This window comes from Medicago sativa, chromosome 3, assembly GCF_051527215.1.
Source record: "Medicago sativa cultivar Bolivia chromosome 3, Bolivia_mono, whole genome shotgun sequence".
NCBI lineage: Eukaryota > Viridiplantae > Streptophyta > Magnoliopsida > Fabales > Fabaceae > Medicago > Medicago sativa.
Window position 1 is genome coordinate 9,411,210 of NC_140751.1, and position 60,948 is coordinate 9,472,157.

At 34.8% G+C, this 60,948-nt stretch overlaps 2 protein-coding genes, 1 long non-coding RNA gene and 1 other non-coding gene across 4 annotated transcripts; 1 reads left to right on the forward strand and 3 right to left on the reverse strand.

Moving 5' to 3' along the window:
* Nucleotides 1–17,670: 17,670 nt before the first annotated feature.
* On the reverse strand, nucleotides 17,671–21,465 carry LOC146935518 (disease resistance protein RPM1-like). The gene is made up of 2 exons (XM_085750695.1): nucleotides 18,535–21,465; nucleotides 17,671–17,963 (listed from the first exon to the last, which is right to left on the reverse strand). Exon 1 carries the CDS (start codon nucleotides 21,376–21,378, stop codon nucleotides 18,544–18,546), a length of 2,835 nt encoding a protein of 944 aa, XP_085606821.1. The 5' UTR covers nucleotides 21,379–21,465; the 3' UTR covers nucleotides 17,671–17,963; nucleotides 18,535–18,543.
* Nucleotides 21,466–22,082: 617 nt separating this feature from the next.
* Nucleotides 22,083–29,170, reverse strand: LOC146935519 (uncharacterized). The gene is made up of 7 exons (XM_085750696.1): nucleotides 28,812–29,170; nucleotides 27,859–28,058; nucleotides 26,542–27,186; nucleotides 26,182–26,332; nucleotides 25,723–25,872; nucleotides 23,108–23,274; nucleotides 22,083–22,651 (listed from the first exon to the last, which is right to left on the reverse strand). The coding sequence occupies exons 1-7, from the start codon at nucleotides 29,161–29,163 to the stop codon at nucleotides 22,544–22,546; spliced, it is 1,773 nt and encodes a 590-aa protein (XP_085606822.1). The 5' UTR covers nucleotides 29,164–29,170; the 3' UTR covers nucleotides 22,083–22,543.
* LOC146935520 (U1 spliceosomal RNA) lies at nucleotides 24,049–24,209 on the reverse strand. The gene has a single exon (XR_015033586.1). It is a non-coding gene; the product is annotated as a U1 spliceosomal RNA (small nuclear RNA).
* Nucleotides 29,171–35,125: 5,955 nt separating the features above from the next.
* On the forward strand, nucleotides 35,126–37,032 carry LOC146935521 (uncharacterized). The gene is made up of 2 exons (XR_015030266.1): nucleotides 35,126–35,449; nucleotides 36,719–37,032. It is a non-coding gene; the product is annotated as an uncharacterized LOC146935521 (long non-coding RNA).
* Nucleotides 37,033–60,948: the final 23,916 nt, after the last annotated feature.

Sequence of the window (60,948 nt, forward strand, 5' to 3'; positions counted from 1 at the left end):
ATATCACATTGATAATATTAGAAGCAGCAGCATTAACAATCTTTAACAAGCAGTAAATCATTATACAACTAGATATAGTCAACATAGATAGCATAATTCATCATCAGCCTTCATCCTATAATAGTATTCACATTAATAATCACATTAATCATCTCAACTCAATAATAACAGCAACATGGCAGCATATAAACAATTCTTATATATCATATCAACATTAATTAATGAATCACATCATCATAAGCATCGTAAACAATACATAAAGTGTATATATAACAAATATCTCATTACTAATAATCTCATTTCCAAAAATTCACCTAATCTCATGGTTCTAACCTCAAAACTGATTCTAATTATCATCCTAATGATTATATAAGGTTTGTACACATTTTCTACATCAATTCAACAAGTTTTCATCATCTAATCATCAAATCTCTCTCAAAACCCTAATTCTCAAAACCTCACAAACTCAACCTACAACATGTTAAATCTAATTATTAGAATTACAGACTTAATATTACTGAGAGTTTTTCTTCAAAAAAAAATATAACTGAGAGTTAGTCTCACCCTTACCTTAGATTAATTGACAGCAAGGTTCTACAATCTTCTCCTTCTCTGACTCTTCTCTTCTCTAGGTTTCTCCTCTTTCTCCAAAACTGTTTGCACGTAATCCTTATTTTCTAACTATGACTCTCCTCTTTATATATAAATCCCAACCTACTTATTTTCTCTTAATTCCAATTCTGCCCCAAAGCCTCTTTATTCTAAATAATTATATTTCTCCACTAAATATATTTCTCCACTAAATATATTATTCCACTAAATATATTCTCTCACTAAATATATTCTTCCACTAAATATATTCTCCCACTAAATAATATTAATACACCAAATAACACATAATAGCATATTTCATCAAAATATATATGTATATAATATTTTAACATCAAATAACAAATATATCTCTACATCAAATAACAAATATATTTCTACACAAAATAATAAATATATGTCTACACCAGATAACATATATATTTCTATACAAAATAACAAATATATTTCTACACCAGATAACATATATATTTCTACACAAAATAACAAATATATTTTTACACCAGATAACATATATACTTCTACACAAAATAACAAATATATTTCCACACCAGATAACATATATATTTCTACACAAAATAACTAATATATTTCTACATCAAACTTTCTAAATTCACAAAACAGTCCCACAACTCAATATTTATTTTATTTTCAAATCTTATTTTATTACATAATAAAATAAGTCACAACATCTCATAAAATTCTCTAAAATCACATAATTCATATAAATCACATAAATCACATCGATTATATAAATATAATCTAAAAACTCATATAAATCACGTCAATCATATAAATATATCTTAAAACTCATTTAAAATAATTAAATAATCGAAATGGACGTTACAACTCTACCCCCCTTAAAAGAATTTCGTCCTCGAAATTCAAAGCACAAGAGAAAAATGAATTTAATTATTACTTAAATATCTTAAACCATATATAACAAAATAGAAACTTCAAACAATACACAAAAACCACATTAAAGTTAGTCAGTTAAACATGATCACTTAATAAAACATAACTATTAAATAGAAAACACAACGACAGTATTCAACCGTCACACGACACAACGAGTCATCTACTTGGCCGGACGGACCGACCTGCTCTGATACCAATTGTAACACCCCGTTTTCCCAACGTAAAAATTTCATAAATAAAATCAGAGTTTTTTCATCATAAAACGGAATGTCACATTTCTTAAAAATCATAAATGGAATAAATAATAATTAATCCTTCAAAACGTTCGACATCATAATTAATTAATACTTTGCAGCGGAATTTATCAACTTCTAAAAATAGTCTTTGGCACCAAGGCCTCATCATAAAAGTCTCATCAATAGCCTAAAGCATTTACTAGTTCAAATCCAACAACTTAAACATAAATCTTATAAGATAATACGTAAGGAATAGAAAACAATGTTAAGACTCCCATCCCGTTACGCATCAGAGCACCTAAGACACAGTTGTAAGGGGTCCACTCACGACCACAACTAGTCTTGGTTACCTGCAAGTTACCCATACGAAGAGCAACATTTTCAAGCAGAAGGGGTGAGATTTCACCAAAAACAATATTAAGCATATAATTCATCAATTTCACTTAACAACTTAAACTTCATCAACATATCATATCATAAATCATATAGCATCATATCATCATCATAAACATGTAGCATCATATCATAAATCATATAGCATCATATCATCATCATATCATAGTAATAATCATGTAGCATTATAGCGTCAACAGAAACATCATCAACATATCAATCATCATATATCATCAAATACTAATTGCAAACAATCATCACATATCTTCAAATACTAATCGCAAAAAATCATCACATATCTTCAAATATTAATCATAAACAGTCATCACATATCAACAATATTTATCACAAGCACCGTATAACATCTTAATCGTAACATCTTATATCATCATACACCATTTTAATAATAATTCATCATTAGATACTTCATCAATCATCACAACTTAACGACTTGACTCGACTATGCAACTCTTTCGTCTTAAATCATCTTGACTCGACTATGCAACTCTTTCATCTCGAAACGTCTTGACAATGCAAATGCATGTGGTACCATTCAAGTGCATAAGCCCTCGTCGCTTATGAGCATAAATATACTCCTAGGGCATGAGCCCTCGTCGCTATTGAGCAAAAGCTCCTAGGGCATGAGCCCTCGTCTCTGTTGAGCAAAAGCTCCTAGGGCATGAGCCCTCATCTTTAAATGAGTATGCATGGACTCAACATCTTACGTCTTTAGAAACATCATGACCATCTATGACATCTTAACATCTTGACAACATAACATCTTAACAACTTGACGACTTCATAACGACTTGACGACTTAACAACTCTTATCATCTTAACGTCTTATCATCTTAACATCTTAGCATCTTAATAAAGATTCAACAGCAACATATGGATCACATAAATAATTCATATCATATCATAATATAACAATATCAAATGATAATAAACAACATCTTAAAACATCGTATACATTTCACATAAAGCTCATATAACAATATCACATTGATAATATTAGAAGCAGCAGCATTAACAATCTTTAACAAGCAGTAAATCATTATACAACTAGATATAGTCAACATAGATAGCATAATTCATCATCAGCCTTCATCCTATAATAGTATTCACATTAATAATCACATTAATCATCTCAACTCAATAATAACAGCAACATGGCAGCATATAAACAATTCTTATATATCATATCAACATTAATTAATGAATCACATCATCATAAGCATCGTAAACAATACATAAAGTGTATATATAACAAATATCTCATTACTAATAATCTCATTTCCAAAAATTCACCTAATCTCATGGTTCTAACCTCAAAACTGATTCTAATTATCATCCTAATGATTATATAAGGTTTGTACACATTTTCTACATCAATTCAACAAGTTTTCATCATCTAATCATCAAATCTCTCTCAAAACCCTAATTCTCAAAACCTCACAAACTCAACCTACAACATGTTAAATCTAATTATTAGAATTACAGACTTAATATTACTGAGAGTTTTTCTTCAAAAAAAAATATAACTGAGAGTTAGTCTCACCCTTACCTTAGATTAATTGACAGCAAGGTTCTACAATCTTCTCCTTCTCTGACTCTTCTCTTCTCTAGGTTTCTCCTCTTTCTCCAAAACTGTTTGCACGTAATCCTTATTTTCTAACTATGACTCTCCTCTTTATATATAAATCCCAACCTACTTATTTTCTCTTAATTCCAATTCTGCCCCAAAGCCTCTTTATTCTAAATAATTATATTTCTCCACTAAATATATTTCTCCACTAAATATATTATTCCACTAAATATATTCTCTCACTAAATATATTCTTCCACTAAATATATTCTCCCACTAAATAATATTAATACACCAAATAACACATAATAGCATATTTCATCAAAATATATATGTATATAATATTTTAACATCAAATAACAAATATATCTCTACATCAAATAACAAATATATTTCTACACAAAATAATAAATATATGTCTACACCAGATAACATATATATTTCTATACAAAATAACAAATATATTTCTACACCAGATAACATATATATTTCTACACAAAATAACAAATATATTTTTACACCAGATAACATATATACTTCTACACAAAATAACAAATATATTTCCACACCAGATAACATATATATTTCTACACAAAATAACTAATATATTTCTACATCAAACTTTCTAAATTCACAAAACAGTCCCACAACTCAATATTTATTTTATTTTCAAATCTTATTTTATTACATAATAAAATAAGTCACAACATCTCATAAAATTCTCTAAAATCACATAATTCATATAAATCACATAAATCACATCGATTATATAAATATAATCTAAAAACTCATATAAATCACGTCAATCATATAAATATATCTTAAAACTCATTTAAAATAATTAAATAATCGAAATGGACGTTACAACTCTACCCCCCTTAAAAGAATTTCGTCCTCGAAATTCAAAGCACAAGAGAAAAATGAATTTAATTATTACTTAAATATCTTAAACCATATATAACAAAATAGAAACTTCAAACAATACACAAAAACCACATTAAAGTTAGTCAGTTAAACATGATCACTTAATAAAACATAACTATTAAATAGAAAACACAACGACAGTATTCAACCGTCACACGACACAACGAGTCATCTACTTGGCCGGACGGACCGACCTGCTCTGATACCAATTGTAACACCCCGTTTTCCCAACGTAAAAATTTCATAAATAAAATCAGAGTTTTTTCATCATAAAACGGAATGTCACATTTCTTAAAAATCATAAATGGAATAAATAATAATTAATCCTTCAAAACGTTCGACATCATAATTAATTAATACTTTGCAGCGGAATTTATCAACTTCTAAAAATAGTCTTTGGCACCAAGGCCTCATCATAAAAGTCTCATCAATAGCCTAAAGCATTTACTAGTTCAAATCCAACAACTTAAACATAAATCTTATAAGATAATACGTAAGGAATAGAAAACAATGTTAAGACTCCCATCCCGTTACGCATCAGAGCACCTAAGACACAGTTGTAAGGGGTCCACTCACGACCACAACTAGTCTTGGTTACCTGCAAGTTACCCATACGAAGAGCAACATTTTCAAGCAGAAGGGGTGAGATTTCACCAAAAACAATATTAAGCATATAATTCATCAATTTCACTTAACAACTTAAACTTCATCAACATATCATATCATAAATCATATAGCATCATATCATCATCATAAACATGTAGCATCATATCATAAATCATATAGCATCATATCATCATCATATCATAGTAATAATCATGTAGCATTATAGCGTCAACAGAAACATCATCAACATATCAATCATCATATATCATCAAATACTAATTGCAAACAATCATCACATATCTTCAAATACTAATCGCAAAAAATCATCACATATCTTCAAATATTAATCATAAACAGTCATCACATATCAACAATATTTATCACAAGCACCGTATAACATCTTAATCGTAACATCTTATATCATCATACACCATTTTAATAATAATTCATCATTAGATACTTCATCAATCATCACAACTTAACGACTTGACTCGACTATGCAACTCTTTCGTCTTAAATCATCTTGACTCGACTATGCAACTCTTTCATCTCGAAACGTCTTGACAATGCAAATGCATGTGGTACCATTCAAGTGCATAAGCCCTCGTCGCTTATGAGCATAAATATACTCCTAGGGCATGAGCCCTCGTCGCTATTGAGCAAAAGCTCCTAGGGCATGAGCCCTCGTCTCTGTTGAGCAAAAGCTCCTAGGGCATGAGCCCTCATCTTTAAATGAGTATGCATGGACTCAACATCTTACGTCTTTAGAAACATCATGACCATCTATGACATCTTAACATCTTGACAACATAACATCTTAACAACTTGACGACTTCATAACGACTTGACGACTTAACAACTCTTATCATCTTAACGTCTTATCATCTTAACATCTTAGCATCTTAATAAAGATTCAACAGCAACATATGGATCACATAAATAATTCATATCATATCATAATATAACAATATCAAATGATAATAAACAACATCTTAAAACATCGTATACATTTCACATAAAGCTCATATAACAATATCACATTGATAATATTAGAAGCAGCAGCATTAACAATCTTTAACAAGCAGTAAATCATTATACAACTAGATATAGTCAACATAGATAGCATAATTCATCATCAGCCTTCATCCTATAATAGTATTCACATTAATAATCACATTAATCATCTCAACTCAATAATAACAGCAACATGGCAGCATATAAACAATTCTTATATATCATATCAACATTAATTAATGAATCACATCATCATAAGCATCGTAAACAATACATAAAGTGTATATATAACAAATATCTCATTACTAATAATCTCATTTCCAAAAATTCACCTAATCTCATGGTTCTAACCTCAAAACTGATTCTAATTATCATCCTAATGATTATATAAGGTTTGTACACATTTTCTACATCAATTCAACAAGTTTTCATCATCTAATCATCAAATCTCTCTCAAAACCCTAATTCTCAAAACCTCACAAACTCAACCTACAACATGTTAAATCTAATTATTAGAATTACAGACTTAATATTACTGAGAGTTTTTCTTCAAAAAAAAATATAACTGAGAGTTAGTCTCACCCTTACCTTAGATTAATTGACAGCAAGGTTCTACAATCTTCTCCTTCTCTGACTCTTCTCTTCTCTAGGTTTCTCCTCTTTCTCCAAAACTGTTTGCACGTAATCCTTATTTTCTAACTATGACTCTCCTCTTTATATATAAATCCCAACCTACTTATTTTCTCTTAATTCCAATTCTGCCCCAAAGCCTCTTTATTCTAAATAATTATATTTCTCCACTAAATATATTTCTCCACTAAATATATTATTCCACTAAATATATTCTCTCACTAAATATATTCTTCCACTAAATATATTCTCCCACTAAATAATATTAATACACCAAATAACACATAATAGCATATTTCATCAAAATATATATGTATATAATATTTTAACATCAAATAACAAATATATCTCTACATCAAATAACAAATATATTTCTACACAAAATAATAAATATATGTCTACACCAGATAACATATATATTTCTATACAAAATAACAAATATATTTCTACACCAGATAACATATATATTTCTACACAAAATAACAAATATATTTTTACACCAGATAACATATATACTTCTACACAAAATAACAAATATATTTCCACACCAGATAACATATATATTTCTACACAAAATAACTAATATATTTCTACATCAAACTTTCTAAATTCACAAAACAGTCCCACAACTCAATATTTATTTTATTTTCAAATCTTATTTTATTACATAATAAAATAAGTCACAACATCTCATAAAATTCTCTAAAATCACATAATTCATATAAATCACATAAATCACATCGATTATATAAATATAATCTAAAAACTCATATAAATCACGTCAATCATATAAATATATCTTAAAACTCATTTAAAATAATTAAATAATCGAAATGGACGTTACAACTCTACCCCCCTTAAAAGAATTTCGTCCTCGAAATTCAAAGCACAAGAGAAAAATGAATTTAATTATTACTTAAATATCTTAAACCATATATAACAAAATAGAAACTTCAAACAATACACAAAAACCACATTAAAGTTAGTCAGTTAAACATGATCACTTAATAAAACATAACTATTAAATAGAAAACACAACGACAGTATTCAACCGTCACACGACACAACGAGTCATCTACTTGGCCGGACGGACCGACCTGCTCTGATACCAATTGTAACACCCCGTTTTCCCAACGTAAAAATTTCATAAATAAAATCAGAGTTTTTTCATCATAAAACGGAATGTCACATTTCTTAAAAATCATAAATGGAATAAATAATAATTAATCCTTCAAAACGTTCGACATCATAATTAATTAATACTTTGCAGCGGAATTTATCAACTTCTAAAAATAGTCTTTGGCACCAAGGCCTCATCATAAAAGTCTCATCAATAGCCTAAAGCATTTACTAGTTCAAATCCAACAACTTAAACATAAATCTTATAAGATAATACGTAAGGAATAGAAAACAATGTTAAGACTCCCATCCCGTTACGCATCAGAGCACCTAAGACACAGTTGTAAGGGGTCCACTCACGACCACAACTAGTCTTGGTTACCTGCAAGTTACCCATACGAAGAGCAACATTTTCAAGCAGAAGGGGTGAGATTTCACCAAAAACAATATTAAGCATATAATTCATCAATTTCACTTAACAACTTAAACTTCATCAACATATCATATCATAAATCATATAGCATCATATCATCATCATAAACATGTAGCATCATATCATAAATCATATAGCATCATATCATCATCATATCATAGTAATAATCATGTAGCATTATAGCGTCAACAGAAACATCATCAACATATCAATCATCATATATCATCAAATACTAATTGCAAACAATCATCACATATCTTCAAATACTAATCGCAAAAAATCATCACATATCTTCAAATATTAATCATAAACAGTCATCACATATCAACAATATTTATCACAAGCACCGTATAACATCTTAATCGTAACATCTTATATCATCATACACCATTTTAATAATAATTCATCATTAGATACTTCATCAATCATCACAACTTAACGACTTGACTCGACTATGCAACTCTTTCGTCTTAAATCATCTTGACTCGACTATGCAACTCTTTCATCTCGAAACGTCTTGACAATGCAAATGCATGTGGTACCATTCAAGTGCATAAGCCCTCGTCGCTTATGAGCATAAATATACTCCTAGGGCATGAGCCCTCGTCGCTATTGAGCAAAAGCTCCTAGGGCATGAGCCCTCGTCTCTGTTGAGCAAAAGCTCCTAGGGCATGAGCCCTCATCTTTAAATGAGTATGCATGGACTCAACATCTTACGTCTTTAGAAACATCATGACCATCTATGACATCTTAACATCTTGACAACATAACATCTTAACAACTTGACGACTTCATAACGACTTGACGACTTAACAACTCTTATCATCTTAACGTCTTATCATCTTAACATCTTAGCATCTTAATAAAGATTCAACAGCAACATATGGATCACATAAATAATTCATATCATATCATAATATAACAATATCAAATGATAATAAACAACATCTTAAAACATCGTATACATTTCACATAAAGCTCATATAACAATATCACATTGATAATATTAGAAGCAGCAGCATTAACAATCTTTAACAAGCAGTAAATCATTATACAACTAGATATAGTCAACATAGATAGCATAATTCATCATCAGCCTTCATCCTATAATAGTATTCACATTAATAATCACATTAATCATCTCAACTCAATAATAACAGCAACATGGCAGCATATAAACAATTCTTATATATCATATCAACATTAATTAATGAATCACATCATCATAAGCATCGTAAACAATACATAAAGTGTATATATAACAAATATCTCATTACTAATAATCTCATTTCCAAAAATTCACCTAATCTCATGGTTCTAACCTCAAAACTGATTCTAATTATCATCCTAATGATTATATAAGGTTTGTACACATTTTCTACATCAATTCAACAAGTTTTCATCATCTAATCATCAAATCTCTCTCAAAACCCTAATTCTCAAAACCTCACAAACTCAACCTACAACATGTTAAATCTAATTATTAGAATTACAGACTTAATATTACTGAGAGTTTTTCTTCAAAAAAAAATATAACTGAGAGTTAGTCTCACCCTTACCTTAGATTAATTGACAGCAAGGTTCTACAATCTTCTCCTTCTCTGACTCTTCTCTTCTCTAGGTTTCTCCTCTTTCTCCAAAACTGTTTGCACGTAATCCTTATTTTCTAACTATGACTCTCCTCTTTATATATAAATCCCAACCTACTTATTTTCTCTTAATTCCAATTCTGCCCCAAAGCCTCTTTATTCTAAATAATTATATTTCTCCACTAAATATATTTCTCCACTAAATATATTATTCCACTAAATATATTCTCTCACTAAATATATTCTTCCACTAAATATATTCTCCCACTAAATAATATTAATACACCAAATAACACATAATAGCATATTTCATCAAAATATATATGTATATAATATTTTAACATCAAATAACAAATATATCTCTACATCAAATAACAAATATATTTCTACACAAAATAATAAATATATGTCTACACCAGATAACATATATATTTCTATACAAAATAACAAATATATTTCTACACCAGATAACATATATATTTCTACACAAAATAACAAATATATTTTTACACCAGATAACATATATACTTCTACACAAAATAACAAATATATTTCCACACCAGATAACATATATATTTCTACACAAAATAACTAATATATTTCTACATCAAACTTTCTAAATTCACAAAACAGTCCCACAACTCAATATTTATTTTATTTTCAAATCTTATTTTATTACATAATAAAATAAGTCACAACATCTCATAAAATTCTCTAAAATCACATAATTCATATAAATCACATAAATCACATCGATTATATAAATATAATCTAAAAACTCATATAAATCACGTCAATCATATAAATATATCTTAAAACTCATTTAAAATAATTAAATAATTGAAATGGACGTTACAACTCTACCCCCCTTAAAAGAATTTCGTCCTCGAAATTCAAAGCACAAGAGAAAAATGAATTTAATTATTACTTAAATATCTTAAACCATATATAACAAAATAGAAACTTCAAACAATACACAAAAACCACATTAAAGTTAGTCAGTTAAACATGATCACTTAATAAAACATAACTATTAAATAGAAAACACAACGACAGTATTCAACCGTCACACGACACAACGAGTCATCTACTTGGCCGGACGGACCGACCTGCTCTGATACCAATTGTAACACCCCGTTTTCCCAACGTAAAAATTTCATAAATAAAATCAGAGTTTTTTCATCATAAAACGGAATGTCACATTTCTTAAAAATCATAAATGGAATAAATAATAATTAATCCTTCAAAACGTTCGACATCATAATTAATTAATACTTTGCAGCGGAATTTATCAACTTCTAAAAATAGTCTTTGGCACCAAGGCCTCATCATAAAAGTCTCATCAATAGCCTAAAGCATTTACTAGTTCAAATCCAACAACTTAAACATAAATCTTATAAGATAATACGTAAGGAATAGAAAACAATGTTAAGACTCCCATCCCGTTACGCATCAGAGCACCTAAGACACAGTTGTAAGGGGTCCACTCACGACCACAACTAGTCTTGGTTACCTGCAAGTTACCCATACGAAGAGCAACATTTTCAAGCAGAAGGGGTGAGATTTCACCAAAAACAATATTAAGCATATAATTCATCAATTTCACTTAACAACTTAAACTTCATCAACATATCATATCATAAATCATATAGCATCATATCATCATCATATCATAGTAATAATCATGTAGCATTATAGCGCCAACAAAAACATCATCAACATATCAATCATCATATATCATCAAATACTAATCGCAAACAATCTTCACATATCTTCAAATACTAATCGCAAACAATCATCACATATCTTCAAATATTAATCATAAACAGTCATCACATATCATCAATATTTATCACAAGCACCATATAACATCTTAATCGTAACATCTTTTATCATCATATACCATCTTAATAATAATTCATCATTAGATACTTCATCAATCATCACAACTTAACGACTTGACTCGACTATGCAACTCTTTCGTCTTAAATCATCTTGACTCGACTATGCAACTCTTTCATCTCGAAACGTCTTGACAATGCAAATGCATGTGGTACCATTCTAGGGCATAAGCCCTCGTCGCTTATGAGCATAAATATACACCTAGGGCATGAGCCCTCGTCGCTATTGAGCAAAAGCTCCTAGGGCATGAGCGCTCGTCTCTATTGAGCAAAAGCTCCTAGGGCATGAGCCCTCGTCTTTAAATGAGTATGCATGGACTCAACATCTTACGTCTTTAGAAACATCATGAACATCTATGACATCTTAACATCTTAACATCTTGACAACATAACATCTTAACAACTTGACGACTTCATAACGACTTGACGACTTAACAACTCTTATCATCTTAACGTCTTATCATCTTAACATCTTAGCATCTTAATAAAGATTCAACAGCAACATATGGATCACATAAATAATTCATATCATATCATAATATAACAATATCAAATGATAATAAACAACATCTTAAAACATCGTATACATTTCAAATAAAGCTCATATAACAATATCACATTGATAATATTAGCAGCAACAACATTAACAATCTTTAACAAGCAGTAAATCATTATACAACTAGATATAATCAACATAGATAGCATAATTCATCATCATCTTCATCCTATAATAGTACTCACATTAATAATCACATTAATCATCTCAACTCAATAATAACAGCAACATGGCAGCATATAAACAATTCTTATATATCATATCAACATTAAAGAATGAATCACATCATCATAAGCATCGTAAACAATACATAAAGTGCATATATAACAATATCTCAGTACTAATAATCTCATTTCCAAAAATTCATCTAATCTCATGGTTCTAACCTCAAAACTGATTCTAATTATCATCCTAATGATTATCTAAGGTCTGTACACATTTTCTACATCAATTCAACAAGTTTTCATCATCTAATCATCAAATCTCTCTCAAAACCCTAATTCTCAAAACCTCACAAACTCAACCTACAACATGTTAAATCTAATTATCAGAATTATAGACTTAATATTACTGAGAGTTAGTCTCACCCTTACCTTAGATTAATTGACAGCAAGGTTCTACAATCTTCTCCTTCTCTGACTCTTCTCTTCTCTATCTTTCTCCAAAACAGTTTGCACGTAATCCTTATTTTCTAACTCTGACTCTCCTCTTTATATATAAATCCCAACCTACTTATTTTCTCTTAATTCCAATTCTGTCCCAAAGCCTCTTTATTCTAAATAATTATATTTCTCCACCAAATATATTTCTCCACTAAATATATTCTTCCACTAAATATATTCTCTCACTAAATATATTCTTCCACTAAATATATTCTCCCACTAAATAATATTAATACACCAAATAACACATAATAGCATATTTCATCAAAATATATATGTATATAATATTTTAACACCAAAAAACAAATATATCTCTACATCAAATAACAAATATATTTCTACACAAAATAACAAATATATTTCTACACCAGATAACATATATATTTCTATACGAAATAACAAATATATTTCTACACCAGATAACATATATATTTCTACACAAAATAACAAATATATATCTACACCAGATAACGTATATATTTCTCCACAAAATAACAAATATATTTCTACACTAGATAACATATATATTTCTACACAAAATAACAAATATATTTCTACACCAAACTTTCTAATTTCACAAAACGGCCCCACAACTTAATATTTATTTTATTTTCAAATCTTATTTTATTAAATAATAAAATAAGTCACAACATCTCATAAAATTCTCTAAAATCACATAATTCATATAAATCACATCGATAACTCATATAAATCACGTCAATCATATAAATATATCTTAAAACTCATTTAAAATAATTAAATATTCGAAATGGGCGTTACAATCAGCATCTTCAATGATGGTATTCAAGTGCCAACGAAATGATGTCCATTCCTTGACACTTGAATACCAGTGTTGAAGATGCTTATCGTATGTTGGAGTCATGCCGATTAACAAGTTTGAATTGCCCCATCCAGAGTAAGACAATTGTTGTAGTTGGAATGTGTATTCCAACTACAACAATTGTCTTACCTCTGAAATGGGGTAAATTCAAACTAGCCAATCAACATGACTCAAACATTTCGCTCGACATTCATGCTTTCCTTTGAAAAGAATAAATTTTTGTTAGGCTTGATTTAGATGATGGTATTTAAGTGCCAACGAAATGAGGTCCATTCCTTGACACCTAATACCTTCATCTAAACCAGCCTAACAAGAATTCAATCTTTTCAAAGAAAAAACATGAATGCCGAGCGAATGCTTGAGTCCTCGCCGTTTGGCAAGTTTGAATTACCCCATTTCAGAGGTGAGACAAATGTTGTAGTTTGAATGCACCATACCCTAACTAATGACGATCTTCTGGCGGAATCAAGCTCTTGATGATATCTTCAGTTGATCGCAGCAACGTCACCCGCATATCGATCCACTGGAACATGCTGTGCTCCCAAAACATGCTCGTCACGTTTTCCTCGTTCTTTAACTCCACCCAAGTGAATGATACCCTCCCCTCGTCGAGCGTCGGACGTTTATACCGGACGTTTTGCACCCTCCTTGTGTCTCTGGGATTGACTCATTGGTTGAATTCATTCAGTTGATCCTTGAGACCTCTTAACGTTACATCAAGACACCGAACCTTCAACCTCTAAGGTTCTCCGCCGTTGAATTCTGCATGAACGTCGATCCACCCGGCCATTGTTTCAAATCTACACACATAGAAATTTAAAATAATCAATGAAAAACTCATTCAAACATTTCATCAAACACTTGATGTGCAAATTATACATAGACTCTAAAAATCATAAAAATAACCCTAAAATGTAATTGTCTAAAAAAAATATAAAAATAACGTAAACTATAACAAAATTATTCAACTTATATTTACTCTTAAAATAAATCATATAGTCTTACTAAAATAAAAAAATAAATATAAAACACCAAATTAAAAAATAACCCTAAAATTTTAAACTATCACATAATCATCATGCAAACATTTTAACTAAATTAATCAACTAACATCTAATCTAAAAATGATTTATAACATGTAAATCTAATTAAAAACTAAAATAAAAAAATTAATTTAAAACACCAAATTAAAATATAACCAATAAATTTTAAACTAACATAAACATCATACAAACATTTTAACTAAATTAATCAACTAACATTTACTCTAAAAATGAATTATACAATGTAAATCTACTTAAAAACTAAAATAAAATAAATCTACTCAAAAACAAAACTAAAAAATAAAAACATTTATAACAACTAAAAGTTATGTTATTAGCATTATAATTACTTACTTGTGATTTTGTTGAATAAATTTGAATGGGTTTTTTAGAGAGATTTGTGAGAGAGATTTGGAAAAAAAAATTGGAATATGAGATGGATAATGGATGAGAGAGCTTCTGCCAGACTTGTAGCAGAAGATCCTCGGCAGTTAACTACCGAGGAAAACCTTGGCAGTTAACTGCAGCCGGTTTCTTCAAAATTCGGCAGTTAACTGCCGAGGGGTATTTAGGTAAATTACTCGTGTGGCACAACCTTATGCAATGTGTCAACAACAATTATCCAGATAAGCAGTGAGCAACCGATTGAAGAGGAGATGAAAAGGAATAGTTAACGAAATTGCTTACAGGGTTAAGTCCTAACAGAGTATCCGAAAAAATAATTGACGTGTCATGTTTTGATTGGTGAACAACACCAGCAGTATATAGGGTACTGTATCTAAGTTTTCTCCAAAAATAAATTTTTGTTTGTTATCCTTTTTTAATATTTGAATTTAATCTCATGCATTATCTTTTTAAAATGATAAGAAAAAAACAGACATATATAGTTTGTTACATTTTGTTTCTTATCTATTTATTATATGTGTTATTAGTATTGAAAGTTAAGGATAATTTTAGAAGGAGAAAAATTCCGCCCAAAAAAGCCAAAAAAGGTTATTTTCTTTATTATATACTAGCGAAAAGACAGGCACTCACATGCCTGTCTTTCTGCTCTTTTTATTGCACAGCTGTTTGAAAATTATGAATGTATATATACTTATATCGTGTTCGTTACACTTTTATTTTAAGTCAAAAACATGTTATTTTCTTTATATATAGTATAGATTATAAAAATAAGGGAAATGTTAATCAGTGCCCCCGGGGCACTGGTTAAGGAACAAAAGTAGTAAGTATTGTATTGGAACTTTTAAAAAAAATTAAAAAAAAAGTATTTTATGAAAATAAAAAGTTTTTAAAAAATTTATTAAAAAAAGTATTTTTCTGCTAAAAATGAAGAACTATTTTGATTATCTTTTGAAGAAAAAGAAAATCTGCATGTGAAATTAATGAACAATGTCAAATACCTACACTTTATAACATATTCAGATATATATAGTCGATCTTGATTAATATTTTACAATTTTATGAATCATTTTAAAAACTTGTTCACATGGAAGGACTATATTGACCAAATTGAGTGTTTTATAGATTAAAGAAACAACCAAGAAAATGATGGAGGACAAAAAGAGAAGCGTGTGTTGGTGTTTTCCACTCCTCTTTCATGTGAAACCAAATTGAGTGTTTTATAGTGAAATTATAAGTAGGCTACTTCTGATCATTCTCTGTTTATCAAGAATACTTCGTCATTTACCTTATTGTTGTTATATGTAGATGATGTCATATTAGCTTGCAATTCTTTACAAGAATTTCATGCTATCAAAATGCTCTTTATACTTCAGGATCAAGGATCTAGACAAACTCAAACACTTTCTAGGTCTTGAAATTGCTCATTCAACTTCTGGCATCTCGTTGTGTCAGAGAGATTATTGTCTGGATTTAATAAATGATTTTGGTCTCCTCAATTTTAAACCTGTTTCCACACCATTTGATCCCAACATCAAATTACACCATGATAGTAGTACTCCATATCCAGATGTTCCAACATACAGAAGGAAGATTGTTATATCTAAACACCACAAGACCTGATATCACCTTTGCAAAGACACCAGAAGATCTATATCAGGACCATGTTCAACATGATAACTTGTAGTACAAGTTATCTTAGTGTAGTTCAATTAAGTGTAGTAAAATTCATTTTAGTAGTACAACAGGGTTGTGTGTGTGTGTATACACACACAGTAATTGTACTCTCAGATTCCAATTAATGCAAATCATATCTTTTTACACATTTCATATTAACAACGAAAAACTAGGGAATGAGATAAGAGAATGATGAGATCCCTCTACAATCATCAGAAAGCAATAAAAATAAAGAAGGATGGAGAGATGAGAACTCTATCAAATTAAGATCTCCACCATGACCAAGATTAGAAAGATGACCAACCCAACAATTGAATTCATAGTAAATATATTTGATCTCTAACAATTGACTTCTCGGTAAATATACTTGATCTCTCAAATCCAGTTAGAGATAACGCTTCTTGAAGGAGGGGAAGCAAAATACAGCGATTATCTATAATATGTACATTTCGGGTTGGGATCCTCTATATTTTCATAAATGAAGAGGGTATGAACTCATAGATCTCATCAATGTAGCACATCCGGTAAATAATAGAAACGAAACTTCATTTATATTCATAGCAAATTGAAATATCCATTATTTTTTGTAGTAAAGCATTCACACGACAACCAATAATAAACAACATTACAAATGAAGAAAACAGAAAAACAAACCAAAACCAAATGTCAATTAATAGAGTACACATTCCTTGATCATATATAGTTGATGAGTTCAATTCAAGGAAACAATTTATTGGGCAATTCAAGCACAACATAGAAGGAATGAAGAGACACAGTACATCTTCTCTTGAGCAGCAACATGAAGAATTTGAATCTGTTCACCTAGACATTCATAAACATGCATGATGAGAATATAGCCACTTTCATTCAATATATGTAGAGGGGTGTTGCATGTATACATAACCAACTTAAACATTATAATTTGTTTAATTTATAATAAAATGTCGTAAGATTATTTTTCTTGTTGTGCATGCATTTAAGCGTAGTTTTACTTAAATCAAGATGCAAACTGTTACGAGTCCCACATCGGATAGGTGATGGCCTGACAATGTGTTTATAAGTGGGGGCAATCCTCACCTCACAAGCCGGTTTTGTGGGGTTGTGTTAGGCCCAACCATGATTTCTAAGACAAACATTCATGTAAAGGGAATGTAAAGGGAAGTTTGAAGTTTGAAGCATTAATAAATGAGAGAGAAACTTGATTGATAAAGGGAATGTAAAGGGAAGTTTGAAGTTTGAAGCATTAATAAATGAGAGAGAAACTTGATTGATTTGAAAAAAATATACATTTCATGGTATGAGGAAAGAGTGAGTACCTTGATAATAAATGAGAGAGAAACTTGATTGATTTGAAAAAAATATACATTTCATGGTATGAGGAAAGAGTGAGTACCTTGATGATTCAGACATTGGATGTAGTAGGAATGCGGTGCAAGTCATAGTCATAAAATCCTGATCCTACTTTCTGACGGATTAGTACAAGGGGAATATGCTTGATAATCCAATGGCATTGTCCATCTTTTTCTGGATCAATGCTTTCAACCAATTCATTTGGCATATCAGCAAATCCAAGGAATTGAAGGTTTTTCAAGTGTTGAAGGTCTTGTGGAACCACCTTCAACTCGGGGTTATTGTTAAATCTGATATGATCAAGACAAAGTAAAGCTCCATTTTCTATCGTGATAGAATTTAGCTTATTCAATCTTGTGAGATCAAGTTCCCTTAGTTTTGGAAACCCTTCAACTTGAAAGTGTAAACTTTCACCAGAAAATGCATCATCCCACAAATTCAGCCTCAACAAACTAGGTAAATTCTTCAAAGAGTTTAGTGGATCAGTGGCTATGTTGGATAAGCCAAGTCTTAACTTCACAAGATACTTGAGATTTGGAATCCAATCAGGCAACTTCGTTAGTCTTCCTTTCAAGTTGAGCACAATAAGATCGGGAGGAGCTGATATGAAATCCAAGTCAAGGATTTCCTCCTTAACGATAGCAGTAATGTTTAGAGATTCAAGGTGTTTCATCTCTTGTATTGCAGCAGATAATGCATTTCCATATTCTTGGCGCATACAACGTATGCCTAACTTCCTTAATTGTGTCAGCATTTTGAGCTCTTGGATAAGGTCTACTCCACCATGATTTGCTTCCAAAAAGTAAAGCTTCTGTAATGACTTCAAACATCCAATACCCTCTCGCATTTTCACACCTGTTGTAAAGTTCAAAATTGAATAATGTCCTTCATGTTTTCTATAATAAACTGGAAGAAGCCTTAGCTTTGTGAGCATGTTTATCTCCCTTGGCAACTCATCAACTTTGGTATGCCTTAGATCCAAGGTTTCTAAATTGATTAGGTTACCAATAGAACTTGGAATAACTGTGACTTTTGTACGACTCAGGTTCAAGTACCTTAGGTGGAAAAGACTCCCCAAGTTATCAGGAATATAATTCAAAACTGAATTCTCAAAGTCAAGAACTCTCAAAAGCTTGAACTTGGCAGATAATCCATCCATGAAATGTTTAGGCAATTCACCTTTGTCGAAAACTAATATAGCGCGAATTCCTGAATTACCAGTGCTTCTCAACACATTGTTGGAGATGGCTACTATAGAGAAGCGCCTAGTTATTCCAACCGTGACTTGTTCATCACCTTCATGCACTGAATGACAAAAACTTAAATCTTTCATTTTTTTAATGACCACTTCACGCAACAAATCATGGACTTGACATCTTTTAACTTTCCCATCAAAGCCAAGTTTGGAAACCTGAACCAAACTTCTCTGTACCAATTCTATCAAGTACTCTTCAGCAACTTCCTCGAATGGTCTTGTGTGCTCATTCTTAACAAACCCTTCAGCCATCCATTGCCTAGTAAGTCTTTTTCGTTTAATGATGTAGTCCTCTGGATACATGCCAAAGTATAACATGCAGGATTTCAGATGGTAAGGCAAATCATCATAACTAAGACTTAAAATCCTTATTATACCAGTCAAATGCACATTGCGCTCCAACTCCATTCTCAGATTTTGACATACCTTTCTCCACTCAAACAAGGTTTTAGCTTTTGTTGACAAAAGACCACCAATGGCCACAATAGCCAGTGGTAGCCCTCTACATTTTTGAACAATTTCATTGGACATGTCGGCAAGGACTGTTGGACACTGTTTACCAGGCTCAGATCTAAATGCCTTATTGCAGAACAACTCCCATGCTTTTTCTGAAGATAAAGGTTGTAGCTCGTGAATATGAACAGGAAAAGATTTCTTAAAATATTCTGCTACATTCATTTTTCTAGTGGTCACGATGATTCTACTTCCTTGGTTATTACTAATTAAGGCATGTTCAATCTCATCAGAAAAATTTTCTTCCCAAACATCATCAAATAAAACCAAGTACCTTTTTGACTCGAGGTATTTTCTTACTTGAGTAATCAATGTTCTGTCATCCATCTTCCGCAGACCCTTTGGAAGAGTCTCATTGTTGTTCGCGCAAAATGTTTTTATGATATCTATCAGCAACTCCGTCATAGTATAGGATTGAGAAACTGTTATGAAAGAGCGGCAATCAAAGTGGCTTTTCACCAACGGGTTATCAAAAACATGCTCAGCAAGAGTTGTTTTTCCGAGTCCTCCCATGCCTACCACAGAAACCAACGTGCGTTCATTCTCTCCACCCACCAAAAGATGAACCAATTCATTTGTTGGGGACTCAAACCCAACAACTTGAGTCTCTTCAATGAAATAAGGAGCCATTCGAGGGTCACCAATTCTAGGAGCTTTAGTCCCTCTGTAGCTTTCTGATCCACTTCCAGACTGAAACTCAAACCGTGCACTTCTTTCTTTGATTCCAGCAAGTGATAACTTGATGTCTTTCATCTCTGAAGAAATCTGGTACTGTGTAGTCAAGGTTTTGATCGAGGCAGGAATCGCTTGGAGTGAAGCTATGAATCCCGAATGGTCGACCCTTTGTGCCACATACTTGCTATACTCATACTCATCAATCACATCTTCTATGCGAAAAGATGCTTCCCTCAGCTGCCTTACCCAAGTTTTGACTCCTTCATTTGCTCCCCCTCTTTCATCAGCAGCCTTTGTGTCTGCATCCTTGAGTGAGAATTGGATGATCTCAAGTTCATCTTTGATGTCTTTGAAGTATCTCTCAATCAACGTCAGTGAACTTCCTTCTTCTTTTACAAAATTGCAGAGTTCCTCCACAACAAATGACACTATAGCATCTGTCATTTCATTTCAATGTTTTCATCAATCAGGTTAACTCTTGCAAGCAATTTTGGCAATCCAAACAAGTTCAAGTACCTTGTTTTGGTGCTTAGGCTTTTCTGTGCTGGACTTCGACTAATGAATAGTTGCGTTTAGTCTACGAGAAATTATTTTTCTATTTTGTGAGGACAAAGACAACTATTTTTAATTATGTTTATCTGTTAGTTTTTTTTAATAGAGCCTGCAGAACAAGTGGGTGTGTAAGGTAGTTATAACTTAATAACTTAATTAATAAATACAGCAGTGTGACTTGTGAGAGTAACCAAGAGTCTTGGTCTTTGATATATTATTTTCTTAATCTTATTATATGTGCCAAGAATCAACGAAGCAACCAAGAAGTGATGTAGCATGATAGACATGAACCAATATTATTATTTTCTTAATCTTATTATATTTGCATAAACAATATTAATTATAGATACATAACCTGATTTTGACATATTGGACTTTGTTTTAGTAGCTATTTTTGCATCTAGAATAAATTCAGCTTTAAAAGTTGAGTTTTGAAATTTTGCTTCAAACTGTTTATGTCTCAAATTTATTGTTCACCTTATTAATATATTAATACATTTGAACATAAATCATTTTACGTTCAACGGTTTACAAATCCAATTTAAACAAAATCAATTTTGGTCACCCCATTATTATATTTTGATAGCTAAGAAGACACAGAAAATATCAAGTACATTTTATTCTGCAAATATCAAGATGATACAAGAACAAACTTCTTACCGAAGTAAAAAAGATGATAACAAAAAAAAAAAAAAAAAGAGAAAGAGTTCCTCATCCAGAGAAGGGGAATGAAAACCTATGGCTCCTTGAAGCAATATATATACCCTGTGTGCTTAAAAAACTTACAAAAACATGTACCATGGCTTGAAGCCAACACTAGGGCAGTGATTAAAAATAGGAAGGAAAAAAACTTGTGTTACTAAACACAAGTTGTATCGTACCACATGACCACAATGAGCCATTGATATTGAGTAAAGCTTCCCCTTTCATCTTGGAAAAAAAGGAAAAAGATGTGTGAAGAAAACTATAAAGGGTTCACAGATTTTTTCCTGCATCATTGACTTGAATTACAATACCAACTTTATCTATACATAGTATACTTGTCTTTCTGTTTCTTTCACTGGTCCCTTCTCACAAAAGTTATTTGTGAATCCGGATTATGGTGGACAAGATGATTTTTCGAGATTAGTTCCGAGTCACCATCTGAGCCTGTGTTGAGCCTTATCTGTATATAAATCTAACATCAGTACTGACCACTATATCCTAAATAATGTTACAACATCCACTGAATTATGGAATAGCAAATTGAAGAAAATACCAGTTACTTATTTCATTCTTCAAACTTTAAATTTAGTTTATTGATTTATTCATATTTATTCACTTTGCTATAGATATAGGACATAAACTTTTAAAAGTCACAAGCCACTGTTTCACATCATGCTTAAAGTGTCACCATTTCGTTCACATAGACTAACATTTTATTACAGTTTTTAGGTTTTTATTACATAACATTACATTATCCATTCCATGGCTTTCTATTCTCTTCATTTTTTGTTTTCCTTCCCTTATATGACAAATTCAACATTTTTACAGTTCTGCAATTTCATGATTCAGAATGTTTTCTTGTCCTTCACTCGTAACAGAAGTAGCAAGAACAACAATAACAGTTCATAGGATGAACCTGATATTTCTTGAGTAATGATGCCAACAATGTAGCAACAACTTGGATAACAAATTTCTGCCCAACGCAAGCACGTGTACCGGATCCGAAAGGAAGGAATGCTGCATTTTTACTAAGATCATTTAGTACAAAAGAGCTGATTCCATAGTCAAGTTGTTCTTCAGAGCCTGTAAGAAATACCATTATTGAAAGATTAGTGATGGATGAGCAACAACTGTCAATATCAGAAATTTTCGGACTCTAAAGGTTAAATTCAATATTTGACACAAGAGTAAATTCTAATCCCAAATCACACACAATCTTCTTTTACTTTTTCAACATACCACAACCAAAATAAGGGTAAAAGAAAATGGGGAGGGATGAGTTATAAAATCCTCTCAAACAGAGCCTAACATGACTTTAACATAAGCGGGGTGTCCTTAAGTTATGTACCTAAAAATAAACTTATACATAAACATAGACTTTACAGTGAATATACTGAGTTGCATGATAAAGCAAGTTAAACAGAGACCTGACCACCACCAGATGTCACCGGATTTTTTTTCCGGGACAAACAGCATCGATGGAGATACTGAATGCCATTGCAAAATGGGTTGGCCCCGTAGGGTCCAACCCGCCCATCCGCCGGTCCGCCATAAAACCGGGCGGGGTGAGATTTTCAGCCCTATTTCTTTAGTTGGCCCGCTCCACCCCTTATTAGACGGGTTATTGACGGGGCTGGGTGGGACGGTCGGGTTGGGTTTGAATGAGGTAGAGATGACAGGGGAAGGAAAAGGGGTAAAAGAGAGTTTTTCCTGATTTGCTGGGTTTTGGTGAATGTTGATGAGCAAATGATGAACTCCAATTTATTGGGAGAAAAAATAAAACTTGTTAATTTGGACGCTGGGCTTATATCTGAACTAGCAAATGGCCCCAGCCACACAAAATTTAAACTAAGATTGAAGAGGGCCGCGCGAACGCAGGCCCCCACAGCAACAAATTATGATGTAGGCTCCACCACTTGGGTAGACCTTAGGAAGGCACCCCTCCTAAGTGCAATGGAGGTCACCTTCCTAGGCCATGGGCCTTCCTGATCACCCATTGACCCCATCCAGGTAAGTATGTAATTCAATGTCATACCCTTTCTTTATATATCCCACTTTCCCCACTGCTGTGTCTGATATTGTCGATGTGGGACTTATTGTTACACATACTGTTGTGAAAGTGACTCAAAATTGGAGTTTGGAGGCCAAAAATTGATGTTTGCTGAAAGTACAAATCGGGGCCCGAATGGCAAAAATCGGGGCCCGATTTTGGCTGTCTTTGGGAGCAGTTTGGTACTGGAAAAATCGGCGCCCGAATGGTAAAAATCGGGGCCCGATTTTGCGTGCAGATTTTTTTTTCAGAAACGTATTTTTGGGCCAGATTTGGTACAATTTTATGGGAGTTACTTTTACTATAAATATAGGCATTGTATCAGTGTAAACCTTGAGATAGAGGGGGCTGAAACAAGGGTTTAGAAAGGCAACAACAAAATTAGGGTTTGTATAGAGTTTGTCTCTTTGGAACAAACACTAGGTTTTGAGGGTTGATTCACCTTGGGAAACACTATTAGGATTGAGTCTCTTGGTTACGGGAAGAGGCTGGGATTTAGGTAGAATTAGGCGGGAGACTTATTCTTGTAATCCATCTCTTTTGTAACGTTACTCATCATATAGTGGAACGGAGGGCTGCTCTCTCCCCCAGACTAGGTCAATTTGGACCGAACTGGGTAAACAGATTCTTTGTGTTCTCTCTTCTTCTTTTCTCTTGCTGTGTTGTTTTCTACTTTTGGCTTGTGATTATAACTGTTCTATTCACTTTGATTATTGGTTGCTTTATTATCCCTTGCTCCACACATCAAGTTGTTATTGGTGTGAGTTTTCTCATCGAATCCGCAACACATACATTTTGCACACGCTACTAGTGTATGTTAGAGACTGTAGTACACTATTCTATTATTCTGATGTGTTTGATTTTAAGTCTTAAACTTATTTGTAGCATTTATTTTGATGTAGTTGTAGTTTGTTCTGTTGTGGTCTGATCTGGTCTTTTAGTATGTTGTAGTATGTTACAACTTACAACAGAATTTTCAGTTATGTAGTAGCCATAAATCATTTTGTTTTGCACATTTCTCCCTTTTCTAATAACATTTTTGAGATTCACCATGAAGGTTCTCTCTGCATGTCTTCAGTTTTCTCCCATTTTCATTCATTATCTCTCCTCACTGTTATCTAAGATCTTGAACCAATTTCTAGTCCCGGCACCATGACTTCCCGGAAAAATCCGTTCAAACTCTTCACTAGTTATATTTTTTAAACAATATCTCATCAAACTAGATGATAAAAATTCTATGGTGAATGCAACAACTTAAATGTGTAATCGGAAGCCACAAACAACATTGCTATGTTGTCAATCCTACAATTTCTCTCAGGTTCACCATAATTGCTTCAACAAATGGTTCCAGTTATTGCATTAATGACAGGGTAGCAGACATGATCTACAGCACTGAAGGACTAAAACAATATTAAATTGAAAATCTTGAGGTTGCGCATAAGGTACAAAACCTGCCAGCTAATTATCGGGGGGGCTCGTACCTGATTCTTTTGTAATGTTTGACAGAAATCGGTATGGATTAAAAGCACTTGCATCATTCCCCCAATTGAAGCCATCTTTCTGTACCAATTGAACAGGAACAACCAGTACAGCTCCAGCAGGTACGGTTACACCAGTTGCAAATCTCAAGTCTGATATAAGGATGAACATTAATGAACAAGTAGTGAAAATGTGCCAATTCGAGGGCGTAAATATAACCATAAGTCCATAACCTTCGTGTAGAACAGATAAACATGAATAACACTTATTAAAACATGATTGTTCCGGAACATGATTGAATATAATACACAATATGCGAATCACTTTTCTTAATTAAAATCCACATAATTTACAAATCACTTAAGTTATTCTACACAAGAAGGAATAGATTACTTAAATAACATCATTGTATATAATACACAATAAGCAATATCTTCAGTGAAGAATAAGCAATAACTCACCATGTTTCGTCGAACACCTCTGCAGCATGGGACCACTTGGGAGAAGGCGTGCAGATTCATAAATTGTAGCCAATAGCAAAGGCATCCTATAAACATCTTCATGTTCATATTTTGATGGGTTTCTCCCAACCATGCTAATCTCTGAATAAACCTGCAAAGCATACGAAAATAAGTAATAACAAAGCCTTGTAAACACCTCGAACTATATTAAATCTATATTAAAAATATAAAATGTAATATTAAAATATTCATCACAGTTAGATATACCCTTGCGTCTGTAAAATAAACAAAAACAAAATGATCCGGAACGAATTTTAATTAAGAACTGGAAAAGTAAAGATAGAATAAACAAATTGCAACCTTATCCTGTATTTCCAGATGCATGACAAGATTAGTCAATACATTGGCAATTAAAGCAGCTGTAGTTTGACATCCATGAAGCATCACACGCATGATGTTACCACAAGGTTCTTCCTTAGAATTTTTTTGATCATTAAGGTCGCGAAAGAAATGGCAATTTTGGAATCCACCATTAGAACAGCACTCCGTACCATTAGCTGACTTCATTTCCAGGATGGAACTCTCACTACAAACATTTTGATCGATATGGCAGAGAATTTTGCAGCTTTTTCTGCGATGTTGAAGGATATCTTGAGTTAAGCATCTTAACTTTGTACATAAGTGTTGATATCTCCAAAATCCTCGTTTCCAAATCGGAGTAACATTATAGGAAGCCCAAAAGCAGGTATCTTTAGCAACCGTCATAAGTAATTCCTCGTATATTGCAGCCTTCGGCCATGCCAAGAAGCTGTCTCCGAGGAATGTGGCTCCCATTAATGTGAAAGCCATATGCTGAGAAACCAACCCGCAACTAATACTTCCTTTGACTCTGATGTTTTCTATTTGATCTATGATAAAGTCTGCAACCTTCAGAGGATTCTGATCAGCTGTCTTCATCAATCTTTCGTTCAATTCTGTGGCCAATAATTCTCTTCTCTTTTGGACCTGAAGACAAATTAAATGAAATTCCAAGCAGCTATAGTTAGAATGAAAACATGTTAGACAAAGAAGAATGAATGTGAAATTGCTACAGATACTTGAGATACATAATGAAAATATACGAACAAAGAGTAATTAGATCAGAAAAATAATACTTACATAAAAATAACTGAATATACTTTTATTAGCATAATAACATGTCATATTCATCACAAGAGTGTATCAATTTAGTCCTCCACAATATCAATATTTCAAAATGATCATGAAATTGCAAAATATTACTCAGGTTCATCCATCTTTTGTTACTTGTATGGAACATAATGATATTATGTTGATAATGTGGGGGATGAATTTGACATTAACTGAATAATGTAGGAGCTGCAATTCCAGGGACCGATTTGGATATTTACTCTTTTCGTCCCACGCTCTTCTTCAGTTCAACTGGTAATTAGCCAAATGGCTTGGTTTAGGGGCCATTGAGTACCGATTAATAATTCCAAGTACATTGGAAAAGAAATAAAGTATTTTCAAGTACATTTGCAGACATAGATAAATTTCCCTCCGGCGTTGCTCGAAACAATGAACGAGTCAACAACTCAAGGCTATCATAAGCACAACAAATTACAAGGTAAGGACAGCATAAAGATTATATGATAATTTCTTTTGGCAGTTAAGTACCTTTTCATAGGAAGGGGCAAAAAGGCTTGATTGGCCAAAGGCTAGATGAAATGCTTTTCCGGTAAAAGGTAACTTATCCTTGGCCTTTACAAGCATCTCTTGAATTAGCATTGGATCCTTAACTGACACCAGAAGCTTAGTAGGACCTAACCACAACTTAACAATTGGTCCATATTTCTCATGGGATTCTGACAACACATCTGGAAATCAAAAGGCCGGGTTTCCAATTAGTTTTCCCGACATTTAAGGAATGAATGTTACTCAGTTTCCAAAACCAAGTGAATAAATGGTAAATGAATGGACAATTTATAACTAAAAAGGTGAGTTATTCAACTACTGATTAATATGATGCTACAATCTACATTAATATCCTCTATGAGCTAAAGATTGATTCAATATCAACAACAAATTCACAAAAGAATAACAACTATAAGTCAATATCAACGACCAAAAAGATCACAAACCAACACAACACAAAACACAAAGCCCTACACTCCATATATATGAAAAATACCAATCAAACAGATCAAAATTATGTGGCACCAACACTTCATATTAAATTTACGTGATTACATTAAGACCATGTTTGGATAAACACCTTATTTGCAGCTTCTAACACAAGCATTTATCATGATCAAGCACTTATGAGTTATGAATAAACTTACATAAACTATTTCCATAAAAAAAGATAAAATTAAATTATTGCTTTTAATAAGCTATCATAGAGAGCTTATCAAAATAAGTTGAAAAAAGATTACGAGAAATGTCATAAGTTGTTTTAATAAGATGTCCAAAACAGTGTCACAAAACTTATTTCACTAGATAAATTCAAACAAGTCAATCCAAAGTGTCTGTCAAAGTGTCAGTGTCGTCTCTGGTATCTATCTATGTTTCATAAATTAAGAAACTTATAACTGGTGACTAAACAAAAAAAGAGAATAAAAGATGATTACCAGTGAAATTTTCTTTGGAGAGGACTTTATAGTGTCCAAAAAAGGATGAAGAGGGAAGTCCAGGAATAGTTCTAGCTTTATACAACAAAGTGAAGATATTAAAGAGTCTTTTAACCAAAAGGGTAGTGATAACAAGAAGAAAAAGCCAAAGAAAAGCATTGAATTCTCTTGTAGCAAATTCTCTAAGAAGCTCAGAAGGAGTAAAGAGAAGCGTGTTGTTATTGCATGATGAAGAAGATTTGATTTTGGAGTTGAGAAGAAGAAGACCAATAAAAGTATTTGGAACTGAAAATGAAGATGAATCAGTGAAACATGGTGATGAATTCATTTCATTCATTTTTTCATTGATCATAAGCTTTGGAAAATGAATGATGATGATTCCCTTATGTTCTATTTTTTCAATGTGTTTAGAGAGACAGAGACAACGTTGTCTTTTGTTTTTGGAGTTTGGTGGCGGTGTTGTTTTGTTACAATAATTGTGAGAGTAAGATGAGAAAATTGTGATGTCGTTTTTTGTCAAAATTGAAGGCTCATCATGTGAGTTTAGTTAGTTGACGTGATGGCTACGTAACATATGATTAATTTTAAATGGTTAATGAGTTTAACTAAAAAGACGAATTGTAGATGAGAATTTGAATTTGATTTTTAGGATGAATAATTGATCGGTTTTACTTATCTTCCTATCAAACTTCGGATTATCATATCCCTTCCCTTAGAAACCTTAAGGTTAACACAAAAAATATTTTTTTATTGTTAATCATTAGAATGAGACTATTTTAATAATTCGGGGTTTGAATTAGAGAAATAAGTAAAGTTTGATAAAAAATGGTTTATTATCATTTCATTTAAATTATTAGGTTGTATTTAATTTATGGTGAGACGGCTCTTTACTTTTCCCATGATGGAAAAACCCTATCTATTAGTGATATATTAAAATATTTTATGGTTGTCCTCGCGAGCTTAGCTCAGTTGGTAAGGACAATGCATAAAATATGCAAGGTCTAGAATTCGAACCCCGGCCACCACCAAAAAATATATATTTGATGGTTATTTTTGAAGAATGAGTAACTTTAGTACCAACACTTTGTTCATCTATTGACTTTTTTAAGGGTCTGTATGGTTCAACGAAGGAGATCAAAGAATGGGAGGGAAGAGGAGAGGTTTTAATTGAGGGGAGAGAAAGTGAGGGAGGGGAAGAGAGATATTTCGCAATGATTTGCTGACTTTGATTAACAATGTCTGCAGACTTTGGTGTTGGAACTTGTGTTGGGGGTCTGCTTCAATAACTTGACCATGAAAAGTTACAACTTTTGGTTTTAAAGTGATTCCATTATTTTGGAAATCACCAACATTTGGTTCCTTGGTACTCCTTGTGGGGTATTAGTAACAAATTTGTTACCATAATTGGCTAGTTTTGCCTCCAAATCGTTGGCTTGTTAAACCTGATTGTGAACCATGAGTTTCACAATGTCAGTAAATTATTGAGAGACTTGATACATGATGTCATGTATCCCCAAATTAATTTGATGTCAATGAAAAGGACATGGACCATTGGTTTCTTACCGTAGTTTATGCTAGCCCGAGAGAACATGAGAGAAGAGAAACATGGAATCAAATCCGGCATATCGCATCAACTATTAGTGACCCTTGACTGGTTATGGGTGACTTCAATGAGATTTCTAGTCCCGATGTGAAAAAAGGGGGAGTGCAAGCTGACATTAGGAAGTGTTTGCAATTCAACAATTGGATTAACGAATGCAGTTTAATGGAGGTCATTACCTAGGGAACAAAGTTTACTTGGAGAGGGCCTCAATGGAATGGAAGGGATAGAGTCTTCAAAAAGTTGGATCGTGTCTTGTGTAATGTATCTTGGAGACTAAGATACCATGAGGGGTTTGCTAAAGTTCTTCCTTGTGTGCAATCTGACCACCATCCAATTATTCTTCTCACCGAGGGAGAGCCAAATGTTGGAAGGAATCGACCTTTTAGAATTGAAGCTACTTGGACTACTCATGAGAATTTCCACCATTTTCTTAAGGATAATTGGGTTCGGAGTAGAGATTTGGTCTATCTCCTCAACAATCTAACCAACAACCTCAAAGAGTGGAATAAGGAAGTTTTTGGTAATATTTTCAAAAGAAAAAGAGAACTTTTGGCTAGACTGAATGGAATTCAGAATAGCCCCAACTACGGCTACAACAATTTTTTGGAGACTTTAGAAAATGAGCTCCAAAATCAGTTAGCTACTACGTTGTATCAAGAAGAGTGTCTGTGGTATCAAAAATCTAGAGGGGATTGGATAACTGATGGAGATCGGAATACAAAATACTATCATTCCAAAACCATTATTAGAAGACGGCGCAATAGAATTATCTCTTTAAGGAGTGAAATGGGGGATTGGATTGAGGATCAGGAAGACCTTAGGAACATGGTGAAGAATTTCTACCTCAATTTATATCATGAAGAGACCCCTACTCGTGACCCAGTCATTTCGTGGACAACTTATCCTCAAACGCTGGAGGCTGAGCACAACAAATTGAGTGCTCCAGTTCATTTTGTAGAGTGTAAAAGAGCGCTTTTTGAGATGGGTCCTCACAAGGCCCCGGGTGAGGAAGGTTACTCTGCTTTATTTTTCCAACAAAGTTGGGATATCGTTGCTGACTCAGTTTATCAGTATGTGAATCAGGTGTGGTATAATCCTTCTCTTATTTCCTCTATTAATAATACACTACTTGTTTTAATTCCTAAAATTGATAAACCTGAGTTTAATTCACAATTTCGCCCCATTGCGTTATGTAATGTTATTTATAAAATTATTACTAAAGTGATTGTCAACAAAATCAAACCTCTGTTAAATGGTATTATCTCTCCTTATCAATCTAGTTTTATTCCTGGTCGCACAATTCATCATAATATTATTGTAGCTCAGGAAATGGTGCACTCTATGTCTAAAATGAGAGGTAACAAAATGTTTATGTCCATTAAGTTTGATCTTGAAAAAGCATATGATCGTCTTAATTGGAATTTTATTGAGAAATGTATGGATGATTGTAAGTTTCCTTCTAAGATTGTTAGCGTTATCCATCATTGCATCAATTCGCCCTCTTATAAAATTCTTTGGAATGGTGATAAAACTGAAGTTTTTGCTCCTACAAGAGGAATTCGGCAAGCGGGCCCTCTTTCCCCTTACCTATTCGTCATTTGTATGGAGCGTCTCTCTCACATTATTTTCGATCAGGTAGAGGCTAATTATTGGAAGCCTATGCGTGCAGGTAGAACGGGACCTCAAATATCTCATCTACTTTTTGTTGATGATCTTTTTCTTTTTACAGAGGCCTCCATTGAGCAAGCTCATTGTATTAGGCATTGTTTGGACCTTTTTTTGTGATGCTTTAGGGAAAAAAATTAACAATCAAAAAACTCAGATATTTTTTTCCAAGAATGTTGATCAGCAACTTAGGGATGATATTTTGCGACACACAGTTACACTCCAGTTGCCAATATTGGAAAATATTTGGGGGCCAATATTTCCCCAGCTAGAACCACTAGAGGAAAATTTAATCATATCATTGGGAAAATTCAAAACAGACTGAGTGGATGGAAACATCAACGTCTTAGCTTGGCTGGAAGACTTACCCTCTGTAAATCTGTTCTTAGTTCCATTCCCTACTATCACATGCAGTATGCCAAGCTTCCCAAAACTTTGTGTGATGAGATGGAGAAAATTCAAAGATGTTTCTTGTGGGGTGGTAATGACCAGACTCATAAGCCTCATTTAATCAGTTGGGAAGTTTGTTGCTTGCCTAAGATGGATGGAGGTCTAGGTATGAGGAGTGTTGAAGCAAAAATCTTTTTGATGAATGTTTTAATGATAACAAACCTCGTGGAATAAATGATAAGTTTTATGAATGGTGATCTACTGATGGTTGCACTTGAGTTTTTGTTAAAAGAACAGGAATCACATAAGTGGATAAGCTAGAAGCCACCCACATTGATAAGTGCGTCATATCTACTCAACATTGAAAGAATGAGTATATCATCAGTTGAAACAACAAGATCATATCTCCATGAAGATTCATAGCTCAAGAATCATGATGGAAGAACTAGAATCATGCTGGAAGAATTACATCACAAGCTGCACAAGAATGTGCTTGAAGTTATGTGACAAAAATCACATTGAGTTTTATGTTATATGATTTGAAGATCCACCATGGGCAAAGAAGATAAAAGGAAATATGCATACAAGCTAGGAAGATTCTCAGAACCTCCTCAAAGTATCACACTTCCAAAGCTTCTGAAGATAAGAAGTTCAGAGTTCAGAATGTTCATATGAACAGAGATCAGAATGTTCATGTGGATGGAGTTCATAACAATCATGAACATTAACCCTGAATATATCCAGAAATATTAAAGGATTGCTTCATGGATAAACAAGAATATTTAAAGTCATCAATTACATGCAATGATGAACTAGATGCAAAGAAATATTCTTTTGGACTTCAAAGAAAGAATCATCTTGTTTGTCAAAACAAATGATCTCTCATTTATATGCTTCAAGTAGTTCTTGAAGGAAATAAATAAACAACCTTCAGAAGGTTCAAAGTGTTGAAGAACATCAGAATGTTCGGCACAAAGTACAACTGTCAAAAAGGAAGGAGCCCAGAAGAAACATTCTGAAGTTCATATGTTTGAACCCAGAAGGAGTTCAGAAGGCTGTTCAGAAGGTTGCTCAGAAGGTTCATTAGAGCAAAACCATAAATCAATGTCCACACCAAGAACATGCAAGAACAGATGTGACATTAACATATCTTATGCATACAATGATTTTGACTTTGGATCAAGTAATCATTAAAGGCATCTATGGTGATTAAAGGATTAATGAACTTTGATAGTTCTTGGTATTTGTGAGTTCTTGAGTGATTAACCAAGACACAAACAAAGTTTAAATCACACCAAGATACAAGAAATCAAAGTACATTTGAATTCATGAACTAATTCTGAAGTTCAGAAAGTTAGTTCAGAATGTTGATCAATGAGTTGATCAGAATGTTCTGATGGAAGTTCAGAAGGTTGTTCATAAGCAAACCCACATTCATCAAGAACGTGAAGAACATGCAAGCACACTTGACATAAATAAAAGGTCCAGAAAAGTACATCTGCATGGATCTATCAACAATGAAGACATGGACAAGAAACTATGTCAAAAAGGTTTTTAATGTTCATCTAAGACTATGAACATTAAAGTACTAGGATTATTCCAATGAGAATATTATCCTAGATGTTGCATTCATTGCACTTCAGTCGTGTCTCTACTATTAGGATTGATTACATCAAAAGTAGTCTTACAAATCATCCTAAAGTAAGAGCAAATGAAACATTCTGATGGTCAGAATGTTCACTTCTGCACATGCTTCCATCCATGAACAATGTAGTTGGTGGAAAGAAGAAAAAGGTAGCAAAATGAGATCTTGCATCAGAGATAACATATTCTCTGAACTGAATCGAGCTAATTTCCTGGAAGCATGGGCCTGAAGTTGCAGACCCACTATCCTCTCTTTCCTGCACAATACCCTAGGCAGATTTGAATCAAGCTTTATCCTACTTTTCCAGCAACTTTTGATGCATATGGAGAAGCTACTTTTTGGAGGATAAAACTCAAACAAATCTCACATCACGTGTAATACCATTAATTATTTATTTTATCGAGTTTAGTGTCTTTTGTTAATTTATTTGAATAATTGTGATGTGTTAAATGTGCTCATATGTGACTAATTGTCTCTGTGTGTATTTTTGGTTGGGATTATTAGAATTCGGTGTTAGATAATTAGACATTTTACTAAGTTGAGTGAGTAGTAATATTTCTAATTGGTTGTGAACCGGTAAGTGACCGTTGTTATTATTATTATTTTACAGTTAAGTGAGTAACCCTATTGTGTGTGGACTATATTATAATAGAATAAAGAAATAGAAGAATAGGAAAAAAGAAAGAAAAGAAAAACGTGAGTGCAGATTTTGTTGTCTCAAGAGGCCACTTTGTTCCTTAAATTGTGGAAATAAGAAATGTGACTAAATTCATGGTGGGGTAGTTTTACTTTAGTGATGAAGTGTATCTCCTTAATTTGTGAATTGTGTTGCCACGTTATATTATTGGGGTAGGATTAGTGGAACAATAAAATATGAAGAGCTAGTTGGAGAAAACAAGTATGCTTCCACTTTGATTACCAACGTATAGATAGTTCACACACCACTATCTCTCAAATTTCCTATGTCTCTAAACACATATATAATACTCCTTATTTAGTGCGTATCTAATGCCTCTTCATCCTATTTATGTTGGTGCATGTACCTCACGTTTTCTTCCATGGCCTCGTATTTCAATCTCTAACACTTTTCTCCTTAATTATATGACCCTCTCTTGATATATCCTACACCAACCTCTTGATTTACCTTACGGCTTTAAACAAATCCAGGGCCATTCATTTCAATCATACATATTCCTTTAACGGTCACTCATCAAATAGTTTTCAAGTCTAGTTGCTTCTTTCCATTTTTCGTGTGATGTAAAGCTTTGAACTCTTTCTCTTGCAAGTCGTCGATGAGGTTGTTTGAGTTTTGCTAGGAAGTAACGAGCACATAAGGTAAGGGTGAGACTATCTTTCACTAATATTAATTATGTAGATCATTAGATTGCAATTAACATGTTGTAGGATTAGTTTGTGAGAATTTGAGAATTAGAGGTATAGAATAAGTTTTGAAGGGTAAGATGTTTAACTAGTATGACACTGTTATAAAATATGAAATTATACATTGAAAATTTTGGTACAAAAGTTAGGTAGAAGATTACAGTACATGATGCTAAAATAACCGAATAATGTAATTAAGAAATATGCAGACTTCATTTTTAGGGAACATAAGTTAGTTTTATGGTTATTTTATTAGTCAGAAGGTTTTTTAGAAGTAAAAGAGGATTGAACTACTAAGAGTTGTTGGATAGGGATTTTGTTTAATTTTATATAAGATCAATTTAGGAATTGAACTTAGCTTTATTATATGTGTATACGTGATCCAAATAGTGTCATATTCATTACAGTTCAACCTTGGGTTCTATACTTAAAAAGGGATATTAAAAAGACAACTAGAGACGAGAGAGTGTAGGTAGGTACTACTAGATATTTTATTAGAGTTAAAATAATACTTATTAGTGTTATGATGAATAATTTAATGATGATCAATGATGAATCATTTGATGGTGTATATTGATGAGTAAATTTATTTGACGATGCTGATAATTTATTAATTGATGAGTTATTTAACAAAGTATAATTTATGAATTATTTGACTAAGTGTAATTTGTGAATTATTTAAAGATGTGCATTATTGAGTCCATGCATACTCATTTAAAGAAGAGGGCTTATGCCCTGGAGCCTTGTGCTCAAAAGTGAAGAGGGCTCATGCCCTGGAGCCTATTTATGCTCAATAGCGAAGAGGGCTTATGCCCTGGATTGGTACCACATGCATTTGCATATCAAGATGATTTAAGATGATTTTAAGAAGTTGAAGTTGCATAGTCGAGTCGAGTTGTTAAGAGGTTAAGATGTCAAGTTGTTAAGATTAATTTATAAGTTGAATATGAAATTGATGTTGATGATTGATTATGAAGCTGTCCATGAATTTGATTATGAAGTTGTTATGATAATGCTATGTTTGATAATGCTATGATGTTTATGTCTATGATTAAGATGATTAATGATGCTAGTTAATGAAGTTTAAGATGTTAGATATAATTATTGAATTATATGATGTCCACGTTGTTAAGTGTAGTTTATGATTTATATGCTTAAATATTATTGTTTGAGAAATCTCACCCCTTCTGCTGGAAATGTTGCCCTTCGTATGGGTAACTGCAGGTACTGATGGCTTGTAGGTTGGTTGGCTCAAGTGTCTAGGTGCTCTGATACGTAACGGGATGGGGATTGCTTTTACTTCTATTCCTTACGTGTCTTTTATGAACTTTTTATGAATAAGTAGTGAACTTAAATTTATGAGATTTTCTAATAAGGCCTGCGTGCCAAGACTTTTATCATGTTGAACAATTTTCCGCTGCGTAGTTTCAGATTTTATGATGTTAAACTTGAAGGATAATTATTATTATCTATTTTATGATTTTCAAGAAGTATGTGACATTCCGTTTATGATTTAAATACTCTGATTTTATATGAAATTTTTAAGTTGGGAAAACGGGGTGTTACATCACGTGCTGGGCAAGCCCAGAAATTCATCCAACATTCATCAATGATGAACCCAGATGAAGAACATCATGAATATCCAACATTCTGATGAAGAACACATCAACATTCTGATGTTCATCCTGGGAACGCAACAACATTCTGATGGTCAGAATGTTCACCCAGATTTTCAAATAAAAGCTTGTGGGGCCCAGGACACGTGGCATAACACCATTGGACACCTTACAACGGCTATTTGAGCCCAAAGACTCTATAAATACAGATCTAAGGCTCAGCAAAACTTGCACCATTGCAAAGCATACAAGAAAACATCTTAAATATGTTTGAAGCTTTAGCATTCGAATTGGTCATCACTGAGGCCCTTTCTACCTTCTTTGTAGTGTAAACCAATTCTTTCTTATCTTTTTAAAGATAAGTTCTCCTTCCATTCTTCTCTGAATTGATCATCACTGAAGGCTCTTTCTACCTTCTTTGTAGTGTAAATCAATTCTCTTTGTTATCTCTTTTAAAGATAACTTCTTCTTCTCCTTCTTCTGTTTTTTTCCCAAACATTCAAATTCCAAACATCTTGTAAAGTCTCAACTAGCTTTAGGGGTACTAAAGTGTTAGTTTGAGCTGAAGGTGCAAAAGTCTAAGTGGGTAACTTAGCCAGAAGAAAAGAAAGTCTCATCTAGCTTTAGGGGTACTAAAGTGTTAGTTTGAGCAAAAGGTGCAAAAGTCTAAGTGGGTAACTTAGCAAGAAGGTGCAAGCCTGCTGAGGCTTAGAAAATACAGTTGATGTAATTGTTCAGGTGAACAAGATTGTAAAGTGCAGGATTTGAGAGGTTATCTCAAGCATCATAGTGGAAACTCTCACAAGACTGTGAGGAGTGGACTAACCCACATTGGGGGAACCACTATAAATTTCTGTGTGTTCTTTCTCTTCCTTTTACTCTTTTAAATTCAGTTTACACTATACATACACAACACAGTTACTTGATTAAACCAGTTTCTGCATAATCTGCACAAGAACGTCAGAACGTTCTGAAGTCAAAAGGTTAACTTAACTATTCCAAGTAAACCACTTGAGTATTAATTTTAAAGTTGCAGGTTAATTTTTAAAGGGTCACAATTCAAACCCCCCTTTCTTGTGACTATTTTATCCACTTCAAGGAGCCCTCATCAAATGAATGAAGCCTTTCTTATGAAAATGTGGGGAACATGATCAATAGTCCAGATGATCTTTGGTGCAATGTTCTTTATAGTAAGTATGGTAGAGATAAAGATCTTCGGGTTTCTATCAGCATGCAACCTTATGACTCGCCTTTGTGGAAGGCCTTAGCTGGTATTTGGGACAAGTTCCAGAACCATGTCGTTTGGAAATTAGGAGATGGTATGCATATAAATTTTTGGTTGGATAAATGGATGCCTAGTGGCCATTCTCTCATGAACCTGTCTACTCAACAAACAATTGACATTACCCTTGCAGTTAAAGATGCTCTGACAGATGTAGAAGATTGGGATATCAATTTTCTTTCCACTAACCTTCCGCACAACGTGATGAATCAAGTGGTGGCCATTCCAACACCAAAGGTGTTTTATCTTGGTTTTTCGGGTGTCAAACATTGATTACGTTTGAACCTTTTCAACCGGTGATATCTTATTTTTTCTTGGGAAGGGAAAAAATAAGCAAAACCCTTGAGAATCGAGGTCCGGGAGTTGTTTTCGCTACGGGAAGGTGTTAGGCACCCATAACGACTATAGTATCCTATAGGAACCGTCTTTAATTTCTACGCGTGCGCTTTATTTTTAAATGCTATTTGAAAGTGATATTTACACCTAAGGTTTACTAAATGAAGAATTGGAGGGAGAAGAATGTTTTTGGATTTTTATTTTAGTTGAATTGAAGGAATTTTGTTCCTTGCCTACGTACCCGTTTAAGGGATCAAATCCACCGTAGTTCCCTCTCAAAAAACTGTTTTTGTTTTTGTTGGTTGATTTTAAGTTTGAAAATGGGATTTTGAAGAATGGAAAGAGGCCTCAAGGGCATGAGATTTATGAAATTGTGAGGTTGGATTAGTGATTTGCAAAAGAAGTCAAATATGATTATTTTTCATTGAAATTTGATTAAGAAAACGAAAAAGAAAATACAATGAGATGTTGGATCCCAAGGTTTATTTGGAAAATGGTTTGAATGAAGTTTGTTCATATTTTTTTGGAAAAATGATTTTTTCTAAGTATAAAGCCTAAACATTCATCTAAACATATAATCCTAAACATACATCTAAACATGCATATTCTAACTATATAGTGAGGTGTGTGTGTGTGTCGGTGCTTGTGTCGGTGTACATCATTAGAGTCCATTGTCCTTTACATCATACCCTAGATATATTCTATGGCCTCTTTGCCAAGAAAATGAAAGTAAAAATATTACAAAACTCCTAAGTGTTTACATTCTAACTTTGGCACAAATTAAATTGCAAGAAAGAAATAGAGATGAATATGGGATGAAATGGAGATGCTTATGAAATGATGAAACATGAAATGAAAAGGTTAGTAGCATAAGGCAATATCAAAAGAAATAAAGCAAGAAAGACACTATAACATGAAGGATGGAAAGCAAACCAAAATAAAGGCAAAATGAGTGCAAACATGGCTAAAATTTGTTCATAGAATGCAAGAACCATATGACTTATAATTCTCACATTCCAATACATTTTAAAGGTTTAGAACCAAATCTTGGAATGGGAATTAAGGCAACATGATTTACTTGGCATTTTAAAACAAACTTTAAGCATATTTGCATTATTTAACTACACAACTAACTTGTAAACTAAGTAACCTATCAAGATTCATACTCATGCATTAATATCAAACACAAACAGTGGCTAAAACTCCCTCAAATCAAGTGGCATAGGTCACCAAAATTCATCAAGCAATTCAGATTAAAATTAAGCAAGTTTCCATTCATTTTTTAGCACAAAATATCACAAAAATAGTAAGAGGACCACCACATTATTTTTTACCAATTTTATTATGTAAAATTAACACTAAAAGGTCACAAAATTATCAAGAAACACTCATGAATTTTCTAGGAATTTTTAAAGGATTTTTGGACTAAAAAGTGCAAGAAAATTACTAATTCTAACAAAAATAAGGAAAAAGAAAAAAATGCTTCAAGTGCTTTTCTCAAGTTTTAGCACAAAATAATGTCACCAAAATGTTAAGAAAAAGATTGAGAACACATTAGAAAAATTTTAGGATTTTTTATGAAAAGATTGAGCAAGCAGGGGTGCAAGTATCACAAAGCAGTGTTAGAAATAGCAAGAAAAATGCAAAAACGAAAAAGAAGCAGGCCAAAAGCCCAGGCCCTAAACAAATAAGGAAACTGGACGGGTCAATCCATGGGTCGAACCGGTTCAGTGGCCTATATAAGGTCATGAACCGGTTTTTTCCTCATTTCTACTCCCTCTTTCTCTCTCTAACATTGCAAAGCTCTCTTCTCTCTCTCTAAAACCTCTGCAACCTAACCCTGGCCGGAAACTGGGAAGGACGGCGGAGGAACGGCGGAGGAAGATGAACATTCATCTTCTCCGACGATCTGAAAGAAAATTTTACATGAAAACGTCCGTCTTCCTTCCCTCTTTACGAATCCAAGGTTATTTTTGTGAAAACATGGAGAAAACGAAGTAGATCGGACTTTTATCCTTCGTTTTTAGGGTTTCGAACTTTTTTCTCAAAATTCTTGGAATTAAACCCTGATCTAATTCGTTTCCTTCGCTGATTACGAATCTGAACTTTGTTTCGTGAAACAAACGGTGAATCCCTGAGATTTTGTGCCCTAGGGTTTCGTTTCAAAAAAAATTTTGGAATCTTTTCGAAATCCTCTTTGATTCACCGTTTATTTTCGCAATTAAACCTTCGATGATGATTATATGAAGAAACGAGGAGGTTTTATGGACTTACTTGAGCTTGATTGGAGATTTGAACTGGATTCTTCGGAGAAACTTGGACTCTGAATCTTCTTTTGATGTTTTGTGGTAAGTTTTACTCCGAAACTGAAAATAAATCAGTTCTTCCTCTTCTTCCTCTTCGCTGGTTCAGATTCCCTTTGATCCTTCTTCTTCTCTTCCCAATCTCTCTGTGATCGCGTGGTTCGTCACTTCGGTGGCGGATTCATGCTTGAATTGCAGAGATTCGAAGTTCAATGATGATGATTCTCGTAAGAATCACTGAGAACTCTTCGAAACAAACACTTCAATTCCAATTGTTTTTGCTGTCAAATCCTGGATTTTGGTTTTCTGTGATGAAGCTCTATGAATTTGTGATGAATTGGTTCGAATTTTGTGAAAAATTGTTGTGATTTGGTGTTTGTTACGGTGGTTCAATTCAGTTACGGTGGTGACTGTGGTGGCCGTAATAGTTTGTTACGACGGAGAGAGTTGGAAGAGAGAGAGAGAAAGGTGATTATGTTGTTGATGATGTGTAATCTGATGAATGGTATCTGCTGTGCAATGATGAGTTGGCCCTTATTTATAGGTGCCAAGTGTAATGATTGGACCAATAGGAATAGGACACCTGGATTTGGACCTGAAATGATTCGGCCTTGGCTTATTTTGGACCTGGGGACCTTCCTGCAAATTTTGAAAGTTGGAGGACTAATCTTGTAATTTTTTTTTAAAAGGACTGGACTGCAAAAGGACTTAGTTGCAATTGACTAAAAGAATTAAGAAGTTTGACCTAAAAAAAAAATTCGAATAAAAAAAAAAGAACTTAAAAGAAAATAAAGTGACTTAAGGGACTAAAATGCAATTTTAGGAATTTAGGACAGAAATAAAAAAATAAAATGAATTAAAATTGGTAATTGGAAAATAACGTAAAGTGAAATGAATAAAATTGACAAAGTGGACTAAAACGAACCAATGGCTTAAATGAGGTACTTTAAAGTAATCTCTCTCTGCCAAAATTTCGTGTGAAATGACCAAAATGCCCTTGGGGCTAAAAATGACTCAGATGTAATTAAAAAAAATGGATTTTTAACAGAAATTGAATCAAAGACTCATACAAGCAAAATTAAAAGACTCAGAGACAATTTTTAGGATTTAAACAGGGTTTTAACACATGAAAAGGCTAAAATGCCCCTAGGGGCAAAACTGACTCAAAATGACTTCAAATGCAATTTTTAAAATGGATTTTGACGTAGAATGGAACAGAGACTTATTCAAACTACTTGAAAGGACTTAAACAAAATTTTAGAGATTGAAAGGAATTTTGACATAGGAAAAGACTAAAATACCCTTCTGTTGTGAATTTTGCAAACAATATTGAAATAAAATGCAGAGGGAGATGCAATTGATCAGAGACATATCAAATGACTTGAAATGCAAGATAAGATGAATTGAGTTAGTATTTTTAGGTCCAAAATTAGGGTATAACAGCTGCCCCTATTTAAGTTTCTTTGTCCGGAGAGTCAAGAGACGAAGTCTTAGAGTTGACGGGACGAAGATACTTAAATATTAACATTTGCACTGCTTTTGGACATAAAAATACGTTTTCAGATCTTCACAAACATGAATGTTATGCAATACTTTGATTATGAATGCAAGACAAATAACTGGAGTCTATGGAACCTACCATGTCACTGGGGATTCAGATAGACACTGACAGGGTAGACAAACCAGGAATAGAAAATAAGGTACAAGCTGTTCTCTGGGTCGAACTAGCCACTTGACCAAGGAATACAAAACAAAAGATAGGTGCAAGCTGTTCTTGGGATTGAACTTGGCACTTGACCGGAAACATAGACACATGGGCAGATACGAGCTGTTCTTTGGATCGAACTTGCTTGTGGGGTTATCACCACGTCATGTGGGAAGGTGCAAACTGTTCCTTTAGATCGAACTCGCCGTTTGACCGATAACAAAGCATAAGCTGGGTGCAAACTGTTCTTTTTTAGATCGAACTTGTCGTTTGACCGATAACAAAGCACAAGCCGGGTACAAACTGTCCTTCAAATCGAACTTGCCGTTTGTCCGGAAGCATAGGTATATAAGCAGGTACAAGTGGTTCTTTTTTTGGATCGAACCTGGCACTTGACCAGTAACAAGATATAAATTGAGAGTCTGGTTTAACAAGATACCAATTGAGGGTAAACTGTCATTGACCTGATTTGCAAATAGTCATGACCATTTTTTGTTGGCCCAAGAGTAAATTGAGAGTAAATTGACATTGATTTGAATTGAAAGTTGACATTGAAAGAGGGGTTGAGAATTGAGATTGAGCAGAGACATAGACATAGACATTGGATTGAGAGTTGAAATTGACATTGAAATTGGATTGAAAACTAACATTGGCGTTGGATATCGACATTGACATTGACATTGACATTGACATTGGATATTGGAATTGAATTGAAAATTAACATTGACATTGGATATTGGAATTGAATTGAAATTTGACATTGACATTGACATTGACATTGGATATTGACATTGGAGATTGACATTGAAATTGGAATTGAAATTGGAGATTGGAAATTGCTTCGAATTAACATTGAATTGAAATTGAAATTGGAGATTGCTTTGAATTTGACAGTTGAAATTGGATTGAATTTGACATTTGAAATTGAAATTGAAATTGGCATTGAATTTGACAGTTGGCAGTTGGATATGCAACATGTATGTATGGTATAGCAAGATTATTGGATGTATGAGCACATAAAATGCATGATTATGCATGTATGAATGCTTGAAATGCATGATTGGTTGGCAGTTTGACAGAGAAGTTTCACAAAGGCAGACGAAACATTGGAAGATTGGGCACGTAGTGGCTCGTGCTGCAACATATTCACAGGGGGAGAACCTCTTTGGAGAGACCGTCGTTGAGAGACGTGTCAAAACCATGGCTGAGGGCAATAAAACTTGTAAAGGAGGGATCCTCGGAAAGTTCTTGGATACAGGTCGCCGTTGCTAGGCGTGTCAGTGCTGGGTGAACATTGGATGTTCGCATCTGTGGTCAATGCTTTTTCAATATTCTTTTCATTTTTCATTTTCAAACCCCATTTTTGCCTGAACCGCCCTTTCGGGTTTTCGATTCACCGGGGGATAAGATTCTTTTCATTGCCCCATTTTTGCCTGAATTGCCTTCATAGGTTGTCAATCAGCGGGGTGCTCATTTTTTGCCTAAGCCGCCCTTTCGGGTTTTCAACTTAGCGAGCTTTTCATTTTCATTTTTTTTTCAATTTTTCATTTTCATTCTGTTTTTTCATTCTTGCCATTGACCACAGATCATCCCGGGGAGTAACCTGCTTGTAACATGTATTGAAATAGACATTGACATTCATTCATTCATGCATGTTTCATTGAAATGTACCCCGTTGCTCAGGTTTGCTTTCAAAATAGACAGAAAAAGATTTTTTAATTTTCAAAAATGTTTGTTTCAGATATTGACATTATCAAAATAGAAAGAAAATATTTTGTATAAGGCATTGAAAGTAGAAAGAAAATAGAATTTCAAACAATAGCACAGGCTCAAATTGATGTAGAAGAGTGAAAGTCAGCCAAAGGCATGACTTCACGGATTTACAAAGCTTGGAAAATGGTAATTTTATTGGTTGGTGGTACATTGAACACGATGACCGCTACATTTCATAGAAATTTTGAATTCACAAGTACAGAAGCCTCTGATGAAGACGATCATTGACAGTTGCAGATGCCCCAAGGGGTGATGGTGATTTGCTAGATATAGTTACTTGTCTTTTATTGTCAACCTCATTTTTGCATGAACCGCCCTTTCGGGTTTTCGGCTCATCGAGGCGCTCATTCTTGCCTGAGTTGCGTACAATCTCAGCGAGCTTTTTCATATTCGTTTTTTTGTCCCTAACTTTTGCCTGGATCGCCCTTTCGGGTTTTCGATCCACCGGGAAGCGCATTTTTGCCTAGGCCGCCCTTTCGGGTTTTCGACCTACCACGCTGTTCTTTTCTTTTTAGACAAAGTATTTCTTGACTATATCGGCATTAACAGGATTTGGAAGTTCAACACCATCCATGTGTGTAAGAATCAAAGCACCACCAGAGAAAGCCTTCTTGACAACATAAGGACCTTCGTAGTTAGGTGTCCACTTGCCCCTTGGGCCGGGTTGCTGACTTATCCTTCTTTTTAGTACAAGTTCGCCTTCCTTGAATTCTCGAGGTCGGACTTTCTTGTCAAAAGCATTCTTCATGTGCACTTGATACAACTGTCCATAAGTCATAGCATCCATACGTTTCTCTTCAATCAGATTCAACTAGTCATACCGACTTTGACACCATTCAGCCTCAGTTAACTTTGCTTCCATGATCACTCGAAGAGATGGAATCTCCACTTCCAAAGGGAGAACTGCTTCCATACCATATACCAAAGAGAAAGGGGTTGCCCCGGTTGAACTGCGCACTGTAGTACGGTAACCATGCAAGGCAAAAGGTAGCATCTCATGCCAGTCTTTGTAAGTAGTGACCATCTTCTGAACAATCTTTTTGATGTTCTTGTTAGCGGCCTCAACTGCACCATTCATCTGAGGTCTATAAGGAGAAGAGTTGTGATGTTCAATTTTGAATTCTTCACATAAAGCTTGCATCATGCTATTGTTCAGATTGGAACCATTGTCAGTGATGATTTTGTTGGGAACACCATATCGACAGATGATGTTATTCTTGATAAACTTGACAACCACTTGCTTGGTCACATTTGCATAGGAAGCAGCCTCAACCCACTTGGTGAAATAATCAATTGCCACTAGAATGAAACGGTGTCCATTGGAAGCCTTTGGTTCAATTCTTCCGATCATGTCAATGCCCCACATAGAGAAAGGCCATGGGGAAGAGATAACATTGAGAGCGTGGGGAGGCGCATGAATCTTGTCAGCATAAATTTGACACTTGTGGCATCTTTTAGCATGTTTGTGGCAATCACGCTCCATAGTTATCCAGTAATAGCCGGCTCTTAACAATTTTCTTGACATAGTGTGGCCCGAAGCATGGGTCCCAAAGGTACTGTCATGTACGTCATGCATCAATTTCTTAGCTTCTTGTTCATCAACACATCTCAATAAGACCATATCATAGTTCCTCTTGTAATGGATTTCTCCGTCCAGAAAGAATCTGCTAGCCCATCGTCTCAAGGTCTTTTTATCCCTGTTGGAAGCACCAGATGGATATTCACGGTTCTGCAAGAATTGCTTGATGTTGTAATACCAAGGCTTTTTATCATTCACATCTTCATCAGCTTGATCTGGCATATTTTCAATAGTAAACACATGAGCGGGTCTATCAAGACGCTGCACCTTGATCACAGGCACATCATTCCAGTGATTGACACGAAACATGGAAGACAAGGTAGCAAGAGCATCAGCCATCTGATTTTCATCCCGAGGGATGTGGTGCAGCTCAACTTTTGTAAAGTATGTCAACAGACGTCTTGCATAGTCACGGTAAGGGATTAGCTTCTCATGATGAGTCTCCCATTCACCCTTTATCTGATTAATAACAAGTGCAGAATCTCCATAGATGTCAAGGTGCTTAATTCTCAGATCAAGGGCTTCTTCAATGCCCAAGATACATGCTTCATATTCAGCTATATTGTTTGTGCATTCGAAAGTTATTCGAGCGGTGAAAGGAATGTGGTGCCCCTGCGGAGTTACAATGATGGCTCCAATTCCTTTACCGTAAGCATTAACAGCACCATCAAATACCAACCCCCACTTGCTATTGGGGTCCGGCCCTTCATTGATCAGTGGTTCTTCACAGTCTTTCGCTTTCAAATACATAATCTCTTCATCAGGAAAATCAAACTTAATCGGCTGGTAATCATCAAGAGGTTGACAAGCAAGGTGCTCAGCAAGGACACTTCCTTTGATTGCTTTCTGAGCTTTGTACACAATATCATATTCGGACAATAACATTTGCCAACGTGCGATCTTTCCAGTAACAGCAGGCTTCTCAAAGATGTACTTGATTGGATCCATTCGGGATATCAACCAAGTGGTATGATTCACCATATAATGATGCAGGCGTTTGGCAGCCCAAGCTAAAGCACAACAAGTTTTTTCAAGCATTGTGTACCGAGTCTCACAGTCGGTGAACTTCTTGCTCAGATAGTAGATAGCATGCTCTTTCTTACCAGTCTCATCTTGTTGACCGAGAACACAACCCACTGAATCATCTAACACTGATAGATACATAATCAAAGGCCTTCCTTCCACTGGCGGGACAAGGATAGGTGGTTCCAACAGGTACTCTTTAATGCTATCAAAAGCTTCCTGACATTCATCATTCCATACAACAGGCTGATTCTTTCTGAGTAATTTGAAAATTGGTCCACAGGTAGTAGTCATATGAGATATGAATCTTGAAATATAGTTCAGACGTCCGAGGAAACCTCTGACTTGCTTCTCAGTTTGAGGGGCTGGCATCTCTCTGATGGCTCGGACTTTGTCTGGATCAACTTCAATGCCTCTTTGGCTGACAATGAAGCCTAGCAACTTTCCAGATCTTACACCAAATGTGCACTTGTTAGGATTCAATCGCAGCTTGTACTTTCTCAATCTTTCGAACATCTTTTTCAAATACACAACATGCTGCTCTTCATCACTTGACTTCACAATCATATCATCAACATATACTTCAATCTCTTTGTGAATCATATCATGGAACAGGGTAGTCATACCCCTTTGATAGGTAGCACCAGCATTTATCAAGCCAAACGGCATCACTTTATAACAGAACGTTCCCCACGGAGTGATGAAGGACGTCTTTTCTCTATCTTCCGGAGACATTCGTATCTGATTATAACCAGAGAAACCATCCATGAAGGAGAACACTTTGGATTGAGCAGTACTGTCAACAAGCACATCAATATGAGGCAATGGGAAGTTATCTTTTGGACTGGCTTTGTTCAGATCTCTGTAATCAACACACATTCGAACTTTCCGATCTTTCTTCGGTACTGGTACAATGTTGGCAATCCACTCAGGGTATTCAGCTGTCATGAGGAAACCCGCATCAATCTGCTTCTGCACCTCAGCTTTGATCTTAAGAGCCATGTCTGGACGAGACCTTCTCAATTTCTGTTTGACAGGAGGACATTCAGGCCTTGTCGGTATCCGATGCACCACATTCCTTTCAACATCATGGCCTTGAGCACCCTGATGGAATTCACATGTCAGATCCTGTCGGAACCTGGGAGGCAATGGATTAGGCGGAGGCTTGCCTGGCCTGGTGACACAGTGCCCCTTAGCTAGTAGAGTTGGGAGCAGCTCACCATACCGCATTGGTATTGGTGGAAAAGAAGGTTTGGGTCGGGGACCCTGTTGTTGCTGCCGTTGCTGTTGAGCAGGAGGCTGTTGTTGTACTTGCTGAGCGATGGCATTGACGGGCACTGGTGGTTGACCCGGTGGCAGAGGATATTGCTGGTAGAATGGTGGGAAGAAAGGATGTTGAGAGTACTGCATGTAGTGATAGGGCAGAGGTAATTGTGTAGCAGCTGCAGATGGGTTACCAGATACCATCCCTACGTCAGATTCTTTCCTCTTGTGGTGACCATTACCATACTTCTTTGGCGCACTGTTTGAAGATTCTCCTTTCTCAAGGACAATAATACCATCTCGGACAGCCTCCTCTAGGCGAGTTCCCATTGTAACCATATCAGAGAAGTTGTTTGGGGCAGAGACTATCATTCTCTCCTTATATTCCTTCTTCAGAGTCTTCAGGAATGTTTGTGTTAACTCTTCCTCATCAAGTCGAGGAGAAACACGGGCAGCTGCCCCTCTCCATCTCTGAGCGTACTCACGGAAGGTTTCATCTGATTTCTGAGATAGGGCTTTAAGAGAGTCCCTATTTGGCTTCAGACGGGTATTGAACTCATATTGACCTTCAAAAGCAGCAGCGAGTTCCTCAAAAGTATGGATGTTATCTTTGCTCAGACTAGTGTACCAATCTGCTGCATCATCTGTCAAGCTACTCTGGAAGCAATGGATCATCAGTGCATCATTATCTGCGTAATTAGCCATCTTTCGGACATACCGGATGACATGGTTGTGTGGGCAAGAAGTCCCATTGTATTTGTCAAATTCTGGCTCTTTGAATTTCTTAGGAACCTCAAATCGGGATACCAAGCATAGATCGCGAGCTTTAGCAGGAGCACCACTGTTTCCCCGGCTAGCCTTGACCTCACGGAGTTCTCCAGCCAACTCCCTTAACTGTCTCTTCATAGCTTCCATTGCGGGATCTTGTCCACGCGGAGTGTCAACATCAATCACCTGTTGTACTGTGTGTACAATAGGGTCGGTAACATCAGTAGTCACCTGAGGCATAGCAGTAGACACAGGAATCTCAGCAGTAACTGGAACAGAAGTGGCTGGTTGTTCCTGTGCAGCCATCATAGCGGACATAGCGTCATGAGCCTTAGCCAAGTCTTCTTTCATAGCAGCCAATTCGGCACGGAGCTAAGCATTTTCTTCTTCAAAGTTAGCCATCATCCTTCTCTTGTGAAATCTTGTTTGATGAATTCTATCTGGTTGGTAGACTTTACGAACACGAGCCACTTTTCAGACTGCGGCGGACAAAACCAGGAGGCAATGAGCACGAGAGAAGTTTTTTGTGACCAATGAATGCATATGATGCATGAAATGTGTTAATGCATATGCAAAAAGACTCTTTTTATGTGTTATCGAAGGGTTTTTAGACAAATTAGAAACTTGTAAACATTACTAAACAACGATTAACATGAACGGGAAACAAATAACCAACATATAGTTTTACAAGACGATTCCCTTTGAAATGCTAAGCCAAGGGATAGACTTTAAAATGTAAATCAACACAAAATGGAAATAACAACAGGAAATGGAGATCCTCAAGCATAGGAAGTGGAAGCATCATCCTCAGACTCAGACTCATAGCTGCAGTATCGTGCATAGAAGTCACGGGCACCCCTAGCCCTCTTAGAGTCTCTCATAAGCAACCTATCTTTCTCTTCAATCTCTCTCTTAGCCTTAGCTAACTCTTTCTTCAGTGTCAAGACCTCATGAGTCTTCTGCTCATCCTTTCCATCCAAAGTCATGATCAAGTTCTCAGCCTCATAGTATCTAGCTCTCCACTGATGCTTCTCCCGACTCTCCATAGCTAGATGCTCCTGATACATCTCCTGGGTAGGTGGGAGTAGAGGCAAAGGCATGGTAGGAACAGATGCAGACACATATCTCACAGGGGGCTAAGGCATACCAATCTCCTCAGCTTGGTTTATCACCCACTGTGTATAGGCCTCATGAGCAATACCAGACCTCACACCCATATGCTTTACCTCTTTCTTTCGAAGTTTAGACCAAGCTCCTATGAAATCCTCTCTTATGCCTGTGGGAGCATTGGAGTAGTGAAAGAAGTAAGGAGCTGTAGCAAGATTGATTGGCTTATCTTTCATCGAAAAACCAAATTGTCGCAAAGCAAGCTCCGGGTTATAGTTAATTCCACCCCGGGTACCAAGAAGAGGTACATTAAGAAACTTTCCACCACCAAAGATAATTTCCTTAACCCTAGAAGCGGGAGTGAGCCAAACCACTTCATTAGGAGTGAGAGTCATAATCCTCTGTGAAATAGACCAATTCTCCGGATTGGCGTGGAAAGACTCCGGAAGGTGCGAAATAAACCACCTATAGAGGAGAGGCACACAACAAAGAATGTAGCCACGTCCCTTGCCGGAACGATCATGAATAGCATGGTATGTGTCAGCTAGCAAAGTAGGAACCGGATTCTTGGAGTGGAAGATCATAATAGCATTCATGTCCACGAAGCCATCAAGATTCGGAAAGAGAATAAGCCCATAGATGAGAAGTGCAAGAATAGCCTCGAGAGTGTCCTGACAAGTGGTATTGAGGTTGGCTTTCCCAAAAAGATACTCTGAAGTGAACCCTCGGATGTGTGCCTTAGTGACAAGATTCTTGGAGACATCGGTGGTCTTGAGATAGAGATCCTTAGCAATAACCAGTGGAGTAAGAGGAGGCTCAAGTCCTGAGAAAGGTACCCCCTTAGCAATAGACAGACCCATCAAGGAAGAATAAGCCTCTAGAGTAGGCACCAACTGAAAGTCTGGAAAAGTAAAGCACCGATACTTCGGGTCATAGAATTGCACTAGAGTGTGCACAAGCTTCTCATCCACATTAGTATGAAGAATAGGAAGTAAAGCCCCGTAACGACGTCGAAAACCAGTCGGATCCTCAACCTTGAGTGCCAAATCTCTCAAACTAGCCAAATCCACTTCCTTGAACTTGTAGGAATTAGTCCTCTTCATTCCTACAATGTTTACAAATTCAACTTGTCTAAGCCCTTCGATAACAATGCATGGGAAAAGTTTATGCATGTATGCATGTATGCATGAATGCAAAATTATGTTCAAGTTCGGAGAAAACATGGTGGGTTAAAGTTCAAAGTCGAGGAGTCATGGGTGGACACGGTGTCCGATGAAACTAGGGCTTTAGGATATAGTAACCGGGTTCTAAAAAGGTTCCCAAGTTGCAACCTCTCCGACGTATCTCACGGTGTCACGAGACAACACTCGTTCCATGATTATACGTGGAAGGTCTAACTTGAGTGTAGTATCGCGTGACGACTAAAACTCGAGACAACACTCGATTTAGCCTCCGCACTACATCCCAGAAAATGGCCATGGATGGGTTTGGTTATCTACGGTCCATAGCATCATAGAACAATTAGAAGTAAAGTGCCTAAACGCGACAACACGCGCCGACAACATCACCTCCAAAATGCCTCAGCTATGTGGGATTGATCGCATAATCCAAAACACGAGGCAACCCCCGGAATGAATTGTCGATTATATCCCTCCTAAATCCTAAGTTCACTCAGCCCGGGTGCAGGACTTTTGATATTCTCACCCCACACGTTTGCAAGAATTTAAACATTTATTCACATAGGAAAGCAAGTAAAAGAAACAAGTAAAAATACAAGCGCAAGCGTGAATAAAGACTAGGCGTAACTCTCGAATCTCCCCAGTGAAGTCGCCAGCTGTTTTATCTTGGTTTTTCGGGTGTCAAACATTGATTACGTTTGAACCTTTTCAACCGGTGATATCTTATTTTTTCTTGGGAAGGGAAAAAATAAGCAAAACCCTTGAGAATCGAGGTCCAGGAGTTGTTTTCGCTACGGGAAGGTGTTAGGCACCCATAACGACTATAGTATCCTATAGGAACCGTCTTTAATTTCTACGCGTGCGCTTTATTTTTAAATGCTATTTGAAAGTGATATTTACACCTAAGGTTTACTAAATGAAGAATTGGAGGGAGAAGAATGTTTTTGGATTTTTATTTTAGTTGAATTGAAGGAATTTTGTTCCTTGCCTACGTACCCGTTTAAGGGATCAAATCCACCGTAGTTCTCTCTCAAAAAACTGTTTTTGTTTTTGTTGGTTGATTTTAAGTTTGAAAATGGGATTTTGAAGAATGGAAAGAGGCCTCAAGGGCATGAGATTTATGAAATTGTGAGGTTGGATTAGTGATTTGCAAAAGAAGTCAAATATGATTATTTTTCATTGAAATTTGATTAAGAAAACGAAAAAGAAAATACAATGAGATGTTGGATCCCAAGGTTTATTTGGAAAATGGTTTGAATGAAGTTTGTTCATATTTTTTTGGAAAAATGATTTTTTCTAAGTATAAAGCCTAAACATTCATCTAAACATACAATCCTAAACATACATCTAAACATGCATATTCTAACTATATAGTGAGGTGTGTGTGTGTGTCGGTGCTTGTGTCGGTGTACATCATTAGAGTCCATTGTCCTTTACATCATACCCTAGATACATTCTATGGCCTCTTTGCCAAGAAAATGAAAGTAAAAATATTACAAAACTCTTAAGTGTTTACATTCTAACTTTGGCACAAATTAAATTGCAAGAAAGAAATAGAGATGAATATGGGATGAAATGGAGATGCTTATGAAATGATGAAACATGAAATGAAAAGGTTAGTAGCATAAGGCAATATCAAAAGAAATAAAGCAAGAAAGACACTATAACATGAAGGATGGAAAGCAAACCAAAATAAAGGCAAAATGAGTGCAAACATGGCTAAAATTTGTTCATAGAATGCAAGAACCATATGACTTATAATTCTCACATTCCAATACATTTTAAAGGTTTAGAACCAAATCTTGGAATGGGAATTAAGGCAACATGATTTACTTGGCATTTTAAAACAAACTTTAAGCATATTTGCATTATTTAACTACACAACTAACTTGTAAACTAAGTAACCTATCAAGATTCATACTCATGCATTAATATCAAACACAAACAGTGGCTAAAACTCCCTCAAATCAAGTGGCATAGGTCACCAAAATTCATCAAGCAATTCAGATTAAAATTAAGCAAGTTTCCATTCATTTTTTAGCACAAAATATCACAAAAATAGTAAGAGGACCACCACATTATTTTTTACCAATTTTATTATGTAAAATTAACACTAAAAGGTCACAAAATTATCAAGAAACACTCATGAATTTTCTAGGAATTTTTAAAGGATTTTTGGACTAAAAAGTGCAAGAAAATTACTAATTCTAACAAAAATAAGGAAAAAAGAAAAAAATGCTTCAAGTGCTTTTCTCAAGTTTTAGCACAAAATAATGTCACCAAAATGTTAAGAAAAAGATTGAGAACACATTAGAAAAATTTTAGGATTTTTTATGAAAAGATTGAGCAAGCAGGGGTGCAAGTATCACAAAGCAGTGTTAGAAATAGCAAGAAAAATGCAAAAACGAAAAAGAAGCAGGCCAAAAGCCCAGGCCCTAAACAAATAAGGAAACTGGACGGGTCAATCCATGGGTCGAACCGGTTCAGTGGCCTATATAAGGTCATGAACCGGTTTTTTCCTCATTTCTACTCCCTCTTTCTCTCTCTAACATTGCAAAGCTCTCTTCTCTCTCTCTAAAACCTCTGCAACCTAACCCTGGCCGGAAACTGGGAAGGACGGCGGAGGAACGGCGGAGGAAGATGAACATTCATCTTCTCCGACGATCTGAAAGAAAATTTTACATGAAAACGTCCGTCTTCCTTCCCTCTTTACGAATCCAAGGTTATTTTTGTGAAAACATGGAGAAAACGAAGTAGATCGGACTTTTATCCTTCGTTTTTAGGGTTTCGAACTTTTTTCTCAAAATTCTTGGAATTAAACCCTGATCTAATTCGTTTCCTTCGCTGATTACGAATCTGAACTTTGTTTCGTGAAACAAACGGTGAATCCCTGAGATTTTGTGCCCTAGGGTTTCGTTTCAAAAAAAATTTTGGAATCTTTTCGAAATCCTCTTTGATTCACCGTTTATTTTCGCAATTAAACCTTCGATGATGATTATATGAAGAAACGAGGAGGTTTTATGGACTTACTTGAGCTTGATTGGAGATTTGAACTGGATTCTTCGGAGAAACTTGGACTCTGAATCTTCTTTTGATGTTTTGTGGTAAGTTTTACTCCGAAACTGAAAATAAATCAGTTCTTCCTCTTCTTCCTCTTCGCTGGTTCAGATTCCCTTTGATCCTTCTTCTTCTCTTCCCAATCTCTCTGTGATCGCGTGGTTCGTCACTTCGGTGGCGGATTCATGCTTGAATTGCAAAGATTCGAAGTTCAATGATGATGATTCTCGTAAGAATCACTGAGAACTCTTCGAAACAAACACTTCAATTCCAATTGTTTTTTCTGTCAAATCCTGGATTTTGGTTTTCTGTGATGAAGCTCTATGAATTTGTGATGAATTGGTTCGAATTTTGTGAAAAATTGTTGTGATTTGGTGTTTGTTACGGTGGTTCAATTCAGTTACGGTGGTGACTGTGGTGGCCGTAATAGTTTGTTACGACGGAGAGAGTTGGAAGAGAGAGAGAGAAAGGTGATTATGTTGTTGATGATGTGTAATCTGATGAATGGTATCTGCTGTGCAATGATGAGTTGGCCCTTATTTATAGGTGCCAAGTGTAATGATTGGACCAATAGGAATAGGACACCTGGATTTGGACCTGAAATGATTCGGCCTTGGCTTATTTTGGACCTGGGGACCTTCCTGCAAATTTTGAAAGTTGGAGGACTAATCTTGTAATTTTTTTTTAAAAGGACTGGACTGCAAAAGGACTTAGTTGCAATTGACTAAAAGAATTAAGAAGTTTGACCTAAAAAAAAAATTCGAATAAAAAAAAAAGAACTTAAAAGAAAATAAAGTGACTTAAGGGACTAAAATGCAATTTTAGGAATTTAGGACAGAAATAAAAAAATAAAATGAATTAAAATTGGTAATTGGAAAATAACGTAAAGTGAAATGAATAAAATTGACAAAGTGGACTAAAACGAACCAATGGCTTAAATGAGGTACTTTAAAGTAATCTCTCTCTGCCAAAATTTCGTGTGAAATGACCAAAATGCCCTTGGGGCTAAAAATGACTCAGATGTAATTAAAAAAAATGGATTTTTAACAGAAATTGAATCAAAGACTCATACAAGCAAAATTAAAAGACTCAGAGACAATTTTTAGGATTTAAACAGGGTTTTAACACATGAAAAGGCTAAAATGCCCCTAGGGGCAAAACTGACTCAAAATGACTTCAAATGCAATTTTTAAAATGGATTTTGACGTAGAATGGAACAGAGACTTATTCAAACTACTTGAAAGGACTTAAACAAAATTTTAGAGATTGAAAGGAATTTTGACATAGGAAAAGACTAAAATACCCTTCTGTTGTGAATTTTGCAAACAATATTGAAATAAAATGCAGAGGGAGATGCAATTGATCAGAGACATATCAAATGGCTTGAAATGCAAGATAAGATGAATTGAGTTAGTATTTTTAGGTCCAAAATTAGGGTATAACAAAAGGACACAGATGGCCCAGATGCAATAGGGAGGATTGGAACCAATACCCGTCACTTCACTGTACAAAGTGCCTACAACCTCCAACGAAGGCGTAACATTTCCATTGAGGGGAGTTGGAAAAGCATATGGGATTGGAAGGGTCCTCACAGAATTCAAACTTTCATGTGGATTGCGGCCCATCAGCGTCTCCTTACTAATTATCGTAGAAACAGATGGGGGATTGGGGTGTCCCCTACTTGCCCAATTTGTGGAAATGAAGATGAAACGACAATCCATGTGCTAATGGATTGCGTTCAAGCAACCCAAATTTGGATTAGGATTTTAGCATCTAATTGTAACGCCCGTCTTAATTATTTAATTAATTTAGCGAGGTTTTAAATATATTTATAAATATATGCTTATGTGATTTATGATTTAAGTGATTTACATGATTGATATGTGTGAATTATATGACTCATGAAGTTGAGTGATTTATATGATTTATAAATGAATTATGAGGAGTATATGATTTTGTGAAGTTGTTACGTTGGGTGACTTATTTTATTATTAAATAAAATAAGATATGAAAAATAAAATAAAATACTAACAAGTGGGGCTGTGTTGTGAGATGAGTAAGTTTAGTGGTGAGAAGAGTAATACAAGTGTTATAAATAGAGGGTTAGGTTGAGAGAATAAGTTTGAGAACGAACGTGAAACGTTTTTGGAGGAAAAGGGAGAACGAACGTGAAACGTTTTTGGAGGAAAACGGAGAAAAAGTCAGAAAGAGAGAAGAATAAGAGGAGGTTGTCGATTTCTGCAATAACCAGGTAAGGGTGAGACTAACTTTCAATATTATTCAGGGTATAATTCTTTAGAATGAATTTAGCATGATTAGGTTGAGTTTTGGTGAGAATTGGGAATTAGGTTTAAGACCGATTTTGATAATTGAACCATGAAAAGATGTTAGATCGATGCAAAATTAGTGTACAGACCTTAGATATTGCCTAGGATGATGATTAGATGCTATTTGGATGAAAGAATCATGAAAATAGGTGAAAAGTTGTAATTTTTAGGTTTCTGGCCGTACTGACATTCATCGCTCGCAACTGCGAGCAAGAACACTCGCAATTGCGACCTAACAACCAGAGCTCGCCACTGCGAGCAATACAACTCGCAACTGCGAGTGACCTGTAAGCTCGCCATTGCGAGCAAGGACTTTAGGAATCCCAGAATGCACGCTTTACTCGCCGTTGAGACCAAAGTTACTCGCCACTGCGAGTTAGGCTGTTAGTTGCCCAAAATTGTCCCGATGCGATCCTTTCGCACGTGTAGTCATGAGTTGATCTTAGAAGTAAGAAAGAGGGTTGTTTGGGATACTTTCAGAAGTTCCAGGAGTCTGTTTAAGTGACTGAGATTAGTAGTGATGATGTATAAGAATTATTTATGATGCTTTATGATGATAAGTTGTTATGAATCATTTCCTTTAATGTTGATATGTTATTTTAAACACTGCTATATGTTGTAATTGTTGTTGGTTGCTGCTGTTGATTGTTAAAGTCTTGAAGTTGCATGAGCCGGTCTAAGTTGCAAGAATTTAAGAAGTTGTCCATGATTATGGAGTTGTATAAGATGTTCACGTTGTTGTCTAAGTTGTAGGAGAGGTTGAGTCCATTGCATACTCATTAAAGTTGGGGGCTTTAGGCCCGGCGGCCTTGTGCTCATTAAAGTTGGGGGCTTTAGGCCCGGCAGCCTTTGTGCTCAAACTACGTTGGGGGCTTTAGGCCCGGCAGCTTTATGCTCACATGTTGAAGAGCCTAATTACGCTCATATATGTTGTTAAATGGTACCACATGCATTTGCACATCAAGAAGTTTCACGATGGTTTAAGTTGTTAAGTTGTTAAGAGTTGCATTGTCAAGTTGTGTCGCATTGTCAAGTCAAGAGTCGAGTCGATTATGAAGTTGTTTATGATTATGATTATGAAGTCGATGATGAATTTGATTAAGAAGCTGTTATGATGACTATAAGATGATAAATGATGTCTGATGATGATGTTTGATTATGTTTTGATAATGATGGTTGTTATGTTTTGATGATGATGTTTGATGATGATGTTGTTTATGATTGATGATGATAATAATATGATACTAAAAGAATATTGATGCTGATGTCATGATGTCTTAAGTTGTTAAATATATGATGATACTTGGTTATGATTTAAAGATGATTTTGCCTATGAATTAAGAATGATATTTGTTTACGAACTAATGATAATATTTGATGATAATAAATAATTATGATTTGTTAAGATGCTAAGTGATAAATGTTCGATATGTTAATAACGTTAAATGCATTTGATGAATTATATGCTTAATTTATTGACTGTGAAATCTCACCCCTTCTGCTTAAAAATGTTGCCCTTCGTATGGGTAACTTGCAGGTATTAAAGACTAGGAGTGTACGTGAGTGGACTCCTCACTTGTGTCTAGGTGCTCTGATACGTAACGGGCTGGGCTTGCTTTCATATCTATTCCTTACGTGTCTTTTATGAACTTTTTATGAATAAGTATTGAACCAAATTATGAGATTTTCTGATAAGTCCTGCGTGCCAAGAGTTTATTCATGTTGAACTATTTTCCGCTGCATAGTTTCAGATTTTATGATGTTGACATTGAAGGATAATTATTATTATTATCTATTTTATGATTTTCAAAAAGTATGTGACATTCCGTTTATGATTTAAATACTCTGATTTTAAATGAAATTTTCAAGTTGGGAAAACGGGGTGTTACAATTGGTATCAGAGCAGGTCGGTCCGTCCGGCCAAGTAGTTGAGTCGCGTTGTGTCGTTTTACAGTTTTGCACTGTATTTAAGTTATACTTATTGTTGACTTCTATGAAGAGAACCAATACCTGATATGAACTGGTTGGAGTACAACCATGTTCATATTAATTGTTTAGTAAGTCGGTGTACTTTTCTTTCGCCGAAGAAGAAAGTGGAGCAGAGTTTTGTCTACGAAGTAGCTGAAGCAGTTAGAACGCGAAGGAATATTGATGTTTGCGTTGATGGCGTCTTTGTCCATTGAGAAACAAGCAGTGATTGATAGGTTGCAAGTGGTGTGTGATTTCCCTGAAGTTTTTCCTGATGAAATACCTGATGTACCGACGGAGAGAGAAGTTGAATTTTCTATTGATTTTGTTCCAGGAACGAAGCCAGTGTCAATGACACCTTATCGTATGTCAGATTCCGAGTTGGCTGAGTTGAAGAAACAGTTGGAGGAGTTGCTTGATAAGAAGTTTATAAGACCAAGTGTTACACCTTGGGGAGCACCGGTATTGTTGATTAAGAAGAAAGATGGTAGTATGAGGTTGTGCATTGATTATCGACAGCTGAATAAAGTAACCATAAAGAATAGGTATCCACTTCCAAGAATTGATGATTTAATGGATCAGTTAGTGGGTGCACGTGTGTTTAGCAAGATTGACTTGAGGTCGGGTTATCACCAGATTAAAGTAAAAGATGAAGACATGCAGAAGACGGCTTTTAGGACGCGATATGGACATTATGAATACAAGGTGATGCCTTTTGGTGTCAGTAATGCACCAGGTGTGTTTATGGAGTACATGAATCGCATTTTTCATGACTATTTGGATCGTTTCGTGGTTGTAATCATAGATGATATTTTGATATATTCGAAGTCTGAAGAAGAGCATGCTGAACATTTGAAGATCGTCTTGCAAGTACTGAAGAAAAGAAGTTATATGCCAAGTTGTCTAAATGTGAATTTTGGTTGAAAGAGGTAAGTTTTCTTGGCCATGTTATTTCTGGTAGTGGTATTGCAGTGGATCCATCTAAAGTTGATGCAGTTGCACGATGGGAGACTCCAAAGTCAGTTACCGAAGTTAGAAGCTTTTTGGGTTTAGCAGGTTACTACCGAAGATTTATAGAAGGATTTTCTAAGTTAGCACTTTCGTTAACGCCGTTGACGTGTAAAGGTAAAACCTTTGTGTGGGATGTTCATTGTGAGAACAGTTTTAATGAATTAAAGAAGAGGTTGACGACGGCTCCAGTTTTGATTTTGGCGAAACCTGATGAACCTTTTGTGGTGTATTGTGATGCGTCCAAGTTGGGCTAAGGCGGTGTGCTTATGAAAGATGGTAAAGTGGTTGCTTATGCATCAAGACAGTTGAGAATTCATGAACGAAACTATCCTACTCATGATCTTGAATTAGCTGCAGTTGTATTTGTGCTTAAGATTTGGAGACATTACTTGTATGGTCCGAGATTTGAGGTGTTTAGTGATCACAACAGCTTGAAGTATTTGTTTGATCAGAAGGAATTGAATATGAGACAACGAAGGTGGCTCGAATTGTTGAAATATTATGATTTTGGTTTGAATTACCATCCGGGTAAAGCTAATGTTGTTGCAGATGCCTTAAGTAGGAAGACTTTACACATGTCTGCTATGATGGTTAAGGAGTTTGAATTGCTTGAACAGTTTAGAGATTTGAGCTTAGTTTGTGAAATGTCGTCTCAGAGTATTAAGCTAGGAATGCTGAAGATTGATAATGATTTCTTGAAAAGTATTAAAGATGCGCAGAAAGTTGATGTTAAGTTTGTAGACTTGTTGGTTGCTAGTAATCAAACTGAAGATGGTGACTTTAAGGTCGATGATCAAGGTGTGTTGAGGTTTCGAGGTAGGATTTATATTCCAGACAAGGATTAGATAAAGAAGATGATTCTTGAAGAGAGTCACAGGAGTAGCTCGAGTATTCATCCGGGAGCTACAAAGATGTATCATGACTTAAAGAAGTTGACTCTGAAGTTTATTGGTCCGTATCAGATATCGGAAAGAGTTGGAACGGTGGCGTACCAAGTGGGTTTACCACCGCATTTATCAAATTTACACGATGTATTTCATGTGTCGCAACTGAGGAAGTATGTTCCAGACTCGTCCCATGTGATTCAGAGAGATGATGTGCAAGTTAGTGATGAGTCATAGATAGTATTAATTTATTGCCTTATTTAGTTTAGTTTTA

Excerpts from the sequence above, each read along its gene's own strand:
- LOC146935518 (XM_085750695.1), bottom strand. The coding sequence starts at position 21,378 with ATGACAGATGCTATAGTGTCATTTGTTGTGGAGGAACTCTGCAATTTT.
- LOC146935519 (XM_085750696.1), bottom strand. The coding sequence starts at position 29,163 with ATGATCAATGAAAAAATGAATGAAATGAATTCATCACCATGTTTCACT. Across the intron at positions 27,187-27,858 it reads TTGCCCCTTCCTATGAAAAG|GTCCAAAAGAGAAGAGAATT; the intron begins GTACTTAACTGC and ends ATTTGTCTTCAG. Across the intron at positions 25,873-26,181 it reads GAGGTGTTCGACGAAACATG|ACTTGAGATTTGCAACTGGT; the intron begins GTGAGTTATTGC and ends TCCTTATATCAG.